This window comes from Motacilla alba, chromosome 1A (assembly GCF_015832195.1).
Source record: "Motacilla alba alba isolate MOTALB_02 chromosome 1A, Motacilla_alba_V1.0_pri, whole genome shotgun sequence".
Classification (NCBI taxonomy): Eukaryota; Metazoa; Chordata; class Aves; order Passeriformes; family Motacillidae; genus Motacilla; species Motacilla alba.
Genome location: NC_052031.1, coordinates 44,235,920 through 44,307,729, shown reverse-complemented (window position 1 = coordinate 44,307,729; position 71,810 = coordinate 44,235,920). Strand labels below are relative to the sequence as shown.

Sequence of the window (71,810 nt, the reverse complement as noted above, 5' to 3'; positions counted from 1 at the left end):
CACATACGTTGGAGATGAAAGTGTGTCTTTCACGCAGCATGAAGGTTCTCAGTGGTCTCCAAATCCCTACGAACTGGAGGATTTTCTCAAACCCAGGGCCAGCGGTGACAAGGTTTTGCTGAAGCCATGGGCGAGTTCTGCCATGCTTGCAGACAGCTCCAGAAAACCAGGACAGCAGAATTACTGGCCACCAAAGTGATCCTAAAGGCCACCTCAGCTGGCTGGGGGGCAAATGTGTGAATGTGGCAGAGCTCTGCTCGGGTGGAAATGAGCAAGCAGAGTAATCCACAGCCTCCACCTCAGCTCTTTGAAGCTGCTCTGACCGTTCTGGTCCTGGCCGCTCCTCCGCAGGGAATTCCTCCTGCCCCACACACGGTGGCCTCCTCTGTGAGTGAGGAAAGACACACGCAAAGGAGTTCCGCGCCATTTTAGAGCAAGGGTGGAGAGGAATTGACCTCATCTGTGCATTCATGTCACCTATTCAATGTACAAATGCCTAAAAAACCGGCAGTCACTTACTTCAAACACGCGGTCTACACCAATGGCAGAGAGCGCTGGCGAGCGCGCTTCCCCCGTCCCGAAGGCCTCGCGGTGCTCGCTGCGGTGCCTGCCCGGGCACTCGGGGCCTTGCCGGGCCGCAGGGACCACGTTCCGCCGCGAGTCCCACCCGGGACAGCGGGCCCGAGCTCTCCCCCATCCGCCCAGCAGAGGACAGCAGCAGGGTGTCGCACGGCCAGCGCTTGTCGCAGCCCGCGGGCACGGCGGGCGCCTCCACCCGGGTGCAAACACGTCGAAGGCAGCAGAAAGCCGTCTGTACACGCGAGAGCAAGGAACTGATGGCTCTGGTGACATTTTGGTAGCAAAATCTGGCTCAGGAAGGAAATCCAAATAAACCGCTCTGCTCCCAAGTATTGTCAGTTTAAGCCGCTACTGATTTCTTCTAGGACGGCGCCCTGAGTCTTTGGTAGCTGTGTGATGAGGAAAAACACCAAGGATGTCGCCTGCGGTATAGAGACCCTTGCCAATTGCTCAAATTCCCAGGCAGAGAAAGGAAACTATAGTGGCAGCATTGCTTGTTCTAACAGTGACCTGGAGAAAAACTGTCTTTCATTTCCAGCCATGCAAAACCAGAGCTTATTTAATCCACAGATCTGTTTACATTCTCCGTCCAGCACCAGTGTGTCTATTTACATTCTCCGTCCAGCCCTCTCCTGATGGCAACAACTTACAGGCTGGGGAAGGGACATACATCACCTGTATGACCATACAGTCCTCTGGAAGAAGTTATTTCCTCTTACAGCTGATTTATAAGTAGCGAGGTAAGTGGAGAGCAGGAACAGATACTTGACTCATCAACATTTTTTTTCAGTCCCACTTGGCTTCCAGCTCTTAGTGCCTGTTACCTTGCCTGAAGTTATGAAGCCTCGATGTGACCTCTTTCATTTAGATATTCAAGCTGGAAAATCAATACCCTGTGCTTTTGATTGCAAAACCAGGAGTCACACCTGGTTAATGCATTACAGTCCTGCATGGACTGAGAAGGGAGCCTATTTATAATCACAAAACAGCAATTTCAAAACTTTTCTAGGGATTTGACATAAGAAACAGTTATATTGTATGAATGACAGCAAAATACCTTCCCTCAAAATTAGAAGAGTATAAACAAGAAAGCACTGAGTTGCCAGAAGACCAAAATTCAACCCATTAAACCATTGAGGAAGCAAAATAAATAAAGGTCTGGTTCCTTTCTAATGAGCACATGCCCCTGCTGTGAAAACTCTTTTCCTCCAGGACACACTTGCTTATCTGTGAATTCTGTTTGGGAAATGGGGCTGCACTCCCTGTAGTGACTTAGAATAAGTAATGTCACTCCCTCAGGCATCTGCTTTCCTGTGTATTAAGTGGAGATGATCATCATCATTACATTTATTGCCTTATCATCTTGGATGATGGACTGCATGAGCCTGAGGACTTTTACAGGCTCCATTCCACTTGTACAGGGAACGTAACATTCAAGGCACTACTTTCCAGGCTGCCGACTTCAGTCCGTGAAGTCCGGACTGCAGTTCCCCAAACAAGAGTAGGTTTGAACATGACACAGTAAAGGACAGCTGTGTTGGTGCCAAAAGACACTCTGCATAGTCCTGTGTGGTTCCCTTTCCAGCTGTTTCCTCCAGAGCTGCTGTGAGTAGAGTTTGTTTCCTGGTTCTTGTCCTCAGGCACCCCGAGATCCAGCAAATCCTGATGTTTGCACACAAGACCCAAACACATTTTTGCCCCAGTCCCTGAGCCAGGCACCCTTCCCAGGCCATGACTGCCTCAGTGAACCTTTAAAAAAGCTCCCTACTGCCCTTGGGATCTTGCAGGCTGAGGCATAGACTCCGTGTTTTAGTTTTTCCCATCTGTTTACCCCCCATGTGGTTGCAGATGTACAAGCAGCATGATGTATATCTTCCCTCATCCTTGGCAGAGCAGCTTGGAGCCTCTGACAGCCCTCTGTGGAGGGCATGCAGCATCCCATACCTTCTGCTTCTTCAGAGAGGGAGAGGAAATTGTGTACAAGGTGTCCTGTGTAAAGAAAGTTTTAAAAAGAGTGTTTGAATCATCAAAACTATTGAATATGTGACATGATTCATTTGACTACATAATTCCTTTCTCTTCATTCTCTCCTAGTAATAAAGTGGGTATGGCACAAGCAGGAAAACCGAATGCAAAATTCTTAAACTGAGGACAGGCCAACTCAGTGCAGTGCAATTGCCACTTGTAGTGAGGATGAGGAGCTGCCTTCACTCCAAATTAACCTCTCATCTGGACCAGCTAGGTCCAAACCTGTCTTTGGCCAGCCTCACCCAGCAATGCTTGGGTTTAATCAATTTTTTGACACATGCCGACATCCAAGACATCTGAATCATGAGATGTTGTGAGAGCTCCAAATGAAAACACGCCAGAAAGACAGCATCCTTTCCCCATGAGGTGAGAGTAAATCCTCTCCTTAAGCTGTCCCAGGGGAGTCTGTACAGATCTGGCCCTGGGGCTTATGTATCAGGGAGTAGCAGAGGTATCTGTGGACCTTCACAGGTTAGTTTATAACCAAATGAAAGCAAAGCCTGGATTTTCTGAAAAATGTCGGTCAGCATTTAACAAAATTGCAAGGAAAAAATAATCAAGATTTTTTTGGTTTTTGTTTTAAAAATAGCTCTGTTAACTGAGGACATTGGTAAAAATGGGCACTTTCTGCAGCCTCAGTGACTGCCTTATTTTCCCTACAACAGTCTGGATGTCTTTGCAAATGCTCACAGACTCCTGCTGGTGGAGGTCACTTTTCAGTGGTCACTGCTGGAAAGCCCCAGTTCTTATCACCAGTGACCACACCATTTAAGGCCTGCACATTGCAATTTGCTGCACAGCAGCAGTCTGGCAAGTCCATGCGGTGTCCCTTGTGTCATGTCCAAGTCACCATAGCATCTATAATTAGAGCAGGACATGCCTGTGGCATTGTGGTGAATGCTATCAACAACTTGCTTTCTGCTGCTACTTGCAAGAGGCTGCTGCTGACATAGCCAAGGACTTATAAGCCTAGCTGAGATGCAAGAGCAGTCTTATTTTCTCCATCTTTCTTCCTATTTCCCTGTCTGTACTGATTTTTTATTTCCCTTGCTTCTGATTTGCTCCAAGTGCCTCAGTGGAGGGACCATCCTTTTATCCTGCTGTAGCAGCATCTGTGACTGTGACAGCCCAGTCCCTGCTGGACACAGTGGCAAGACAACAGCTCTTTGTCAGTGACAAGAATTCTGCCCGTGAGTCTGGAGAACAAGCACCCTCCAATACAAAAAAGACATTTGAAATAGGGCTCATGAGGTGTATAGGAGGACCTAGCTCAGTGCTGTATTCCCAGGTCAGTGTATGCTCCAAGGAGAGGCCTAACCAAAAAGATTAATTGTGGTGAAAAGCCTGGGAAGTCAGAAAGATGGCTTTGAAATCTGGGCAGTTTTAAAAATCAAAGTGGTTTCTAAAGCAATGCCTGCCAAATGCCCTTTGCAACAAGCAGTGATTTCACAATCTTGTTCTCCCATTTTATTGCATTATTTTTTCACCTTTATTTCATAAAAGGCTCACTTGTGTGGTGGGGCACAAAAAATCCCCAAAAAGCCAGAGAAAGGATATGGGCAGTAAGTCCACAAGGTTGTTGAGAGTTTGAAGTAAACAAACAGGAAAGACATTTCCTTGAATTGCTTCAGGCTCTAGTACACTGAGGAGGTAGTTTTGCCCATATTAGGTGAATTTTTTTTCAGAAGTGGGTTTTTTACTGTAATTTCTTAAAGAGACAGCTTGAATTTCTCACTGCCCACAAAGAGCACAACTAAGTCTGCAGTGAGTCCTGGTTCCTGATTAATCTGGCAGTAGAACCACAAAAATTACATCATCTCCTCCTTTACGTAAGCTAAAGTGTCACATGTGTTTTGTAATTGCAGTTGCAGCTTTTATGAAACTTTGCCGCAACAGCAGTGAGTGACTGTGCAGTAAAATGTGCTAAATGTCAGCACTGGAAAACTAGAAGTTGTCATAATCCTAGGTTAGGCTCAAAAGTCAATGCTTTCTTTTTACATTTTTCCCTGCAAGCAACAAAAAAAGTGGAGGAAAGAGAAGCCTCCAAAAAGTTTACAAAAAGTGACACATAAATGTAAATTATTCTATTGCCATTATTATTAAAATAGCATCAGGCATTATGTTTAAAAAAAAAATGAGTTGTTACAGGGAGGAAGAAGTGTGCCTTCATGCACAGAACAGTGGGAGCAGGCATTAGAGCCAGGGGCTACCCTAGGGGCTGAGGGAGCACCCCCCTGCTCCTGGATCTGGCTACCCTTCCCCTTCCCTTCTCCTGTTCACAGCCAAGGCTTAGGTGAGCAAAGAGGCTGATTTCTGAGCTCCTTCCATGGGGAAGCCCAGCCTTCACTCTGCTTTCCTGGCCTCTCCCCATCATCAGGGGAGGGAACTTCCACCCTCTGAGGTGGAAGTAATTTTTGGTAAATTTTCGATAAATCAGCAATTTTCCACCATGTTTCCAGATGTTAATTATTTTTCTTTCTTCTTTATGTAAGGTCTTTCGGAAAGACACCTCAAGGTTTGGCAAGCCAGCTTTCACCCAGAAGAGCTTACTGGTACTTAACCCCATGCAGGTGAAGCAGCCCAAGAAGCATGACAAATACAATAAATTAATATCATACACTTCCTCTCCTATCCCCTGTGTCTATATCATCCATTTAAATGCAGTCTCTTCACTGTAGGAACTTCCTCTTGCTGTGCATCCTTACCAGGTCTAAAGGAGCAGGATGCTGCCATCAGTCTGTCACCCTGTGGGACACAAACATGTACACATCCGTGGGCATGCACTGATCTTCCATCCAAACCTGTGAAAGCTTCCAAATACACAAATACCACGGGGAAATAAATATGTGAAGCATAAATCATCCTTCAAGAGCAGGTTTGTAGTTCTTGTAGATCCTCAAGCTCCCACTGGAGTCAAGGGAAATTTTGTAAGCACAAAGAGTGCATGCTGCATTCTCTGCTGTGTGATGGGCTCATGTGAGGCAGCTGTTGGCTCTCCACCCCCAGTGTTAGGCAGTAACAGAAGGGAAATGAAACAAAATGTGGTCTAAGCCCCTGGAAATGCACAAGTAGATATAAAGAGCTTGGGTGGAAGAAGCAGGGTTTTTTTTCTGTGCCTCTGTGAGGTTTTATGGTTTTTATTTCTCCCACAGAGGCGTTTCTAGGTAAGAGTTATCTCAGCCATGACACATTTGAATTATTTGAAAGTCTGGTGACATTTCTACACCAAACTGTTTAATTGTTGTGACTAGGAAACTGAAACTTTCCTGGGCTTTTTTTTTCCCTTTTTTTTCTTTCTCCTACTGCAACTGCTTTTTCCTGCCTCAAAGCCCTCATTTAAACATGCATGAGGAGCAATGTCTGGCAGAGAATTGACTGATCACACTGCAAACATGTCACCAGGTTTCCATTGGTTTATCTGGGCGACTGTAGCTGTGTCAATGGCAGATCTCCTGCTGTCTTATATGGGCAGGGTTTTTGTCTGACACTACTGTGGGAAGGGGACCAGGCGAACCAGAGGGCCCCCATTTACACCCTAATCCACCCCGATGGCAAATTCGTTATTTCCTGGTCTCTCTTTATCTCCATCATCTTCTTCATATACTTGTCTCACCATCTCTGAACTGTGGATAACTAAAAGCAGCCATTTAAACTGCTGTTCTGGCAGGAAAATGACAGGCAGGAAACATGCAGCCAAACGACAACAAATTTTGGGGTTACAGGTTGTTATCAGAAAGCAACTGCTTTTACAGCAAAACTGTCCTTATTTTATGTGCCATTTTCACATTCTGGTTTTGCTTCCTCTCTGTAATTTGGTCAGCGGGGGAGAGACAGATAAATTTCCTGTGCACGCTGCCAGAAGTTTTTGCCCTGGACAGCTGAGATCAGCAGGTAGCAAGCTGGGAGCTACTCGGGATCTACACGGCAGCAGCAAAATCAGCGCCGGGATCCGTAGGAAGCAATGCAATAGTATTAACTTGGTAGAGGTGTGATTTAGGAAATCTCTCGTTGTCACATACCTAAGGAGATAACAACCGTAAGACCGACAATAAAAAAAAAGTGATAACAGCAATAGTGTTATCTTTACATTTCAAGTTTAAAAAAAAAAAAAAAAAAAGTTAAAAGCCCAAAACAATCTTTCATTGTTTCGCAGGACTGGTCTATCGCAAGTTGAAATAAAGTACTGGAGCAATATACTGTTCTCTAGGGGTTAATGTTACATTAATCAGAACTGACAGGCATGAAAATCATTCTTTGTTGTCTTTAAATTGCTAATTTAAGATTGAAATCTAAAACGCTTGAGCACTGATCGTTAACACTGACGCTCAAACAAAACCCAAGTAAAATCTCCTCTCCTATGGGCCACTAAACAATTGTTTTACATTTGGTTGAGAAAGCAAATGCAAAGTCTGTAACTAAATCCTAATGTATCGTTTAAGTGTTTCAATTCACAGGCTTTCTTTGGCTAAACTTCAACGAATTGTACTACAGTTTAATTGAAAAGCAGCATTTGCACAGGCATTTACATCTGAAGGCAGAAATAGTGGCATTGTACCATGTGGTGCACTGGCAGCAAGAATTCCCCCAAATCCATTTTTTTATAGGTAGTTTTTCTAGTTGCAGAGGTATTGCAAATAGCTGATTCTCAATTGAGATACTGAGTAGAGTCTGAGACACTTAGTAACAAAAAGCTTATTTAATAACTCATTAAAGTTTTAAAAACGTATTAAAGCGTACAGTCCGGCCTCAGTGCAATGGAGACGGACACCAGATAAAATCAAGGGGAATAACACACCATCAACCCTGCAGCTACAAAAGTAACAAAAAAAAAAAAAAAAAAAGAAAAAGAAAAAAAAAAAGTATGTAGCAGCAAAACAAATAGACAGGCATGTCCTTCTTCTGGTTCTTTAATTGAACGGCTGTTTGGGCCCTAACAGGCTGTGTTAGGGGCCAAATCAAGTCCAGTTTCTTTTGCCAGTTTGAATATTTGCAGGTTCAGATCTATTGCCAGACACATTTCCCACCAAAGTCCTTGGATGTACGCATTCGCTGCTGAAATAAGCTGAAGCTGAATCTACAGGTTGGTTGAAGCAAACTCTCTGGCCTGAAACCATTTAAGTCCAAACCCATCACTGCATCTGTTTTGACTTGTTCCCTTGTGATGAGGAGGGCGGAATAAAGCCACCTGTGAGAGAGTCACTCTCCGTGTGACTGTACGGACGTGGACTGTACATCCAATGGAGGATGAGAGTAGCAGAAGGGCTGGGGGGAAAAGCAAGCTGTGCCCTCAGTCTCTCTGAGGAGCCAGTGAGCTACAGTAGCTGCGATAACCAGCATCCAGAGTGAAGAATGTCACATTTATCACAACTGAGCACTTCGCCTTTCTTTGCAATTACAGTAGAGCAGGCTTGAGCTATGCAGACATACTTCCCACATCCATTGACCTCGATGGGAGATCCATAGCAAATCTTAGGGCAGAACCTGCTACACAAAAGACGTGTTAAAGACAGAAGCACTGTCATGCAGAACAAGCTCTTAGAGTAGAAGAAAAGGACTCAGCATTTGGCCAAGGAGAGGGGTCATGCACTAAGGGTGCTTTGTATTCTGGGAAGGACGTGGGACGATGACTCTCTAGGCTCATGGGGAGCAAAGGCAGAGGAATATAGGATTCAGGGAAAGCGAAAATACAAGAGATTCTGAGCGCTCTCTCATCTGGCAGCCAAATCCACCATATGAAGGTTTCTGCAGAGGAGAGCACTCATCTTTCCTTCTTATTGATAGGAATGCAACACTGCCCTTGAATCAAGATTAATTGGAGCAACATTCCTTTGTCTGTTAACCCCACCATAACTAAGAAATCTTCTGCTGCTCAAAGTCCGTTCAAATCTATGTATAACTAAATATCCATCATGTGGTATGCTCCTAGGGCAGGACCCAGTGGAGCAGGTGAAGAAAATATTGACAAAGGTGTGTTCACCAGTATATTTTGGATTCATAGTCATAAGGGATAACTCCTGAGTCTGAAAATTAAAAATGTTTCACCTTGTACACTTGTTTTCACAAGAAGTAGTGGGAAGATTTGATTTATATAATTCTGTTCCATTTAATTCTACCTCTTGACACTTCCTGTGCATTTTTAGCTGTTTTCTATGAAAGATTGGCAGAAACAGGACCTGTCTGATTACTTTTAGTAACAATATTTGTATTAGAGTTTGAACTCAGAAGCTCACCAGCACCACAAGGAGAACAAGCCAAATAGTTAATAATGAAAAGGAACCTTACAGTCTCAGAACTTTCAATTAAAATCAACAGCACATGCCTAAACAACTGTTTGCTAAATGTTCATTTCTATTTCAAGCTTTTTAAAAATGAGAAATACTAAGCAAAAAACCAACCAAACAAAAACCCCCCAACAAAACAAAACAAAAAACCCCAAAAAACCAAAAAAACAACACCCCAAAAAAACTACCCTAAAAAGTCATTAAGTATCTTCTTGTTCTTAACATTGTTAATAGGCCTTCAAAGCCCTGAGTCCAAATACTTTTATACTGTTTAACCACTTTACCCATGGAAACAGGTTTGACTGCATTTATCTGGCAAAGCCAATGTGAAGAAGTAAAGGGAAATCAAATGCGAGGAAGAGGGATTGAATGAGTATAGCATTAACCTTGCCAATGACACTTTTCACTCAAATCAGTATTAAAGTTAGTATTTTCTGTTTTCTTTCTACTTATGAAGGAAAGTATAAAAAGTCTTGAAAAGTTTTCTGATGATTTGTAATGTCATATGTGCACTTTACAACTTTTGTTTTGCTTTCAAATCTGAAGATTATTTGAAAGCTCAGGAATCATCACAAACTTTCACCCCATTTTTGAAAAATGCATCTTGGCAAAATACATTTGTGTTTGGACCCAGTTGAAGTTTGATGAAACGAGTAGGGGTGGGATCTAGTGCATCGGCAGACACCCAAACACAAGTATCCCTACCCAGGCTAGTGCGGGGCTCAATTGCCTAAGGATAAGTAAGGTACCTGTCACCCCTGAGGCATCTGGGTTGGGGAGAGGTGCCCAGGCCCACAGGCAGCTCCAGAAAGATTTGGTTCTTCTCAGACTCTCCCTCATGCCAGTCAGCCTCCAAGAATGCCTTTGGTGCCCAGAGGTATCTACAGAGCCTATATTTAAGCAACTAAGCATGTCTGCGTTCCTGCTACAGGCAGTGGAGATCCAGGGCTTTATGCAGTTTGCCTACATGATGGCACCTAAAGCAGTGTGAGAACCCATAAGGTTCTGAGACATCTGCCCAGAGCCAGCAGATATGGCACAGGACATATGGGAACTGATGCATTTCCAGAAGGATACCCACAGACCAGGAAGGACATCCCACAGCCTCTCAAGTGGCACTTGATGTTCACAGAATTAAACGAGCTCTTTGTGAGTGGATTCAAAGGAGATTGCATTCTAGAGATTCATTGAAGCAGCCATCAGCTCCCTGCTTAGGGTCAGCCTAAGCAGAGCTGCAGTGCTCAGTTCAGCACCAGTACCATTTGAGAAGTCACAGGTCAGCCCCTCTTGTCTCCAGCTGCCTCTCCAGAAGGGCGTTACAGTCCTGCAGGTCACATCCCAGGTGGGCCAGTCCTGGTTGAACATCTCACACCACAGAAGTACCTCAGGTATATCCTACACAAGTTCCCCTAGCCCTATTGGGAATTAAAACACTTAGAGCTCATATGTAGACACCAACATGTACGAGTCTTTATCTTGAACTGAACTGCAGCACAAAAGCTTCACAGGTGCTGGAGAAAATCCTGTTATTTTCAGGGTTACACACAGAATTTTTCTTTGAGCCCTCAATCTGTTTATAGATAAACTGAAGGTTTGTTTTTTTTTTTTTTTTGTATCAATAAACATGGCAACACAACAAATTCACACTGCAGATGTTGCATGAAGGTAAGCATGCAAATGTTCCCCAAAGAGGCAAATACTGGTGCATATGTGTATTGAGCTTTGAGATATATTTTCCAAGATTTACTTTTCTTTTGCGCTGTTTTAAAATGTTCCCACTGTTTTGGAAAAAAAAAAAAACAACAACCACTTTTCTATTTATCATCAATGGCTGAACTAGAAAGCATTAAGTTGCTCATATTACCATATCTAAATCTGTGATTTATCATTTCCCTATTGTCACCTATTTTCTGTGCCTCAGACATGCAATTAACTCCATGTAGTCAGGCCCATCTGCTAACATCTACACAGGACATGACTGCACTCTTGTAAAAGCAACAGAAGAAATTTCCTGATCACCAAGAGTGCCTTGAGCTTCAGGGAAGCCGGCTGGCTCTACAGGAGGAGAGCAGCTTGACCTGAAGACAGTTCCTGGTGCAAGCAGTGCGGGTGCAGGCAGAGCGAGAGCAGAGCAGTGACCTCACATCCGAGCACCGTGGCTGCTGGGACGACATCGCACCCTGCAAGCACGGGGACATCCACGGGCACCGCTCCTAACTGGGGAGCTGCAAACAGGTAAAAGTGCTCACACCAGCGAGGGCAAAAGATGACTCCGTGTTTGTTTAAAGCTTGTTTTCCTTTCTTTAGCTTATGTAAGATTTGATCTCTTTCCTTTTTCACCAGTTTTGATCATTCAAACGCTAAAACCAGACCCAAACCTAGTGGAGTAAAAGACACCTGGTATCACATCAACTCTTTTCAGATAGACCCAGGAGACTTGGTTAGCCTACCACTTAGTGTTCTTGAATATCAAAAGCTATTACTATTTTATAATTACATTTATATTTGCCAAAAATTTGACATTTTATACATTAGCAAAAGTTTAGATGCCTCACTTGGAATAATAGCTTATGATGCTTCCTTCTGTCAAATGCACTAAGTAAATATTTTTTCAGTTGTATTAATGCAATAGTTGTATATAATTCTAGCAACCATTTAAAAACACTTTAAAACTATTTGCTATATTGGAACATTTTAACATTAAGTCAGAGGTTGTGTTTCAGTTAGTGGTGGTTTTCCCCTCCAGAGATTGTTTTCACACATCATAGGAGGTTACTTACTGCTTTTAGGAATTCATTACATTTGCTTGCCTCTTGACAATATATTCTGTATCTGTCATCCATTTTTATAAATGCCCAATGAATTTTAAATTAAACTACACTTGGGAAATCAATTTCAGTCTGTCTCAATGGATCACAACACTCTAGCTGTAATGTCTGGGTGGTGGAAATGACTTGAGTCTAAGTAATGTCTCTAAGGCTCAGGAATTCTCTGATCAGCCTTGAATGTTTTTAAGGTGGATGTTAGAGGAATAAATACATAACTCAGAGAAAGGTTAAAGGATGGTGAAAAATTTTAAGCGGGATGTCACTAAAGGCACACAGGAAGCAGAGAAGATATGGTAAGAGCAGCATATAGCAATTCAGTGATTTACTTGTTATGCCAAAGCCAAATCCCAGCTCCAAATCAATGTTTTGCAATGGATTAGCCAATGTGGCAGGAACGGAGATTGATGTCTGCCGTAAACCTGTAAGAATATGAAACGTGCTTAGTGAATATCAGCTAAAATGTTGTCCATTAACACAGGGAAGCCACACACGAACATGAAAATTAAAAAAAAATACTAACTTTATTCTGTGTTAAATCAGATACTTGCAGAGACAGCAGAGACATGGCAAGTCTCTGTAATCACGGAACAGGCTTTGGATGTATAGGCACTATTTGATGAAAGAGAAAGGGGTCTTAGAGAGATGATAAGACTACAAAATTTCAAATTGCCATAAATAAAAACGATTTCTGGAGGATCTTAATCACTTTGGAAATAGCTGCTTAAAGTAGCCATTTAGGATATAAAGGGAGCTGGTGACAAGGCCTCAGGCTGTGTCTGAGTGAGCTGGGAGTGGGGGTAAGTATGTGCATAGCTGAGAGCCACCATTTCTCATTTGCATTGCTGGCCTCAGCCTTCCTGTGAGCAGCACAGATCAAAGTCTCCACAGGATGCTTAGGAAAAACAGGATTTGGGATTCTTTCTCAGTGCCTTGGATGGTAATGCCCTGAGCCTCACCTATACTTCATTCACCTGGAAAACGTGGACAAGACCTCCAAGGTGTGTGGAGGCATCAGGACCTTGGACTCCTCCTCTGGAGGCTCCCGGAGCTGAGGAGCCCTGGTGAGAGCAGCCTGCAAAGGTAGCTGAAGAGGTCGCAGTAGGGATGGCGAGTCAGTCTGGTCTGGACAGCAGATCCAACATCCCCTTAACCAACGCACAGGCATGCACACAGAACTGGATTGAGATCCTGACAGTGAGAAGAGTGTAATAGGATTCCTAGCAAGAAAAAGCATGGGAGGGTTAGTTTGCCAACCATGACTCAAGAAGAAACTGCTGGAGTTAAAGATGAAGATAGGAACTTGACAAAATAGTTATTTGAAAATCGTTAAAGTTATCTTCAAACATCTAATAGGGATATGCAAATGCGTGGAATTACTAAGCATGAACAATTCCAATAAATATTTTGATTAGGCAACAGTATTTCTCACTTTAAAGTGAGACTGAAACAGATTTGAAGCCTGGTGACTTTATCTGTATATATTTTTTATGAGATTCTGAAAGCAGCATGATAGAGTGACTCTGCAGACAAATGGAATTGTGCCTCTTGGCCACATCCTGCTAATACCATCTCAGCAGCCTCATCAGAAACAGAAAGAATGGGAATGCACTACTGGAGCAGAATTGAGGCAACCAGGGCCTATAGATTTAAACGTTTAAACTGAAACACATTTTCTCTGATGACACAACTAGAAACACAGAAACAGATGTTGCAAGATTTTGATGCTGTCATGAAAACATCCTAATGCATAACGGATCCAAAACAAGAAGGGGGGGTGGGTCTGAAATGCTCACACTCTGCATCAAACCACTGCTTGTTTATTGTGACTAAGCAGCAACTCACACATCACAACTACGTTTTGCAATGGCCAGAAGCACTGCACACTGACTTTCTGAGCAGGTTCACATAAACCACAAGCCAGCCTGCTCCAGTATGGATGCAGAAAGTGATGCTGCCCAGTCGTGGCGGGGCAGGGGGGTGGGTTCACCAGATTCCTCGTGCCCCAAACACAGCCTGCCCGTACACAGGACGGAGCAGAAGGCATGCACAAGTGCAAATTAATTCAGAGCCGGCAGAACTGGAAAGCAGCTAAAAACAGTTGGCTACACTTCAGAAACTTTAGTTCTAAAAGTATCACTGTAAAGAAGCGTCAAATTTAAAAACCAGCACATCTGCAGGACGTGAGTTTACAAGTCTTTGCCAATTTAAGTTCCTGTAATGAAACCTGAAACTGAAAAAGTACTCAATACATGGGTAACAAGGACCTGATAAGAGACTGGGTTTTATCACGTGAGCAGCCTTGCAGAAGTTTCCACAAACAACGCGCACAGAGATTTGATATGAAGGAGTTTCATGGGCTGGGATCTCCGGTACGGTGTGTGACTGTCGCGTCCAGGCAGCGCCCAGGCCGGAGATGGCTCCTGGTGGCACCTGCGAGCTGGGGAGCCGCCGGGCGAGGCCTGGGGCGCAGGGCGGTGCTCAGCCCACGGAGCTCCCGCTGTGCTGGGCTCGGACAAGGATGAAGCCACCGATGACAAATCACGGGGGAAAACGTAGGAAGTAAATCTGAACACTCACTCCTGGGGGGCCTAAAAATCCGCTGCTTCCCGGCAGGGTACGGACCCAGTCGGGGCAAACAGGTGCCCCGCGGGCACGGCCCGGGGCAGCGGCAGCTCCTCGGCACTCCAGGAACTGGCCCCCGGCGCTTCCCACCGGGCTTCCCGCGTCCGGCCCCGCGGGACCGGCCCGCTCGGCCCGGCGGGCGGGGGAGGCCGGGGGAGGTGGGAGGAGACGTGGGAAGGACTTCGGTTGCCACTACAAATCTGGTGACAGACGCGCCGCCGGCACATGGCGATGGGCAGGTGGGTGCGGGGCGGCGGCAGGGCCCGGGGCGGCCGCGGGGGTGCGGGCGGTGGACGAGTGCGGGGATGTTCGTGGCACTCCGCCGCCACCGCCGCGCGTTTCCCCGCGGGCCCCCGCCGCGCTGCCGGTGCGGGCGGGGGTGTGGGGCGGGCGGGGGCGGCCCCGCGCGGCACTGACGTCGCGGAGGGGCCGCTCCGAGGCGGCGGCGGCTCGGGGCGCCCAAGATGGCGGCGGGTGAAGGGTGCGTGCGGGACCGGCGGGCGGGAGCGGCAGCGGCGCGGCGGCGTTGCCAGCCCGCTCGGGGCCGGCCTGCGGGGAGCAGGTGCCCGGCGGAGGGGAGCGCGGGGCGGGAGACACCGGTGCCTTTGCCTCGGGGAGGGACGGTAGCGGCGGCGCGCTGTTTGCGGAGGGACACCTGGGGAGGAGGTGCTCGTTGTCGCGGGGGCGAGCCGGGCACGGCACGGCACGGGATCGGAGGAGCGGGACCCTGGGACCGGCCAACCCAGCCGGCCAGCAGGGGTTCTGCCGCCTTCCCGCCGCGCTCGGTGTGTGGCGGGGAACCCCTGCATGGGGCCCGCTGTCGCACGCGTCCCTGAGGGGCCGGGAGGACGTCGAGGTGAGGGAGAGCGCGGGGAGGATCGGAGGGCGGCGGCGAGCAGGGCCCGCTGCTCTCGGCTCTTGCCTGTTGCGGCCGGAGGCGAAGTCGCGCCATGTCGCGGAGCGCCGGACCTTCTGCGGGAACGGCCCCGCGGCACCGAGCCCTGGGCCAGCCCTGCAGGGGTGTCTGTACGTGCAGGGGCTGTCAGAGCTGGAGCTGTCAGAGCAGTCGGAGATGCTCGTTTATCTAAACGAGGTGAACTGTCAAGTGTAACTTCAGATCAGTAAGAAGTGCCGTGTTTTTGGTGCCTGTGTCAAAGTGCTTCAATCTGTGGTGTTTGTTTATCGTCAAGTCTCCACTGCAGGAAACGCGCGGTTATTTGCAGTAGTAGACATCGAATGTAAAGCTGTACCGCTGTCTGTGGTGTCCTGGGCTAAATGGCCGCTTCTAGGCAGCACACTGGGTGTACATTCTTTAGCTGGTTAAAAAAAAAAAAAGAAAAAAAGAAAAAAAAATTAAATGGCACATCTCCAAGGAAGGGAGACTGGGGGGTTTCTTGTCAAAGGCTGTTCTGTAAGAAATCGGAAATAATTCACAAATTTTCTTTTTGAAGTGCTGCTTTGATTTCGAGTCTAAATTGTTACGCCTGCAGGACTGTACTGCAGCTGGAAGGTACGCACATAAGTGTTTCGTTGAGTTGTTTTCTTAAAGAAAACTCGGTTGAAAAAGCAGTGAAGCACTACATCTGCCTCCTGGTTACTGAATTTGTTATCTAGAACTTTGAGTTGTTTAAGTACCCATGATTCCTGCGTTTTCCGATATTCAGCAGGTACTCTGAACCTGATGAGAATCAGCTGGCAAACAGTCATCTGCTTTAAAAGCCAGAATATAAATGGGGCACAAAAGCACACACACGTGTGCATATAATTGTAAAATTCTGTACTGCATTTCTAGTCTAATGTTGGAGACTTCTCATTTACGTGTCAGGCAATTAATTACACAAGTAGTGACTAAGGGTAAAATTCAGCCTTTTGTTTATAGCTATGTTTTATAAATTTAGTTGTGAAAATCACCCTTAAATTGTTGAAATCTTGATTTTTTTTTCATGTAGCAGAAATGGTTGAAAACCATCAATTTTCATGACTTCTAGGTTGGTTTTGGCATCAAGTGCTTTTTCAGCTCATTAATTACCCAAAAATGTACATTTTGTCAGCCTTTCTTGAGTGGAACAAAAGGAATTAACGTGTCAGTAAGGCTGAAATATGGTCCAATAAAAAAAAATCCTTTTTCATATATCTTTGTTTCTAGCTTGTGAAACTTTGGTGCAAGAAAAAACTTCTGTGTATCTCTCTGTTTCCAGACAACTTAATGCTTTCAACAGTACTATTCTATATGCTAGTAGTTGTTATTTTGCTTACTGCTTCAGCTCAGGTCTGTGCTAAGAACACAGAGGGGGGCTTGATCTCTGAAGTGCTGGTCAACTAATTCAAAGTTTCTTTGTGTGTGTGCACAGAACTGAACCTCAGGAGAGAAGAATGCAGAAACTAGGGCTGAATAACTTCCTTTAGGGAATTTTAACATCGGTGCATTAGATTGTACTGTTTTATTCCAGCTGTAGTTTTCAGATGTGGGATTGAGTATGCAGTATTTTTCCTGTTTCTTCCATCATTGTCACTTCACTCCTGTTTTTTACCCTGAGATCTTTTGCCAAGTTTTGGTTCTAAGGTACCGTTTTTAAATGTTGTGGGTTGATGCAGTCTCAGTACTTCAAACATTCATTATGTCAGTGTGCTGCTTGACATTCATCTCAAGTTTTCTTGGTCTCACTTTTGTACTCTAAGCTTTTTTTTGCAGTGTTTTCAGATGTTGCTGTCTTTTTGACCAAACTGCATTTTGATTTCTTCACTTTTTTTTCAAAGAAAGACTTCTCCCATGCTAAGATGTTTCCTCCCCCCTCCCCCTTCCACCCTGTCTCTTTTCTCCTCACATCGACGTAGGTGGGAAAATGTCATGCTGGCTTGGTTGCTGCTGGGGGAGCTGGGGCTTTAGGTTTTCCCCTTCGAGGTGCTGATCTTGCGCTTTCGTGGAATTGTGCTGCTTTTGCATGAAGAGCTTGAATGTGCAGTCCTGATTTACACAGTGGCTGTCCAGAAATCAGTGGACTGGTTTTGTTCTCAGTCCAATATCTGCTTACACTGAGGCATGTAAGCAGTTTTAGTCTTGAGAATGTTTGTAAAAGTGTGAAAAAATAATCTGCTCATATAGCATTAAAAGGAAGGAAAAATAAGGCACAGGGCTTACGTAGTGGCTTTAACAAACCTAGAAAGAATTGACCCCTCAGAGTGCTCTGACTGACAGCATTGCTGTGTGTGACAGCCCTGTGGGAAGGCAGGGTTTAGTCTTCTTTTCTGGTCTGCTGGACAGGACTGTTACTAATATGTTAGAATCTATATATGTTAGCCCAAAACCACAAATCCCTTAAAATTCTCTATACCGTGTTTAATTATTGCAGCACACTTTACACACATATTACTATCCTGAATTTTATCAGTGTCACAAAAATTCCCCTTTGCTGTGGAGAAGAGGTTGTCAGACTAGAAGACATGAGATAATGCTGATGTCTTATTCATAAAGACAGATAAAAAGCAAACTTACTGTGTGCAATTATTTGTAAAATAATCTAATGAGCAGCCTGCAGATAAGATTGCCTTTTAGAAGGAATGAATGTTAAGGATGTAAGCGAGATGAAAGAGTTAAACAAGCCGTTATTTTGTGATCTGTTGATGATAGCACACAGGAGATCTCAACCTCCCCTATTTCCCTGTGGCTGGTACTTGGTCTGGGGGCTGCTGGATGGCTCCCCAGAAGTCGTGGTGCCTGAAATTCTTTGGTGCAGTCAGTATGGACTGGAAACAACTCTTGGCCAGAATGAGTGAGAGATGAATAGGGGCATGTAAAACTGTGTACAATTTTTTAGTTTCTCTACAGCTGGCTCAAGCTTTTCTTCGTTACAGAATGAATTCTACACAACACATGTGATGATGGGTGCTGATTATGTGCTTAGAGACTTATTACAGCTCTCATGTTGGTATTTGTATTGTAACATTTTAAAAGGCACTAGCAATGGGCCAATTAACCAAACAAAGCCATTTTTGGGTGAATCCTTTAACGACAGTTTTTATCAAAGTACGAGATGACAATTAGAACTTCTTTTCTAACCATCTGCTATCTTTTACTTGTTTCCCTTCCTTAGTGGTGTCATGTTGTTGTACATTAGGATTCCCTCTAGCTAATTCTTATTTTACACTAAACATCTGTTCTATATTGAGAAACCTATTCAGTTTTTCAGAACCGTGGAGACTGATAAATATTAGCATATTTAAGGCTAATAGCTGGAATACAGTTTTTTTGGTTCTATCCAGAGTTGTGTAAATCTCTCAGTGTTTTTGTAGTATGGTTTATTCACCTGTAAAGCATAGAATCCAGGACCTTTTTACTGTACAGCCTAAGCTGGGTCCAGAGCATGTATTTGTAATGGCAAACTCGTCTCACTTGGCATAGGCTGAATATTTGACAAAGCCTTGAACTCCTCCGGTGAATTAATTGTTTCATCTGGCAAGCAGTGTGCTTAGTGGTACTGGTGCTGTGTGCTCCTTGGCCCTTCTGGTCAGCAGTGTGGTGGCACAAATGCCCCAGATCAAATGTAATCATTTCCTGATGCATCACAGCACTGTTATCATTTATCTCTAGATGTTATATCTTAATGAGACAGGCAAAATGGTAAAAACAAGAATGAATCACTGTCTCTTTAATTTTTTGCTAATCAGAGACTGTCTGTTTTGGGGAAAATGCACCTTATAGGAAGAAGCAAAAAGAGCAGCTTTGAACAAATAAAGGCAACCATACAAACTTAATAAAAGATATAAGCCAGTGGTAGCCAGATTTTTAAATGAACTTTTGAAGAGCTGAATTAGAAAGTTTTTATAAAGTTTGTGGTAACTGATGTAGACGCCTCCTGGTATTTCTGTCTTAAGAAATCAAGTTCCACTTTGCTAAGTTACTCTTTCAGAGGTGTTAGGATGACGCGTTAAAATGTAGATATTTAAGATACTTTATTATAGAAATAGTATAATGGGGTTGACTGAGCACAAAGAAGCAGTGATTTAATTAAAGGTATGGATTAATTAAGGGCTTGAGTTGTATAAAGCCTCATTTGTCTGAACTGTTGGCACTGTGTAAACATAATAAATTTAAGTGAAATTTTCACTTCTGCACCTATATGCTTAGGGGTGGAATTAATAGGAGAATTTTGGAATCTCCGAATGGTTTGAGTTGCAAGGGACCATAAAGATCCTGTAGTCCTGTCCCCTGCTGTGCCGAGGGACCCTCCAATTAGATCCAGTTGTTTAAAGTCCAGTTCCACCCCCCCCCCCCCCCCCCCCCCCCCGGCTCTGAACAGTTCTAGGGATGGGGCATCTCCTGCTTCTCTGAACAGCATTTCCCACTCTAAGTGGGAACTCTGTAACAGCATCTTTTAACAAAACTAGTGGCCTTAATTAAAAAAAAAAAACGAACCAGGCCTAAAGTGTAGCTAGTGTGCTTCAGTCCTGAGACACAAAGCACTGGGAATGTAAACAGTGGTATGCAGTCAATTTAGTGTGAATGTGGAACTGCTGTTGAAGGTGTTGAGTATGTATGTGGCTCCATGTGACTGATTTCTTTCATGTGTTTGGTGGGACTCAGCTGGATGATGATAGTGATCTTCATCTTAATATGAATTTGGTACACTGACTCCTGTGAAAGGGATACGGTTGGGTATTTATGAACTATAACTTTCTTTTTTTTTTTAGTTGCAGATTGAAATATCATGGGCAGAAAATAGTTTGGATGATGTGTTTTGCCAGCATATTTCTGCAATTTCAGTTTTAACGATGGATAAGTGTAAGCACGTAGGACGTCTGCGACTGGCCCAGGATCACTCCATTCTCAATCCTCAGAAATGGCATTGCATGGACTGCAATACTACGGAATCCGTGTGGGCGTGCCTCAGCTGCTCGCACGTGGCGTGTGGAAGATACATCGAAGAGCATGCACTAAAGCACTTTCAGGAGAGCGGCCACCCAGTGGCCTTGGAAGTTAACGAGCTGTATGTTTTCTGCTATCTCTGCGACGATTATGTTCTCAATGACAACGCAACCGGTGACTTAAAGCTCTTGCGGAGTACGTTGAGTGCAATCAAGAGTCAAAACTATGAGTGCACCACTCGAAGTGGGAGGACTTTGCGTTCTATGGGTACCAGTGATGATTCCTACCTTGCTCACGGTGGTGCCCAAGCCACGCTTCGGAACGAAGACAGGATGTTCACGGCTCTCTGGCACCGACGGCGTGCGGTCCTGGGCAAAGTATTCAGATCGTGGCTTGAGTTGACACCTACTGGAAAAAGGATTTTGGAAGAAGAAAGACGTCAAGAAGAAGCAGAGCTAAAAAAGGATAAAGCTAGGAAGAGGAGACAAGAACGAAAGCGTGAGTTGAAAGCAGAGATGGAAAAGATGCCTCCGAGAAAGAGCAGTCGTTTACAAAATCAGATTAGAATGTCCTCAAAACCAGAACCCTGCCCTCAAAAAACATCACAGAACATGGAATTTTTGGCAGAGTTGAAAGAAACATATACCTCAGAAGAACTGAGATTGAAAAAAATAAGTGACTCTCCAATTAAACGAAGGCCTACAGTGACTCCTGGAGTAACAGGACTGAGAAATCTGGGAAACACATGCTATATGAATTCTGTCCTGCAGGTATTAAGTCACTTACTTATTTTTCGAGAATGCTTTTTAAAGCTTGATCTCAACCAAACTCAGGAACTGCTGGCAACAGCAACCAATGGTAAAACAAGATCTTCATCCAAACACCTGTCAATAGCTGCCTCAACATTACACGTGAATGAGAACCAAGAGAAAGTAAAGGGATCATATTCTGTGAGGCGGCCTAGTTTATCCTCTGGATTAAGTGGAGGAGCATCAAAAAGTATGGAACTTATTCAGCCCAGGGAGCCCAGTTCAAAGCATATTTCTCTCTGTCATGAGTTGCATACTCTATTTCAGGTTATGTGGTCTGGCAAATGGGCCCTGGTGTCTCCTTTTGCCATGCTTCATTCTGTGTGGAGACTAATTCCAGCCTTCAGAGGGTATGCCCAGCAAGATGCTCAGGAATTTCTCTGTGAACTTTTGGATAAAGTACAGCAGGAACTGGAGACTACGGGGACCAGATACCCAGCTCTCATCCCTGCTTCTCAAAGAAAACTTATAAAGCAGGTTTTGAATGTGGTTAACAACATTTTTCATGGACAGTTATTAAGTCAGGTATGTTTTATGATTACTTTTTTTAAGGTGTTTGATGATTTATAGTTCTAGATTTACTCTAGTCAGTCAGGGATGGACATACTTCAAAGGTTTATATATTTATAACTGTTGATGGTGAGGATATATTACACAGCTTCAGAAGAAATATTACACAGTTTGAATAGAAGCTGCCCTGTAGCCTTCCCGCTACCAAAAACAAGGCCAGTCAAACCCAATACACCTGTTAATCATGAAAGTCTTACATTTGTTATTTTAAAACACATCTTTCCACCTACTGAGAAATACTTGTATTTGCTGTTAAGCACCAACTCATTTGAAGGAATGAAGAATTTACAATTTCAAGTATCTGGCTTATCACTATAGTGCTACTAGATAAAAGGTGTTAAGGAAGGTTAATCTAGTGTAAGTAGAAACTGATTAGGTAATGGATGTCAAACAAGGTATTATTTCACTAAATAGCTTGAATTTGAGATTGATTACCAGTGAGTAATTGCATGTCATGATTTTATGTACAGAAATACTAATACTTCTTTTCTGTTGCCACACAAAGATACAGGAGGCTCTGTCAACACAGGAACCAAATTTATGGGGTGGAGGCAATGGTGGTTCTCCTTCTTTCTGCATGACTCCTTTTTTTTCCCTACTTCTCAGCTCCTTGTTATGTATTTCAGTGTGTTTACTGCTGTTATGCATATCCCAACAGTGTGTATAAATGTCTGAATACTGACTGAACAAACAAATGCTTGTTTCTGTGGAATTAATCTAAAAACTAACCACATTGCAGCAGGAACAGAAGTTGGGAAGTTCTTGGCTCCTGAAATGGATCTGTAGTATACAAGAACATGTTAACTGAGGGAGTGTGGAAACATTTGAGAGATGAATATTGTGTGTAAAGAAAAGGCTTAATACAAAAATGTCTGTTCCTGGTATTCTGACTATTTGATTGGTTATTTAATGTTTTAATATGTAAAACTGGAAATCCAAGTTTTTTTTGACTAAGATAGGATTGTTTTCTGCTACGACCCCTGTAAACTTCATAGGAAGGTAACAAGGTTGTTTGCAGCATATGTCAGCCCTCAATCATTTTAGGTTTTGTGAAGCTACTGGTAACTGTTAGATCTATCAATAAAACTGGATCACCAGCTACCTTCTGCCTGGCCCAGAGTAGGAGCAGGTGTTCCTTTCCTTGGGTACTAGATATCTTGTATCAGTGTTGCACAACTGTAAGTGTTTAGTGTATTATGTCATTAAAGAGTTTTTTGTTTGAAAATTCCATTTCTCTCCAAAATAGCAATTTTGCCAGCAAAATAAGGTTATTTTTTTAGGAATAGTGACAAGGTTTGTTGTGTTGCTAACCTCCTTACAGGATTCAATGCCTTAGTAAGAATTTTCCAGGCTCTAAAGACATAGCATCATTTCAGTAATAAGTACTTCCACGAATTTTTAGCTTCATATGGAGAGGTTTGTGACTAGAAACCCTCCCACCTTCCTGAGACCAGGAGAGGAGTAGTGAGAATTCACTAATGAGTAAACTAAAACAAAACCAACACAAAACAAAAACTTCTCACTTCCACGCTATTGAGTAAACCAGAAAGGGAATTGGGCAGTTTTGAGGTATCCTCTGACTTCTGTGACTATATACAGCTCTTACTGCAGCTGCTCCATGTCCGTGTGCAGAATACAGCCTTGATCAACTCAAGAATGCCTGAAGTGAGAGGAGCAAGAAGAAGAGTGTTGAGTCTGTTATCTAGTAATTTCTCCCTGGCTCATTAGGCAGTTCCCACGGACTGTTCAACACTTTACCCCTCCCAGTGTTCCCTTTGTCTTTTGCCACTGCTTTTTGTTTTTTTAGTTTAGTCTTCATTTGTGGTTTTGAACATGATAAATATTATAAGGAAAAGGTAAGCCCTGAAGATTTATATTCCTTGTAAAAATATATTCGGGTCATCTTAATGATTTAGTCCCTGGTGTTTGCACATGGAAAGATGAACTCTAAAAACTCTGTTAGGCAATTATTTTCCTTTCCTCAGTTAGATTCCTACATCATGATTTCACTAGGCGTTTGTCAGAACTGCTTTAATGAAGTTAACAGAAAAAGCAAGAAAACACCCATGCAGGGCTGGAAAAAACCCCCAAACTTGTTGCTTTGTCATTGCATCTTGGACCGTGTTACCTCTTTAAAGCAGTGAGCGTATGGTTAGTCCTTACAGGCTTAACTTTATCTACCTACAAGATAAAGTAAAACTGTGATAAACATAGTAATAAAAATAATGTGACAGTATTACAGTTTCTCGTTAGAAGATAATTGGAGCTGTTCCCAGCTGCCCTTAATAAAAATAAGACGGGTTTTTTTTCTGGTGTGTTAAGTTACATCTTACTTCATTGAAAAAGGGGAGTTGGGAAGCATGTTTCTGTGTGCAGTTGCCTTCCATTTTAGAACCCCTAAAACATTACCATACTTACTGGCCCTTTGTACACATAAGTTCAAGATACTTGATTCTGTGAGATACTCAAGTGCCATGAAGTCAATCTTCCTGACTTTCAAACCCCAGGAATACTATGGACTACTCATGATAAAGAACACAGACGATCCCTTACGGTGCTGATAAGCTGTGTGTTTACTTAGGTATCACATTACTTTCACATGTGCAGCTCAACTTTTCCCCCCTTCTTCTAGTTCTAATTTAACTTGAAGGGAAGTTGTAATCCTGAGTTTGCCATCAGTCTGTTGCTATTGAAGTGCTGCCTGTTTCAGCACTAACTGGATTTAGGATCTAAGATTAAGAAAGCAGAGAACTGAGTGTTTGAGAATCTGGTGCTTTTTGATAACTAGATAGAGAATTAACTAGATAACTAGATCTTGTGCTTTTTGATAACTAGGTAACTAGACAGGTAACTAGATAACTAGATCTTGTGCTTTTTGATAACTAGAAAAAGTTTTGGGTGATGTCAAAACAGTTGAATATTTTGTATGAGGTAGTTGTTTATGTTTTGCTATTTTCTCTGCTGATTTAAAGTAAATTTTCTTCATCTGCTGCTTCAAATATTTTACTAATTTATGGAGTACTAAACTAGGTAATGGGTAACTCCAGGAATAGCACGAGCAAATTGCCTCTGGTTTTTTATTTTATATTTATTCTAATAGTTGTTTTAGGATTTCAGCTTTTTACTTTGCAGTACTGTGAAACTGCAATACCTGGTACATCTAAGAGAAGTAAAGATCTGCACTGTAGGTGCAAAACCCTTCCCCTCTGCTTTGTCTTCGCGTGCTATTGTTCCTGCAGCAATTGGAAAGTGGCTCATACCTCTCAAGCCCATTGGGACTCTGAGGAGATCCCAATATGTCTGTTAAAACCCTAGCTGTATTCACTCCCTCGGTGCTTGTACTCTTGTGGAAGGTACTTACTGTCTCCTGCCCTCAGTCCTTCAATGGCAAAGGAGAAACTACTGTGCTGGGAACTCATGTGGCAGTGGTAAACTGACCCGCACTGGCTCACAGATCTCTAAAGTACACTTCAAGAGCTCAAGTATGTTAGATGTTGTCTCTTTTTAAATGGTACCAACTAAATAGCACAGCATGCAACAATTTTTAAAGTATCTTTATTTCGACTTTGTCCATATTAAGCAATGAAGGGGGACAGGTGTGTTTCTAAAAATCCAGAAATTGAAATAACAGATTTTATTGTGTGCCACAGGTAGTCAGAAATCATATGAGCAGAAATTCTTGTGCAAGGATAAAATCCACCTTGAGCTTCCTTCTCTGGGCTGAACAGTCTCATCTCTCTCAGCATTTCCTCATATGTCAGATATGTCCAAGGCCTTTCATCATCTTCCTGGCCCTTTGCTGGACTCAGTCCAGTATATCCGTGTCTCCCTTTTTTCTGAGCACTGGGCCCAGCACTTCAGCTGTGTGGGAGCTGAGGAGAGGGCAGGGATCACCTGCGTGCACCTGCTGGTGATGCTCTGCAGAATGCAGCTCCAGAGGCTGTTGGCCTCCTTTGCCATAAGGGCACGTCTGTGGCTCCTGGACAGCTTCTCCCCCAGGTCCTTCTCTTCCCACCCAGCCTGTAGTGGTGTCTGGGTGATTCCTGCCCAGGAGCAGGACGTGGTGTTTCCTTTTGTGGAGCTGCATAACGGCCCTGTCCTGTTCCCCCTGGGCGGCAGTGCCCCCAGCCAGCCTTACCAGCCACTCCTCCTGCTTTGTGCCATCAATCAGAAAAATTGGCTCAAGTATTTCTTATAGCAATGCCTGGTAGGATCTAGCTTCTGATACCTCTAGGCATGCTTAAAACTTCCTAAGCAGTTTGATTGCTTCCTGATCATTTTTAAGATGGAATCTGATCAAAATGCTTCCCCCTGCTCCTGCTCAGCACGGCAGAATAACAGTGTGCAGTGATCAGAGAAATGAATATGCCAGGTCCGAAGGAGTGAAATAGGTTCTAACCAGTGTAGTATGTCAACTATTCTTGAAGCATATTTCAGGACTGATTGTCTGAGAAAAGGGGAAATGGGATTTTGAGTTGTTTGAAAGCTTTCAGTTTGGGAGGAGTATGCTGTGAGTTGGAGTTAGGGGGAGAATGCTGAGGGTGATCTGTGTACTGCTGGGTGTTAAGTCTCCCACTGAATACACTGTTAGAAAGAAAAGAACTTTGGGCAGGTAATGGGATGATTTGCACTTAAACCAGTTGATGTCATGTATACTGATTTCTGTATTTTGGTGTTAGTCTTTTTATGTTTAGCCTGACCTACAAAATGGTTGTCAAGTTGTTTTCCAACGTGATGAAAGTAACATTTTAAATTAATCTATAAGAGTCCTTTGAATCACTGACTGCAGTTACCTGTGGTTATGCTTTATGTTATTCTGCTAAATAGATAAAGATCATTTTGAGGATACTGTATGCTTTTCACTACAAAGTTCAATTGAGTTTTTTTTATGCTGACTGTCATATGAATTCTGTATTTTAGCTGTATTCCAGATACTCCCTTCAATGTCAATTACTTTCCTGTGCAAAAATTGAATTACTAATCATTATATATATGTCTCATCTAGTGAAAGCACAAAAATAGGACTGGCTATTTTACTCTTCTTAAAAATGACAAAGGAAAAAATAGAGTTGGGCAGAGGTGGTTAAGAGTTTTCTTTCTTCTATGCAAGCACAGGGAACATAGGCAAAACAGTTGATGATGAAGTTGGCTTTTTCTGCAGCAATATGTTAACTATGTTCTTTGGCTGCATTTGCACTGAATGCCATCCAGGGCAGTGGCTGTCCGTCACGTTATTGTGGCCACAATGATGCTTGTCTGAGTAGTCTCCGTGCTTAGCTTGAATCAAGCAATTTGATCCAGCTCTTTTCAGTCTGGCCTTTGGCCCACGATTGAATACTAAGCTTTAACCAAACAATTGTATTAGTACCCGTGTTTCAAGGCATGAGAGGGTGGTCAGGGCAGAACATAAGGTAGAGATTTCAGATTAGTTAAAATTTGTGATTTACTTTGCTCTAGTGTGAACTTTTCATTTGCTTTGCTATAAATGACAGCATAAAAGCTTCTTATAATAGCAATTCTGAATTACAAAGGGAAGGTGGAATCAAACTCTGAATTTATAAATTATAATCATAAAGATAGACATCACTATTAATCAGATTGCTAGAGCAGACTCCCCCATTACTGTTGTGCATACTTATACTATACAAAATTACACTGGACAAATGCATAAAGTTTTTGTCCTTTGAGTTCACGTTTGGGGTTCGTTTTGTGTTTTATAAAATCTCAACCAGCTTTTGAACAGTTCTTACAATTTCTGCCCCTCTCATGGAGAAAGAAAATCTGGGTTGCACTGTGTGAATGATAATGGAGTTTGAGATAAAGGAGTCCCATTTAGGACAGAAAGAAGAGTGATGGGAATGTCATGAAGCCAATGCCAGTGGACAGGCCCGTGCAGATGAATTCCACAGAAGGCTGGGAATCCTCCTGCTTTTTGAGTAAGCCAGTTGGTTGGTAAGCCCAGGCCTGGCGAAGAGAAACACTTCCACCCGTGTTGCAGCCGTGCTTGGCTGTCCTTTCCCGCCGCATCCAGGAGCAGCGAGCGCACAGGGGCTGATGGGGCTGGGTGCTCTTGCCCGGCTGTGTGGGGTTAGCGCTGTCGGCAGCTACAGAAACCCCAGAGTTTAACTCTGCTGCAGTGAGGACTGGCTTGGATTTGAGGAAATAAGTGCAGCTGTCTATCAGTACTGGGTTTTGTCCCCACAAATCAGCTTTGCTCACAGTTGCGTGATGAGATGAGAAACAGATTTATTGCATCTGTTTGTGTTGTTCAGATTTTTTGACTGGTAAAAACTGGAAGCTGGGTCTATTATTCATGTCTTTTTCCCTGGGGTAGTACTCCTTAGCTAGTTGGGAAAGAAGATTTTAACCTAAATTATTAACATAATACACTAAATTTAAAACCTCAAAATGTGTTAAAATTATCTGTATTGGGAGTCACGTGTGTTCTACATCCTGAGCTCCTTAATCTTAACTGCATTCATGCGCAACAAGTTCTTGCGTAACTCATCAATTAAATAAACTTCTGGCTCAACAAAATTACCCATTTGTACAGCAGAAATGTATTGGTCATTCTGGGATTAAGCTGGAGTGTGATTGAACTGTGGCCAAACATACCATTTTGTCTCCCATGTCTAGATTTCAGCTCTGAATTACTAATAATTTGTGGCTTTGAAACGTTGCCAGATGTTAGCACTTGCAAAAGATGCTCCTGCCAGTGTAAATTAAAACAGAAGAATCTCCTCTTTTCTGCCATGTAAGTTTTGAAGTTTTGTTTTCCAATAACAAGGCAGTGGCATTTTCATCTTAGAACTTAATGCAGTTAACATCTTTCCTAACTGTACTGCTGAATGTTCATGCTGGAACACAAATCCACATGTTCCCTCTGTGGCCAATGCAGAGATGGTGAATAAGCTGTTGCAGCTACAAGAACACCTGGGAGGAAGATACCATGAGGTGACAGATAGGGCCTGATATAAATGGTCATGAAATACCAAAGCAGGGTGAATAATTACCTAACAGCAAGCCTTCAGAGGAAAACAAAGCATCTGAACAAAACTGAGTGTACTTTCACACTTGTGTAGGCTTACTAACCAAACTGAAGGGAGCTACACCAAATTTATCTAGAACAGCCACAGTATAAAGGGGTCCCTGCGAAATAACAATCTTTGCATGTCACATCAATTTTTATTTCTTTATTACTATGTCTTTGCATTAATTGTTCTGAACAACTTGTGGTATTTTCCTAAATAGGAAGCATGCAACACCTAATGTGTCTTTCCAGCTTAGAAGAGCTACTGCTTTTAACTTATTTTCCTAAGTATTGAATGTTTTAATAAATTAATTGTCTCCTGCCTGTAGTATCTGCATTTTCCAGGTTGACTCACTTCACTTCTTTACATTTTATTTATGTTGTCTTACTGCTTGTCCTTTCCCTAGTGTGACGATGGATCCACTTACTGAAAGAAGAAATAAATTATTTTTACCTGTTAATTTTTCTTTGAAGAAGTGTGCTTCCTAATCCAGGCTTCCCTGGAAGACTTACAAAGTAAGAAGGATATGACTTTAAAATCCCCAGCTGTTCCTTTTTTTTTTGTTTTCTTTTGTGTGTGTGTGTGTGTGATTTTGATTTATTTTGATTTATTTTTAAATTAACCTGTATTATAATTTCTCATATAAATTTTCCTTTTTGAGAAAAGACTCCTGAGACTTCACCAGCTGCTTTCTTTTGGACAGTCCCAGACAGAACATTTTGACACTGTTTTTGTTTCTCAGTAACACATAGGAACACTTACTTGTTTGTGATAACGGTTTTGGACATGCTGCTTCAGAGAAAAGAAATTAGGTGTATCATCTCTGTTGTTAAATGACTTTGTCTTGTCTTGGGTTACCCTTGGTTATCTCTAGGAAAAATAATCTCTTTCTAGAGCTATGTCATGGTACATGTTTAGCTAAGTCCATTTTTGAGTGTAAGCAGCTGGTGAAATGTCTTTTTTACAGGTTACATGTCTTGCCTGTGACAATAAATCAAATACCATAGAACCTTTCTGGGACCTGTCCCTGGAGTTTCCCGAGAGGTATCACTGCAATGGCAAGGAGATGTCGTCTCAGTATCCATGTCTGCTGACAGAAATGCTGGCCAAGTTTACAGAAACTGAAGCTTTGGAAGGAAAGATATATGCATGTGATCAGTGCAACAGTGAGTAAAGGCAGTATGTACTCATGCATACATTCTCTGTGTAAAATATAAACTGACAGTGCAAGTATAGGAGTCTTAAAAGTATATTGCAAACAAAGGCCTTCTTCTTTTGTCCTGCTGTGGTCACTTGAGAGCTATTACTTGCCCCCTAGAAGATTAAATTGTTCAAAAGATGTTTTGAAGTGTGATGCTTCATTTAGATACAGTCTCATGACACACTAATGGGGTTTCTAGTACTCTCAGCTGAAGAAGCCATCACCTTTTTAAATTAAGGTGACTAATGTGACCACAAGTGGTTTTTACTTGCATCATAAAAGAATCATTTGCAAAATGGCTCTCAGAGTGTATCCTTTTGAAGAAGGCACGTACCATAAATATTTAGGTCCACACAAATTCTGTGGATAAATCTTAGACTGACATACAAGGCTGTTACCAAGATTTGTATTGTGTAACTGTGTGTTTGACCTCAGCAAAACGAAGGAAGTTTTCTTCTAAACCAGTTATACTCACAGAAGCTCAGAAGCAGCTTATGGTGTGTCGACTACCTCAGGTTCTCAGATTACACCTTAAACGGTTTAGGTAAGTAGTACCACAGCAAAAATGTTGCAAACTGACAGAGTCAGTCTTACTCTACCATTGCTTAGGATCAATGTTTTTCAGCATCAGTTTCATTTCCCTTTACTGGTATGGGGAGAAATAGTTACTAGAAACTTCTTTTCCTTGTTCACTTGAAACACCAGTAAGATACAAGTTTAAGCTTTTAACCTTTTGGATTTCAGTATTTGCTACTTCAGTACCAAAATTATTTTATCCTTGTTTTCGGTCAAAACTTACTAACCTTGCTCTGAACTCTATTGGTAAAAATTAATCTTGTGGTAGAGTAGGATGCTCATAATCACTAATGCACAAACCTGGACTCTATTCAGTGGAAGTCTCAGATAACCTTCCTCTATTCAAATACATAACTACATTAGAGTAGGGAAGTGGGCACTGCATCTCTGTGAACTCATAGCCCAACATCAGTACTGTCTGTCCCTCGTACAAAGGATACTGAAAATGAGATAGAATAAATGAGAAATACCAAGGAGTTGTAACAGGTGGGAAATACCTCCTACTCACCACTGCACAGATCTTAAGATAAATGTTTCAGAAGATGAGAACAGTAGGTACCATAGACACATTTAAAATGCCTTGAAATAAAGAAGTGAAAGAGGAAGCTTAGAAAACCCTAGCATTTATTTTGTGCACAGAATAATAGTGAAAATATTATGTTATGTTAAAACATAATTCAGAATGCTGTGCTCTTTCCTTAAGAAAACAAAAGTTTTCATTTGATTTAACTCTCCAGGTGGTCAGGACGCAATCACCGTGAGAAGATCGGTGTACATGTTAGTTTTGATCAAATGCTAAACATGGAGCCTTATTGCTGCAGGGAATCCCTCAAGTCTCTCCTGCCTGACTGCTTCATCTACGACTTGTCCGCTGTGGTAATGCATCACGGGAAAGGTTTTGGCTCAGGGCACTACACTGCCTACTGCTACAATTCTGAAGGAGGTAGGAACCAGCTGGGACATGAGCAGTGAGGGAGAAAGGTGTTCCTAATTCTAAACTGATACAGAGAGTGTCTTTTCTCAAAAGCAAAAGGGAATCAATTGTAGCTGATCTGCCTGAAATGAGAAGTGCAGCTCTGTAGACCAACAGTTCAGTTTTTGTATTGCCTTGTTAAACGTGTTCTAGCTATAAACTCTCTTGTAAATCTGAGGAAGCACACCTGGGCTTTTAAAACATTGAGGCAAATAAACCAGATCAACTGAAAGAGTTTACTATTTGTACACAACTCATTAAATAGGACCAAACACTAATTAATTATTAAATATGATGCAGTTACTTCAAATCAGTGTCCTGATGACTTTTTTTTCTGGTATATTACCTTATTGCAGGATTTTGGGTACACTGCAATGATTCGAAACTCAACATGTGCACTATGGAAGAAGTATGCAAGGCTCAAGCCTACATTTTGTTTTACAGCCAACGACTTACTCAGGCAAATGGACATGGTAGAGTCCCTTGTCCTAGCACAGCTGAAAGTCAGCAGCACACAGAATTAGCTGGCTGTTCCATGGACAACAGTAGCAGCTAATCCAAAGCCAGTTAACTGTGTGTATGGTAAAGGTTTAAATTGTCATAACTATGTATTTTTAAAAGGAAGTACAGTATTGTACTTTTTCAATGTTTATATAGTTTTGTATTAGTTGAAGTACTCTTTACAATGGTTAGCAAAAGTTTTTATTGACAATAAGTAACTTTCAAAGTACCTAGAATTTCAATACAGCTATTTTTTTAAAGAAGAGATTGCTATGTGCATTTAACTTTTACCTCAGGCTATTTTTTTAAGCTGGTTTTGTATTATGATAATATTTTTGAATTGGTTTAGAAAATTTACTTCAATGGGCAACTGATATTTGTCTGGTTAATTTTCTGTATATGCTTGTGTACATTTTATAGTATAGTTCTAATGATACCGTGATTCTTACTGTCTTGCAGGAATTGCTACTAGGTCTTAGAATATTGACATTCACCAGCAGGGAATGTTAAAACATGTCAGATAGTAACTGAATTTTTTGTAGGCAACTTTCTGTGAAATTATTTTGCAAGCTTGAATGGCTATACTAAAGATACATTGATAGAATTTCTTAAAATCTGAACTTGAGGAAATAGAGCATGAAGTTATTTTCATGTAAGTGTGTAAGAGGAGTGTTTAATAACACAAGAGTGTATCTTTATCAAGACTTGCATGTTTTAGCCTTAACAAACCTGACAACTTAAAACTCAAGTGCCAAATTCAAAGTAATTTAACAACCAGGGGCTTTTTTATTCCAAAAATTTAAAAAGTTTTCTTGAACAAACAAGTAAAAAACTCAATAACCACCCCCCAACAATAAAACCCCACTTACTCACCCCACTGTCACTGTTACAAGAGCATTAGCATCCCTTTTCTTGAATTGGGCCAGCTCACTTTAAGCTGCAGCAAGCATGGTCTGTGTCAGTCATCCCTGAACAAACAGCTGATGAGAAGCAGCTGCGAAGTTCGCATGAAAGCGTTCTCAGTCTGGTTTCATTCCCCACAACTGCTGTACCTTATACTACATGGTCCTACCACTAGCATTAACAGAACTGTGCAGCGAGGAGAATTTAACCAGCAGGAATTATCAATCCTCCACATGCAGTAGTTAATGCCAATTAAATTTTAGTTGTGAAGTTATTTTGTGTAAGGCCTATGCAAATTGTTACCTCATCTTCTGCAAAGTTTATACCTCAATAAAAATGCCTTGATATGGACAGAAAAGCGTGTGTGTACTGGAATCAATTCCTACATTATCATTACATTTTTTAAAATGATTTTTAGATTTTGTCTAACGGGAGTTGAGGCATTAACTGTACAACTGCTTTGGCCATCTGTCAGTGATTTAACAGCTGGTTTTGCTATCGTTTCTGTTTCTGAAAGATGCCATATTAGAACTAGCATATAGCAGCCTCAGATCTCAAACTTCTTGGTCTTGAGCTCATCTTAATTAAGTGTGCAAAACAGTTCATGTGTTGGTTTGGGGAATTTTTTAGTTGGTTGGGCTTTTTGTGGTTTTGTTATTGGGTTTTTTTTTTCTTTTTTCTTTTTTAACCAAAAAGCCACGTGCTGAAGCGAGTGATCTGACAAATGTACTTGTTATGGCTGTTCAGTCTTTCAAATACTTTCCTCTGCTGTCCTGGTGCTGAGGAAATGCATGCGATTTAAACACCTTTTTCTCCTTACAGGTAGTTCAGAAAATTTGCCTTTTAGGCTCCTGATACTTTTTCTTCTTCCAAGCACTTCTCTTAGGAGATCCATAGGGGTCTTCAGAGACTCAAGCATTAACAGAAGAGTCTGTCTTTGGTCATGTAGAGAGCAACTTGGCTGTGAAGAGTTAATTAGTCTCAATCATCACTATTAAGCACATACTCAAGCGCCTTAGAAGGAATCTTACCCTGCCATCTTTATAGAAGGATTGCCTAGGCTGTGCTTCCAGCTATTCCTCTGCATTGCAGCAAAGATTGCTAAGTCTCAAGGCTTTCTCTGAAAGACATCTTTAGCTCTGCAACAGCAAATCCAGCTTTCTTCCCATTGCTCCTCTTGGATAGAAGAAGAGAAGGGGAGGAGAAAGAGTCCTACTCCTCCTAACCAAGGCAGTGGGGAGGGTAGAGATGATTAGTGCCATCCACCACAAGGATAAGCTAATTCAAGTGCTCTTCTCTACAGCTCCTACTTCAGTTCTTAATATTTAACTAGTTCAGGTCGTAGCTCTTTAACCAGATGAAGGCTGTTGGCCTCTCTTGCCATAAGGGCGCGTTACTGGTTCATGGACAGCTTCTACCCCAGGTCCTTCTCGGGGCAGCTGCTTCCCAGCCAGCCTGTGATTCCTGCCCAGGAGCAGGAGTGGTGATTCCCGTGGTAGAGCTGCATGAGATTCCTCCTGTCTCATTTCCTGGGCCTGTCCTGCTCCCCTTGTGTGGCAGTGCCCCCAGCTGGCCTACCAGCCACTCCTCCGGCTTTGTGTCAGCTGCAAACTTGCTGAGCGGTCACAGGGATGTCACACACAGAGCAGCCTCACTTTAAACTGAAAAATAGTAACAGTTTCCAGTCCCAGGTGGTAATGGATTTATGCATCCTGACAGCACATGCCTTCGTTTTTCTCTAGTGGTACAGAAGACTTCTACAGAGCCCTCTCCCATTTAAGGAATCCAGAGATTTAGCCTTACTGAAAGGAGAAAAAAAAAAAAAAAAAGTAGTTTCAAAAACTGGGGACACAGGCACTTCCAAAACAACTAGGTAAAAAACTTACTGTTCATCTGAACTGCTGACCAGCCTACACAGCTTTTGGGTTTTTTTCCTAGAGCCCTGTACCTTTGTAAAAAAGGGAGATGCAAGCAGCAGTTGAAATGCAAAGTGAAGCTAAAATGAGTATGACTTTAAATTATAAGAGTTGAGTGCCTGTCATGGCAAAACACAAGTCAAAAATGATAAAAGAGCCACAGCAGAGTTGTCTTTTTTCTTTTGCTTTAAAAATACTGAAACACTCAAAATTATAAAACCAGAAAAGCCTCTTGAATCCTTGTAGAAAAAAAATAGTTATGCATAAATCTTAAAAAAATACAACCTGCTTCAGAGCGTGCCATGCTTTTGGCAAGCTACATGGTCTCTATCTCTAAACACACCTTTGTGAAAGTGTTTGGACTGAGGAAAATATACTGCCCACCTCCCATTCTGGACAGCTGACTGATGCTCCACAGAAGGCCGAGTACCAACAGTGCATAATCCTGGGAAATAAAGAACAGTGAAAAGCCTTACTCTCTTTTTTTTTGGAAGAAAGTAGGATTTAGCAAAATTCCTCTATCTCCACAAACACCAGCTGTAAAAAATCAAATTAACAAATTCCAGTTATGTTTACACATCCCATCATTAAGTTTGCATACCATCTTACTGTGTTTTGGTACTGTTCTGAAAGCAGTATTTTGATACACTGAAGCTAACATGACACAGCGGCAGTTTTCTTGCTAGAACAGGAACTCCACTTGCCTCCCCACATGCCCTATTTCAGCCTTCTCTTTGAAATGCTGTGGTTGTACTCACCTGGCTGTGTTTGCTGTACCCTGTGTTACCCACATCTGAGAGGAGAAGCATGGTAGTTGCGTCTAAAATTAGGAAAATCTTAGGCCATGCCTTCATCAAAAGGACGCGTCACTCAAGGTCAACTGTACGTACTCTAATGTATGTATACATACTCTTCAGAAACAAGATTACCCCATCCTCTGAAAACAGACTTCAACATCTGGCTCAAAAGTCTTTTGGTGAACTTTTGATTTTGTCAAGTGACGAGAGCATGGTTCACTTACAGACAGCATGGCCAGGACTTTTAATGCAGCAGCAGGAAAAGGCAGCCTGAAGAGCATGAGAGCAGTAGGAAATTTATTTATTTTAAGGAGGTAGAAATAGGGTTTGCCTATTATACTGCCCGGCAGGAGGGCAGGAGGGCCAGCAGCACAGGACGCTTGTATGCAGAACCACCCAGTTACATTTATGGGCAATAATCATCACGCTCTGCAAGTATTTTTCTGAGTCATTTCTAACTCAACTTGTTACACATGATTATCTGCCTCTGTGTGTGAATCAACAGCCAGCAAATTCAAAAGTTAAAAGAGGCCATAGTCAAAACTAGCTCTGCTAGTCCAGGTCTATTATATTCCGGTAAAAAACCCAAAAAACAAAGGAAAACACGTAATTGATCTGTAAAACCAAATGTTTTTAAAGTTACTATCAGTGAAGAAAGCCTTAAGCTGTAGAAACAATACCAAATGCCCCTGAGGTACTACTAAACAGGCACCTTCTAGAGAGAAAAGTCTGGAAATTGCCAGTAAGCAGGCAAGAACTAAAACAATATGTCTTGTTTCTAGCGGACTTTGTACAAAAATAGGTGAGCTGGAAGCCAGCCAGGCTACAAGAACCTGATCGTGTCACATCGAGAAGTGCAAAGAGTATGGTCTTGTTAGCATAAATAAAAATAGCAGCAGCAATGTACCCAGCACAGATTCTTTCAAGTGCCAGCTTTCACTTTGCAATGCACAAGCACCCACACTAGCTACTGTTTCTTGGGAGCTGAGATACACCTAGCCACACCGCTGCATAAATTAAAATTCATTGCTGGGATGCCAAGATTCCCAAACAGCAACAGCAGAAATAAATACGCATTTCAGTATCCCATTTCATCCATTTCTGCAAGTTTAAACAATACAATTCTTGTAATTGGGGTAAAAATCCCACCAGTGCCTATTATTTTAAACTGTAGGCAGTACGTGACACTGCTGCCCTCTAAAGTGCAGCTCACACAATCAGGTTTGAAAGGACAAAAATGAAGCTTTTACCCAAAGACAGAGGAGAAAATAACTGATATTCTTAAATATGAACTCTTCTATAGAGACAGGCCGACTATGAAAGAGCAGGTGAAGTGTCTGTTTTGTAAGCACTTATGTTTAAGGCACTGTTACTCCCCTATTAAGAGAGCTGTCACTTTTATCACCAGTAACTACTGAAAATTTTAATATGCAAGTAATGAGGTAAAGATACAGCATTGGAAGACATTGCATACAGGCCTGCAGAGCCGTGGGATTTAGTTTACTAATGATGAGATTCAACAGTCAGATCTCACTGCAGCAGGAAGTCAGATAATGACTTCTTATGTCAAAAAAACATCAAATACTCCAGGTTATTTTACCTGCATGAAGTAACTTTTATCACTCAAAAATAAATAGTTTTCCTTGTCCCCACCACTTGTGCAGTCAAATGTGAACTTTAAAAATTAGACAGGAAATCACATGAAATTCGACTCTGTGCAAGAGGGTATGCCAATGGCAAAGATTATGTAGGCACATACACTAAAACTGAGCTGACTTCAGCCCAAAGCTGTATGTTGGTGCCACCAGCAGCAGAGACCACCAGCTGCATCTGACATGTTCTAATACAGCTGAAGTGTAAACTCAAGATTAGCACACTCAAAACCCTTACCACACACCTTTACTGTAGTTGTCACATTTTGTCCTGTAAAGTGTTGATGACTTCTTGCCCTGTATCCCAGCACTGACAAAACTGTTCAAACAAGCATGAAAGGCCAAGTTTCATATGAAGGGTAAGACAAGGTCCAGTTTCAAGACAAGAAATGGCAAATCAAGTTTGTAAAATATTTAATAGAGCAGTTTCCCAGTGGACTCCTGACCAGAATCATAACCAGACTTCTAAAAATTATATATATTTTCAGATTTGAAAATTTATCTTTATTTTTTACAAAATGGATTCCAGGAAGTTTAAAAGGCAATATCATAGAGGACTGGGGCGCAGAAATCAGGTGTAGTCATTCAAAGCATTCAAGTAGGAATATGGTCATATAAATATTTGAAAAGCATCTTTTATCATAAATGTTCAGAACAAAATGTATAACTCATTCCAAACTAAAAATTGAGCTTTATAGCACGTATTTCCCTGAACAGAAAAAATAAGTAACTTTTGAAATATGTCTAAAGGCCTGAAAGCTTTTTCCATGGTTAGTTACAATTAGAAGACTTGCCTTAGATTAAATTCCTTCCTTTCCAAATATGGAAAGTATTAACATCAGTCCACTGTTAAAACAGACAATGTGTTGCAAATTAATTCTGGTAGAGTATGTTCCAAGAAAGCCTGGAGTATAAAGGTGCTGAGGTGGCTCTGAGTTAGTAGTCGTCGCCCCTGCTGACGACCTCCTTGCAGGTGGGGCGCAGCAGGATGGTGTGCTCGAACTGCGCCGTGTAGGAGCCCTTGATGTCGCACAGGGGCGGGTACGGATCCACGATGCCCAGGTCGCACAGGTTCTTCAGCGCCATCAGGTATTTGCTCTCCCCCAGGCGATCCAGCCACCGGCGGCAGAAGGCAAGAGTACCAAAGTTTTCGTTGATAACATTTAGCAAGTGTTTCGCTCTTGGAAGCCTTGGAGGGGAAAAACCAAACAAGAATGCGTTGGAGAAAAAAGAGGTATCGCCAGCATGCATTCACTACAGAATTAAAACACACCAACCAAGAATAAGGTTAGACTGCAAGGTCTTTTCAGACCCCCTAGACTCGGGATGTCTTTCTACATCAATCACATGTTCTCTTTAGAAAATAAAGTGAACTCTCCTCCTGCAAATAGAATTCCTTCAAAACAGATTGTGAAGCTATCTGCAAGCTAAACTAAACACGGGGACAGAAATCTCTCTCTTAAAAAATAAAAGGACATTTCCTTTTAAAAAGAAAAACAGAATTCTTCCTGATCCAGATTGGTCAGTAATCTGAACTAATTTTGGCAGAAGCTTGGCGATTTAAAATGCTGCGTTTTCACTTCTGAAGTCAAATACTCAGTAAGCTTTTTATTCTTACTTCTTACAATATGCAGGCATAAAAAAAATATATATTTATAGATCTTTTAAGAACTAAGCTTAGTTGCCACCAAACAGTTCCTGTGTGATCTTTAGTCTAATTCTTCCCATCCTCTCTCACATTCCTAGCATGTGCTATGGAAAAGCATGTCTGCCCGCTATGTTTCTGACCAGAGTGGTCTTTGTTTCAGAAAATATGTTGCACTCCTAGAAATGACAAAATGCAAACTCAGTGAAACTAAAAATGAGGAAATTCTTCATTTTACAGCAATGCACTAAAACAAAAACTCAAAACTCTCAAAATATCCATAAAATAAAACAGACGGCACAAATAGCTTAATAGATTCTGGGAACAGCAGTAAGACAAAGATTGTGGCACACAATCACAGTACAGATACTGACTAAAAAAAAGGTGAATACACAAATATAATCTACATATTACTAATCATAAAAAAATAATGGCAGGAAGATTGTATTCTGAAAACATTTTCTCCATTTTCAGTTTCTTGGAAATAATTCTGTAACAATCAGAGTGTATTTTGTAACAATATTGCTAGTATTGCCCTTCAAGTCCTCGGACAGCCCAATTAATTAAAGAACATGCATTGTATCAAATTTGAATCCCAAGGGGGTGGCAGCTTTATCAAAATACTCCAACAAAATCCAACCTTATTGGCACATGCCCGACATCAAAGTTCTTCATATAATGAGAACACTCCATATCATCGTGAACAACACCTTTTCCTGTGCTACCGAAGGTTTCTATAGCATACACTTCACCTTCCTAAGGAGAGAAAAAAGAAACATGTCGCAATATGAAAATGTGACCTTGTGTCATTCTGATACATCTCAGTATTACACTTCTGAATACAAGTGATTAAATGTGAATAGATTCCACTGTCAAATCAATGCAGAAAAAATTCCGCATGGAGATTTCACACATTAAAGTTAACAGGTATCTCCAAATCATCAACTATTTACATTAGTAGCATTTTATTTCAAGCCAGAAGCATCAGCATGTTTCTAGTCACAATTTCGCAAAGTCTTTGCAGTTAAAACATTGTCAAGGCATACATCTAACGTAGCTAAGAAACTGTATTTGCTACCTGGAAGTACTTCTCCTGTGCTATTCAGGTATAAGTCCTAGGAAATGTATAGTTTAGACATAGCAAATAGATGTTTATTACACTTACTGCACTGATGAACTTTCTGCCCAATTTCTGCAAGAATTTTCTGGTAACAGGTGCTAGTATGTACCCTTAACCTGCTCATTTTCACTCCACAAGATGAATTTCATCAAGAAATAAAGGTGATACATATCTGCAAGGGCATTATCAGAATTCTAGCCAAGAACACACTGAAATGCCATTATACAAACTCATTTCTGCCAAGTGCATTCACACATCCTTAACAGCAGGACTGTGACAGGGACTTAACAAGCCGGGGCATCAAACACCGACGGACACTATGAGTTGCACTGTTTATTTTATTAAGCTACTTTTAAAGTCGCCAGCCCAAGATAAGAAGCCATATGAAAACCAGTAACAGGCTTCAAATTCAAGACAAACTCTTGACGATGTCCCTGAATATTCAACTGACTTATTTAAAAAAACCAACCCTCAAAAAGCCCCATACAATGCTGCCACAAGGTTCACTTAAAAACCACTTTTTCTGAATAAGGATCATCAGAGGCTCTGTTAGTCACAAAAAACTCCCTGGATTGCAGTTTGATACTATAATTAGCACAGTACAGCAAGACCTTGGCTATGCTTCACATTCTTCATTGTCAAACTCACCGTACTTAATGACGTAGGATTGTGTCCTAAGTAACCTACAGAAGCTGAAGAAATTAAAAAATGTCTTCTCCTCAAAACCAAACCATTAACTAAGTCAAACTAAGAAGAACACACAAGTTTTTCTATCTTCCTTTTCCAATACTCTTAATCCCTTTGCACAGTCTTATAGATAAGATAGTTTAAACTTTGTCTTTTTGTGCACATCATAGGTCAACAGCTGTGATAAAAGTTTTGGGTGATGAGAGTGAGCCTGCCCAGACCACACCTGTGCCTTCAGCTCTTACAAGTCTTATCTATCCTGACAGACTTACTGGTGATCATTAGTGAGAAGGCTTAGAATAAAATGAAAAGCTCCTTGTCTCATCACCCGTCTTTTAAATCTTATCAGTGAAAATGATGGCTAAATCTTGGGTTCCATGTTTGAATATTGCCTTCTCAACTGGTACTTTGTCACATCACATACAGCCATTGCCCTTCCACTGCTCCAGAACACCATCCAAACAACATCTTTGAACTAGCTTCTCACATTAACTACAAATACACTTAATTATTTTGTATCTGCAGAGAAAAACTACATTGGAAGCTTTTCAAGAAAAATACTGTATCTAACAGTACTCAGAAACAGTTATTCAAAGCTACGCTTCAGATGCATTAATCAAGGATTACCTAAGTGAGAGAAGATTTCATTACAGAAGAAACAAACAAGGAGTATGAATGACCTGCAAGTCATTCAGGAAAACTCCGATTTTCTGAATTCCAGTTCATCCCTAAATATGAATTTCTGTCCTTTTCCATGTTCCTAAATGCAACATTCCAGTACGCCATTTAATAACATATACACACTGAGAAAAAAATATGCAGGAGTTTCAGTAAGTATTACTGTGGCATTCCGATTTCAACAGTGGTGGGGTTCTTTTGGTTTGTATGGTGGTTTGTTTTTTAAATAGCAGTGTTCCAAGGCTTCCATTTCAGGACGTGTTAGATACCTGAACACTCCAGGGCTAAAATGAAGCCACTGAGATAGAACTACTCCAGTACAGAAGCATTACACAGTACAGCAGTTATTCCACTGCAATTATTCACCAGAATCACAAAAACTACAGATCAAAAGTGCACAGAAATACTATTCTTGCAATGACACTGAGGAAATTTAACAGAAGGAATAAAGAACTCAAGTTACCTCCATTCTTGTGGCTTCTCCTCCTTTCACAATGGGTACTGTTTTTCCTGCATGTATCCTATATGGCCCAATGGAGTGTCCGTTCAAATTGCGGATTGGCTTCACTTTGGAAGAGAATATTAGTATTACAGGCGATTTCCTAACAAATGGTAAACCCTTTAGGGCAATTTGGTTTTTTATCCCATACTAAAAGTGTAATAGTGAGTCATCACACTGCAGAGGAACCAAACACACAACTATCCACATATCTTGTACAAACACCAGCCAAGACACAGGTTAGTTTTGTATGCTTTAGCAAGGCTTCATTATTTAAGAGCAGCAACTCCAACAGTAATAAAAGCTTATTAATAAAGCCAAACAGCAACTATCACATTATCTGTACAGTTCAAAACTGTTGTTTAGCATTCATCTTATCATCTTATCTGTTAGAGATACAATACTTGGAAGCATAAGCCAAGAACATTTCTCCAAAGGAAAGGCAAGCTAGCTGTAAACATGTATTTATGCAAGACTCATACCATACTTCTAGCAGAAAAGTCTTTTCAATATCCTATGCTGAAATCAATATTTACACAAAACTATATATAGGTACACATTTCTAAAACAACTATCCCCGTATGAAGAAAATAACTTGCCTTGGTATGTTTTGCCATCAATTTCAACTTCATAAGACTCCATAACTTCTTGTATGGCCTCTCCCACATCACAGAGACGTACATCTATTCCAGCACACTGAAAAGAAATGCAAATATAAATGGAAAATAATCACGACATTTACTGAAAAAGACTTTGTAAATTACTTACATAAGGATCATACCTTTATTCCAGTATTTGTGGCATCCTTTACAGCTTGTAATAGTCTGTCATATTTTGGATTGAATGTGACTGTAAAAGCACAGTCAATAATACGACCTGAAATCAGCAGAAGTCAGTTAGCTTCACAGTATTTGCACTGAAGAGCATTCTCTAAGTTTTAATTAATAAATGAAAACTAACCACTAATATGTGTTCCAAAATCTATTTTGCAAATATCATTGTATTGCAGGACTGTTGGATCTCCAGCATTGGGAGTGTAGTGGGCAGCACAATTATTCAGAGAACACCCCGTAGGAAACGCAAGACCTGCATTTAAACCATTTTCCTTTATCAGCTTACGTGAGCAGTCTTCTAGTTTTTCACTGAAAGGCAGAGGGGAGGGAAAAGAGAAAAAAAGAATAAGACAGTTGTCATTAATATTTCTTATGACGACTTCAAATAAATCAACGCAAGAACAAAACCTCAGAAAAATATTAAAGCAAATGTTTTTGTATCAAATCAAACTATTTGTATGCTACGTAGACAGACAACCCTAGGCTGAAAAACACAGGCACAACACAACAATCTTCAGCTCTTTGTTTTGTTTCCTCTACCCTTTCATGGGCAAAACCGAGTCTTTCTCTATTATTTTAAATTTAAGTTTAAAAGATTTATCCTTAAAAGCTACATTTAACCCATCCTTCCTGAACAGCAGAGGTTAGACAACCAAAGTTTAGGCAAATTAAACGCATTCTTTACAATTACTGTGATTTAAAAGGAGGTGGGAAAAAGGAGGTAAAGCCTCTTGTTTATCACAAAAACTTAGATTTTAAAAGGACTTCTTAGAAAAACCTGAGTGGTAACTATGATAAAATAAAACCTTGTGAGACTAGAGTTTGTTTTTGGGTTTTGTTTAATCTCAAGATGCTAGCTACTGCAAATTCACAAATACACATCCAACGGTGCAATCTCCTTCAGTGTCAGTAAATGAGGTAAACTGCAGCTCACTGCAGTGCACCAAACTCTGATTTTAAGAAAGCCAGAGAAATATGAAAAAAGAGAGCGTATTTTTAATTAGCAAGGTCCCATAGTCTGAGGTACTTTAGGAAGAACAGTCATGTTTTGAGAAAATGACTGCTTAGAACAGCCAAACTGTATAATTCACTAAGACAGATTTGTTTCACCCAGACTAGTGAGCTGCCTTTCTTCTACTTTCCCTCATGGTATATCATGTCTTTCTGTTATCCTTGCAGTTACCTTGGGGATCAGCTCTCATTAGCTTTCTTACTATCCTACTCTTGTCAGCACAGTCCTCAGTCACACCAGGCTGAAAGCACCTGATTTTGGAAGCTAGACTGTTCTGGATCAGTGCAGTACTTGGACAGTAGACATTCAATCTAGATAAACTGAAGGACAGAAAAAGTAATAGTTGGAAGAGTCACAAAAATCAGTCCAGGCTAATTCTTTCTTTTAACGTAATCAAATTCACATTCATCTGAATCCATTTGCTCAGTTATTTCTTACTAACTGAGAAAAACAAGAAAACCCCACTGTGCTTCCACCAGAAACACCAGTCAGTCAATGAAGACTAAACATAGTCCAAACCTTTCTGCCCTGGACTGAATACACAGCCATGCTGGTTTTATGCCTCCTTGCCCAGTCCCCGGCACAGACTGCACACAGTGCAGTCCTCGTGGCATTTCATGACAATTCTGGTAAGCAGCAGCAGCAGTGCTGCTATTGCAGCTTCTCCCAGCACTGCTGCAGAGTAGCAAAGGCACTGAAAACTAAATGAAGCATATAATCAAAGTAAGTGAACATCATGGAAAGCTTAGTTTAAAATTCAGTATAATCCCAGGCCCTGTAAAGCTGCATAAGCTAAAAATGCAAGAGGAAACTTAAAGGAAATAATTAGCAACAGTGGTTGTGTGTACCTCAAACACAAATCTCCCCAACACTCATTACACAGTGAATTAAGCACACAACAGTGAGACTAAATCTCTCCCCCTCTGGAAAACGAAGAAAAATCTACAGCACAGGTCTTCTAGAAGATGTGTGTCCTCACCAGATTTCTATCATTGTCATTCCAGGTTTTATCCAGCTCATAACGTATTTCCTCACTTGTCTGTGTGCCTCTGCAGCCTCCCGAAAATCATTCCAGATTTCCTCACTGGCTTGGTCTAGTGCTTTCTTTTCTTCACTAGTTGTTCTCCAAGCAGCAGTTCGCCTTGAAAATAAGGGAAATGTTTCAAACAAGTTACCATAATCACAGCAGTCATTACGACTTCTGTCTAAAGCCTGCAAAGTGTTTATTAACCAGTCAGGTCTACATTCCCCTGTGCAAGAAAAGATCCTGATTTATACAATTTTCAGAATAAAGGAAGCCTATTATGAAAAATAAATCTATCAGTACCACAGACTAGCAGCTGTGAAAGGCAGTAACATCTTACCAAAGGCCCAGACAAGCAGGGTGCTTGAAGGATGCCCAAGTTTTCAAAGACACAGAACAGGTGTACAAAATTCATATTAATGCCTGCAATTCCACCTTAAGCTTAGCAGGGCAAAAAACTGCAACAGGCTCCACTCATGCAGAAAGTTTATTCATTCACAATCTCATTCATTCAGACAGTACTGTCCCTGTAGAGAGATGAACCTCAGCACCGTGGTGTGGCTGTTTGGCCCAGAAACTGTTGCTGACACAGAGAGTAAGCATCTTCAAAATTTAAGAGCTTGCAGTTCCAGTATTATTTTCAGTCACGCTCAGAATATTTAGGTAATAACACCTAACACAGTGCACAGTAAGTATGACACATACCTGAATGTTACTTTCTAAATGGGCTGGATGGTGAATTAACATTTGTTACAGGAGAGCACCACTCATTCTGGCTCTTTGGTAGGTTCATAGAACAAATACATAAATATTTTTAATACAGAATTAAGTGTAAGATTAGCTTTGAATATATTTTGTATTATGCAAAAATCCAATGCAACTAAGGTTCCATGAAAGCAAACAAACAAAAACATAATTAAAGTACTCCAACAACTGTCAGAACTTAGATAGAAGACTACTCCGACTACAAAGCAGAGATAACCCTTCAAATGGTGAAGCTGCAGCCACATAATAGTGCAAAAAACCCTGGTGATGCCTCAAAGAACTCTGTACATGCTATGCTAGACAAAAACTGCTAAGAACAATTAGTTTAAAAATTCAGACCCACAGCTACACACGCTAGCAGGTGGGTCTTCAAAGAAAATGGGTGGCGGACAAAATGGACCAAAGATGCTAAATACACTGATTTTCAAATTTAGAAATCAATGCAAATGAGTTGATTCTAAGCAAACAACTGAGTATACAGAATGTAAAGGATTAGTTTTTGAAATCCAAAGATGTAGCTTTTTACCTGTTTCATAGACAGTAACTTAACTCCACTTTGAGTTTTCCTTACAGCCAAAAAACAGATACAAGTGAACCGGGTGAACCAATGCAGCCCTTGAGTTTTGCTGCATTTTGAACTAGGAATATATACTTATACATAGATTTATAAGTATATATATTTATACTGAGTATTTCAAAACAGTTGAAAATATAAAGGAGGATAACAGGCTATTCCACAAATCTTTCTCAAGGTGATCAGAGGATACAAAATATTTTGAGACCCTTTTACTTGTTTCCTTTGAACTTTCTGCTTTTTTTCAGATCAAAATGTAAAGCAGAAATCTCACATTTACCTTTCTGAGCAGTTTTTCTTGCTCCAACAGCAAGCATCATAGATACTACTCTTACAGTTTGCCTCAATCTGGCAAATTCTACCAAAAAAATGAAAGCAACGTGCTGTAAAACCTGGGCTCCTGCACTGCCACTAGAAAACTGGACTTCTGCCAGCACAGTAGTCATTGAAGATGGAAAAGGTGCACTGCAGAAAAACACTGAGGACAGAGACTCAAAGATCCTTTCAGACTGTTCTGGATTCCAGCAGCGAAAACCCCTTGGTAGCAAGAATTGCTGACAGAGTCTGGGCAGCTGCTCTGCCATCTGTCACAGACTTGAGTGCAACTCCAGCAAACTGGCAGGAAGCCATCCTCACTCTGTCTTACTGTTATTTCAGCATATAGTCACTTCACACAAGTCAGCTGGGGGACAGCACCGCCTCTACATGTAAAAACACTGTATCAGACCCAAAGCATTTTGCTGAAAAAGCTGCACCAGTGCTACCCGGGAGCTCAGGAAGGGAGGCAACAAGAATTTCTGCTAGGGCCTAAGCACTTCAGGACACATGAAAAATCAGTTGGTCAGATGAATGCCTCATGCCAAACATCAAGTCCTCCCACAGGTACCTGAGCTAACAAGCTTCTTTTTTTCCCCGTAATGTGCTGCCTGTCACATGTCAGCTGAAGAAATTCAACTCTTGCTCCAAACCATTTGGTCCAGCTTTTCACTCCAGTTACAGCCTGCAGTTTTCACCAGTACAAATTTTTACAGGATCATACTGTAATTTAGATTATAGTGATCAAAGAAATCCAGAAAATAATTTCCCCAGATTATCTTCCCCCAGATAGTCCAGTCATGCTGGAGAGAAGGGATGCCATCCAGAGGGACCATCACAGGCTTGAGAGTGGTGGACCTCATGAAGTTCAACAAGGCCAAGTACAAGGTTCTGCAGCCTGGGTCAGGACAATCCCTTCTCAAATACAGGCTGGGTGAAGAATGGATTGAGAGACTGAAGGATTTGCCAGTGTTGGTGGACAAGAAGCTCAACCTGACCTAGCAATGCGCACTCACAGCCCAGAAAGCCAAATCATACATGGGTTGCATCAAAAGCAGTGTGGCCAGGAGGTCAAGGAAGGTGATTCTGCCCCTCTACTCCATTCTTGTAAGACCCCACATGGAGTACTACATTCAGCTCTGGGGCCCCCAAGATAAGAAAGATGAGGAGCTGTTTCAGTGAATGCAGAGGAGGGCCATGAAGATGATCAATCACGGCTGTAAGCACCACTCCTGTAAAGACAGGCTGAGAATAGGTGGGGCCCTGCAGCCTGGAGAAGGCTCTGGGGAGACCTCATAGTACCTTCCAGAACCTGAAAGGGAGCAGGGAGAGCTTTTTTCATAGGTCATGTACTGACAAGACAAGGGGTAATGGCTATAAACTGAAATATGGTGTGTTTAGATTAGAAGCCGGGGAGAAATCCTTTACTGTGAGGGTGTTAAAGGCACTGAAACAGGCTGCCCAGAGAAGCAGTGGAAGGTGTCCCTGCCTATGGTAGGGGGTTGGAACTAGCTCATCTTCAAGGTACCTTCTGAAGCAAACCAGCCAGTGACTCTGTAATAGCAAAGAGGCAGAAACAAGTAGGCAGGGTCAAGAATTCCTTAATTCTACTTTAACAAAATTGGTGTATCATGAAATAGTGCTCATTTATTTTCTGCCCTCCCAATTGTATCATTTCAAATTCCCACATCTGCAAGAAAAAACACAAGCTTCAAAAAACCCAAACAAACAAAAAAACCAAACCAAAAAAACCCAAAAAACAACCAAACAACTGGAGATATAAAAATGTCAAACCTGTTAATCTGTTGTCTATGGAAGTATTGATTATCTGCTATTTTTCTAGGCTGAAATTTGAATGACACCTACTTCTAGCTGAACTTCTCACACAAAATACACAATTGTGGGTTGGTGAGAGGTAACTTTAGAAAGCACATGACATTAACAGTTAAGAATAGAAGTGCAACTCCTAAAAAAATCAAAGGCAAAACCCTACTGACCTCAGCATGAATAAGACATGGCACAAAAATACTCCACATACATAAAATGAAGAAATTACTCAGAATATGAAATATCCTGGCATTAATGTCAGCTACTATATTAAGTAGTGGCTTATATTAGGAAATACTAAAGTAGCATAGTAAGATTTGAATATTTATTAGGAAGAAATCGAAGCACATATTTGCTTAAGCACATTACATGAGGAAACTATTTCAGGTTCCTTAAAAGTGTATATTCCTCCTTCATAGCAGAACATCAGGCACAAAAAAGATGCCCCACTTAAATCCTGCTATGAAAGGAGGTTTGTTTTTATGGCTTTTGTCCTTTTTCTTTTCAATAAATAGTAGGTAAACCAGAGCAAATACTTTAATCTTCAATAGCTGAATATGTATTAGAGGTGCAAAAACAGTGTGTTATTTGTTAATAAATTATGTAATGCTTAAGTTTATTATCTAATTTTCTGGTATACTTAAATCATATTCTTATGAACATGGCCCAGGTTAAACTCTTAAACATTAAAGAATCACTCCTGGATCAGCCTGTCAGAACTATCCTGTGCAAGCACTTCATCAGCATGCTGATCTTGGAAATTATGTTCAAACTAAAGTAATGAAAAAGAAGCAGCTTCCTTGAAAGCAAATTTTCATCTCATAAAAATGAAACCATATTATCTGAACACAATTTATAGGGGGTACTGGAAGCATTACTTCTCCTACTTATTTTGCTTACATTCCACGAGCAATAGGCATTGACTTTAAGTAACCAATAAAAACAACATTCCAGAGTACTTTCATTCTGAAGTAAAAGTCATTGGAAGTAGACAATGCTTTCAGACATACAACTATCTACCTACTCTCTCCCTTGGGTTTAAACTATTTTTTCAGAGCTTTGATTCAATATTTCCTGGGAAGTTAAAAAGTTCTCGGTAATACCTGGTCTTTTCAAGTTTGCATACAATTCAAGCTAATCCTGTGCCATGCATCCTGTGTCTCTCCCAGGTAAAATATGACCTTCCACAACACTTCACATAGCGGGGAAAAAAAAAATCAGGAAAACTCATTCAAGTTGGTATGTCCTAGTTTCTAACAATGCACAAAGAAATAGTAGCCTCCTGTAAAAACATAAGGGTGCAGATCTCTGTTCCAGTGAGCCACTGGAAGCTGTTGTTTGTTTAGTGCAATTGCACATTATTCCCACATTAGTGTAAGTTACAAAAACAGGTGAGGTTACAATAACTACCAGTTAATTCCAAGAGAGAGAAGCCAAATACAGAATATACGATGTAAGCTTTTAAATTAAATGGACAGATTGACATGTCTCTACCAAAAAAATATGTAACAAAAAGTTGGCATCTCAATGGCCACAAAACTGCTGCATAAGAGTATCTCATCTCCCTGAATTTTAAACCTTCACTCCTAATTCAGCCAAAGTTTTTCTTACAAGCTGCTTACTGAAAGTCTGTCAGCACCCTGGGTCTCAAGGGCCCCCTACCTCACAGCAATTCAGCTCATATTGGCTACACTTTAATTAAAAGGGTAGGGAAAGACAAACATTTCTGGCCTGAAGACCGGTATTCACCGAGTTCCTTGACAATCCAGTCAAAGAAGAAAAGGGCAAAACCCAAAGTACATTACTCATTTTGTCCATTTATTTGCACATTAATATTTTTTTCAGCACATCAAAATGAAAGCATTTCTTCCTTAAGTTTAAAACACTCACCCATCTTGTGTTGGTGGATATTCACATTCTTCTCCCTTTGGGAATACATTGCTGGGAAATAGATCACATATTGGAATAGAAGGTGGATCCGTCTGGACCTTAGCTGTTAAGTATAAGAAAGTGTTACACATGGGACTCCGGAAATACTAACCCTCTTATTTCAACCATAAAAGTTAAACAGCAGAAGTTATTTAAGATCCCCTTAACTAGAATCTGTGCTTCTACCAAGACAACATTGTATCACAATGCCCTCATATGACTTCATCTAACCAATGCTCAAGGCCAATGAGTGCCCTTGATGGCATTCAGGGATACCAGAAAGAAGACAACTTGGCCAGACTTAGCCTACAAACACAAACTGCACCCCTAAATTTGTTTCAGCTGCAAGAATGGCACCTGCACACACTTAATACCAAATATTCACACAGTCTGTATTTTTGTGCTTGATACCTACGTCCTTTCTTCTTTTTCTTCTTCTTCTTCTTTTTCCCAGTTGCTCCATCTCCTTCACCATCTCCATCTGTAGGAAAGAAAGTGCTCAGCTGAACATAAAATAATCTTAAAAGAACCAAAGTTTGAATAGAACACAAAAGCATTTGGACTATCTGGAAACACTTCTCTCACAGCAGAATTTAAAAGATTAAAAGACAACATCCAGAAGCTGCCACCAAACCATCAGCATTTTTAGTCCCTACACCAAACACAGACTTAAGAAAATAGTTTTGAAAATTGACAACAAACATATCACCAAACAGAGGAAAAAAGAGAGCTCAGGTAAAGTGTTTTCAGGAAGTCCTACCTCATATTTCTCTGTTCTCAATTCAGGCAAATAGATGTGAATTGTTTAAGGACACGAGAGAACTGTATTAGACACAACACCTAACAAAAAGCTAGAAACTACTGCTTCCACCACCTCTTCTGACGCCTCAGCTAAAAGAACTTACTGCATCTGAAAGGTAAAGACTCCAAAGAAGTAAAGATGACAGCACTCTAGGCCAGGGTAAATTTAATCTTTAGATAACAGGGAAGGTCACAACCAACACTCTCAGCAAAAGCACTGAATGTGCGAAATACAAGGGTGGTCAAACACTGGAACAGGTTTCCCAGAGAGGTGAAGATGCCCCATCCCTGGAAATAGTCAGGGTCAGGCTGAATGGAGCTTTGAGCAAGGTGATCTGCCTGAAGACGTCCCAGCTTATTGCAGGGGCTTGGACCAGATGACCTTTAAAGGTCCCTTCCAACCCAAAACATTCTGTGAATCTACACCAGGCTTCCAGGGAGCACAGCAGGTAAGCACCAACAATCAGCCACGCCATTTACAGTCACATCTGGGAGGTAACAACAACCCTGCAGACTTCATTTGGCTACATCTAATCCCTACTTACTTCATACCCAGTACTTCAGGTGCTATCAGCTGCCTAAACCTTCTGGTCCTGAACACAAATTCCTTTCAAAGTAGACAAGTACTACTCATCTACATATAGAACATTTTCAACTAGAGCAAGAAGTAAAATTAAAAGAACTTCTAGAATCAAGTCAAAGCGTTCCATTTTGAGCGTATTTATCCAGAAGCTTGTATTTAAAAACCAAACCAAAGCACTGACCAGCTGCTCCAGTCACTAGGTTTCAAGCCTCTCATGATGGTCAATATAATCAGCAATTTTATGCCATGATGAGTGCTGTAATTCTGCAGCTGGGGCAAATTTCAGTAGTGTCACTCCTGCCCCTCCCCAGCTCATTTTGGCATTAAGTATCTGAATTTAAGTTTCTGTAAAAAATTGCAAATATAAATACTTTTAACCTATAACATAGTCCAAACGTACCAGATTTTCATCAATCTGTATTTCATTAGCAACCAAAAATCCTTACCAGTGCATACAAATTTCTATAAAATGTGATAACTTTGTCACATTTGTCCTGACCTTGAGCAGTGCCCAAACCATTCATAAAGAAATTGATTAGGCATACTCCAGCTCATTCACCAAGAGATTTCTGGATTATTTTTTCAAAGGCTAGGCCTAAACTGAAGAGAAAAAAACCCCCAGCATTTCTTAAATATTGTTGCTGTTGCTGTCTACTGTAGCTTTTTCATACATCACTGCACGTGAAATTGCCAACTGCGAGCCAAACTAACCCTGTCTACGCTTTCATGTCCTTGAAGACTGCTGCAGACTAACTGTGCTGCCAGAAACAGACCCACTGCATCTACCAACACTGTCTGTCTTCAGGTTACCTAGCTGCTAAGGAAAAAACCTGTCACCAGAAAAGCAATTTCAGGTCTTTGCAAAACAGAAGTCCAACCTTGTATCATTTTGGTATAAGCCATTTAATAACTTAGGACAATATCATGCAAAAATGTTACATATCAGCATATCTTAACACGGCAAGGGAAATCCAAAGAGCACTTGCTAATCTCTCCTAGAGTTCAAAAGTTATAGAGTCTCCTTTTTGAGGCCACCCAGTTACAGGCTTATCAAGAGGAAAAAAATGAAAGGAAAAAGGGAGTAGTTGCTTTATTGATTTTAATCTAATGCAGAGTCTTATAGAAACAATTCTGAAACTACACAATTAAGATGGTGAATAAGGAGAACCAGTACAAGCAAAAACACAGCTGTCTTCAAAATACTTCAGTTAGTTATAATTTTTCTGCAAAAGTATCAGTTTTACTGAAAACACATCCAAGTCTAATATGTGGAAAAAGAGAGATTATTAATTCAGTCATAGCATCACTTCATTGTTTTATGCTTTCTAATACTGTAACACAATTACTAATACTGTAAAAAGGATAGGAGAGCACAGCATTTGGTCTGCAACTATCACTGTTATTTCTCCTGAGATAGAACTCTAACTATTCTAATGATCTCAAAGATTTCTTTCCATTGTATACAGTTTTCACTCCCCTCCTCAATACTTCTTCCCAAAGTTGCAATGATGGCAAAGCACATATTGCATTAATTTCAACTCCATAACCTGAAAGATACCATGAAACAAACCATAAGAATACATTTCTATGCCAAGTACCTGCATTAAACTTGACGCTGCAGACTGGTAATGGTCAAAGATAAATTTGTTACTTAATACATCTCAGCATGCTGATTGAATTTTTAAAAACTTCCACATGCAATTCATTAAAATGACATTCCAGAAGGACAAATTCCAGCAAGTGAACGAAGATTTCTAAGCAGACTGCTCTAACTGTTGAGCCAACTTTACATGCTAATTCAGAAAAATGAAACTAAATTACCACTTTAAGAAACGTGTTTTCTTAAACATCCATTTCTGTTGAGAACCAGCCATCAAACCAAAGGAAATACAGGACCTTACACTGGATCTTCCTACAGAAAAGACGGACTCCGTCTGGATTTCAAAACAGACACTTTCAGGGTTCTGGCTTAGAAAATCAGCTACACAGCACAAGCAACATACAAAGTGTGTGTCCTGCTTATGTATTAATCTCCCCCCAATTCAATGTTAATGAAAAATTATAATTACAGATGCACAGGTTTCAAGTCACTGGTAAAGACTGTAAAACCCATTAATTAAAATGCTCCCTTAAAATTTTCTCTGTATGTTTTGAGCCAAGAATAAGAGGCATCATTTAGAACATAAATGTCTACTGGCCATGGTAAGGCAAGTGAGAATGATTTATAGCTTACCTTATCTCAAACTAAACATTCCCCTTCAGCAGGTAGAGCCTTGAAAACACAAGCCTTTAACAAAGCCTGTATTGCTGTTACTTTTATAAGTACATCTGTGTGACAGCAAAATCACTGACAAAATAGAAAGTATAGATAGTTGCATCTCACCTCTCCAAAAAGAAACCCAACCAAAATCAAACCAAGACATCTGTAAACAGTGTGTTAAAAGGGAGTCTCAGAAGAAGCTGAAACTGGAAATGTTAAGAGAAAATATAAGTTATACTTGCCATCATCATCATCATCTTTTTCTTTCTCCTCCAGGGCTTGCTTGTCCAATTGTTTTGCTACATCATCAAGAGCACCTTCCATTTCTTTATCAGTTTCTTGTCCTGTTTGTGAAGTTAAAGCATGACTTACTGTAAAACATTAGCTCCATGTTAGTAACCAATAGCCCCCAAAACTTTACAAAAACATTATGCTGTACTCATCCCACAGACACCTGAGCACCTAATGCCTTTTTCTGTCTTAAAGCAGCCCCAAAGTGTAAGGCTGTGGGACAGTACAGGGACAGGTGCTCTTAATGAAACTTGCATGTAAAGGTAGATTAGCCTGACACTTCTGATTACTTTTTTCTGCCAGGGTAACTAATTCTTCTTCCCATAGCAGCAACCTGCTCTTGTGAGATAATATGGGCGTGAAGTAGATAATTATAAACGCACGGCACGATCATGGCTAGCTGATGGCCTGCTAAAACAAACCCAAACCATCGCGCCTTTACGCTATTTGCCCAGACTTGCTCCAGCTCTCTTCGAGAACTTGGGAGGGGTGCAGAGCCTCCATCAGGCAGGATGACTTTTACAGCGGCAGTCTTACACCCTTCTCCCCTCGGGGCATCGGAGAGGGTGAGGGAAGCGGTGGCTTCTCTTGCGCACACCGGAGCGGGGAGGGCACCCCGGCTCCAAGCGAACGGCAGCAGCATCCTCGGGGCACCGCCAGCCCCCTCCGAGCCGCGGGGATCCCCCTCAGCCCACACCGCCGCCAGGGGCCGGGACAGCGGCCTCGGCGGCGCCCCGCACCCGCACGCCGGGACCCTCGAGCCACCCAAGTCCGCCCACCGCCGCGCCCGCTTCCCGGCGTGCCGGCCCGAGGCCCCTCACGCCGCCCAGCCCGTCAGCGCAGGGTCGCGGCGCGGCCCGGCCCCTACCCGCGGGGCCCGCTCTGCCCTTCTTCTTCTTCTTGCGCTTCTTCTTGGCGCCATCCTCGGCGCCGAGCCCGGCCGCGCCGTCCCTGTCCTCGGGCTCGGGGGGCAGCTCGCCGTTCAGGTGCTGCTCCGGCTCCTCCGCCCGTCCCACGCCCGCCATGTCGCCGCGGCCGCGCCGCCTCGCGCGCACGCAGCGAGCCGGGGAGAGCGGCGGGGCCGGCGCCACGCTCTGTGGTGCGCGCGGGGCACGCCGGGACGGCGGAGGACTCCGCCGGGAGGGCGGGAGGGGGCGGGGCCTCCGCCGCGCACGCGCGTCGCCGCCGGGGTGCGCGCGCGCGGGCCCGTGAGGGGGGACGGAGGCGGTGCCGGCGCCGGCTGCGCGGAGCGATAAAAAATGGAAAGAAGGAATGTTATAAAAACAGCCCTTTCCCTCAGAAGGTACAGCTGCTACCTTCCCTTAGAGCATGTAGGATTATTAGGGTTTTGCCGTTTGAGGGCACTGAGGAAATGTGACTAACACGAGAGATAACTGGTGTACAGAATGAAAATAATACAAGAGGAAAAAAAATCACTTGGTTCAAGTCACATAGAGCTGAAAAAGGGGAGATTGTAATACTTCATAAAGGACACTGCCTTGTCCCATTTATAGTACACTGTAGAAAATCAAATCAAAATGCCGAATTTGCCAGCATCCCCTAATGAAGTATTAAATCAGACCAATCCTTAAAATTTATTTACCGAGTTTATACTTTTCACAGGTTTTCTACTGGTATAATCATGGTGGCTGAAAAATACTTTTCCTCCTTGGTATACTTGAACATAACATAGTATAGTATAGTGCCATTATACTTAATAACATATAAAGGTTAAAAATGGGCCTTGTGTTGTATAGCTATGTTTTAAAATGCTTCTGCAGGCAGGTCTTTGCTTGGGAAAACTGGTAATGCCTGGTTCCTCACTGAGGTACAAATTCTGCCCCCTGGTTCCATCTGCCCCTTCCCTGGCTCATACCCAGGGGCATCTCCTCACTCCTGACCTGATAGAATTCCCAGCAAGAACAGAGCTCAGAAGTACTGGAGCACTGATCAAAGTCCATCCTGCTGCAGGCAAGTGTCACGGCAGCATGATGTCCATTCACTGCTCTCACACTGACAATGGTTGACACAAAAGCATGTGCAGTAACGCTGCCTAGAACACTCTGGATTTATTGCTTTCTATTCTAGTCTTCTAATTCGGTAGAAGCAGAATCTACAGAGCTTGGTTTGGTTTGGGGTTTTATTGTGGATGGTGGCAGGAGAGAGGGGGAGCATCAATGATCAAATTCCCTGAATTCTCCAGTTTGAGTCATCTTACATCTTCCTGTTGTGTGTTTATTGTAGTTGGGCACTGTAACGATTCCAGGATACCTGACAGCAGTGATCTTGTGGTTTGCTTTAATCCATTAGTCTCTCATACATCAGACTGCTCTACCCCGTGCTCTGACCCCTCTAGTGCCTTTGAAAGCTTAAAAAAGACTGATTGTGCTCCTGTTCCATTCGATCTGGTGTGTGCCAAAACAGGTTGCCAGACAGTGGATTTTGTTGACTCTGGAAGTGAAGTGACAGATAAAGGAGTCCATAAAGTCTACAGAAGCCCAGGGAAGACAGAAGGAGAGATACTGGCCAGAGACAGATAAAACAAGAATACATCTCATGCAGAAGCTGCAAACATGAGATCTGGAAATGCATCAGAGGAAAAAAAATCACAAGCAGAATAAATGTTTCTGTGGTCAGCTGAACTAACAAAGGGCATTTCCTCAGAGCATTATTTCTTTCCACCCCGGAAAGACTCTTGCACCATTCATAGTCACTGTGATACCCCAACAGAGAGGGAGAGATGGCTTGTGACACATGGCTCAGCAGTTTGGCCTGCCTCTGTTTAGGTGGAGACATTTCTTTGAGCTGCTGTTGTCTACTCAGTTGATGATTTTAGAAGGTGTGTCCAAGGGTCATTATGTTTGGGCGTGTTATTCCACCAATTTTGTCTGAAAATTAACCTTCACATTAAACCTCTTTTCTTTAAAAAAAGGCTGAAAACAAATTGTAGAGTGGTGTCACACTTATCTCAACATAGAATGTAATAAAAGCCAGCAGAGTGAAAGCAAACTGTGAGTGAGCTAGAAGAAGCAGGATTAACCAAGTGTCTCTGCAGTTTGAGATGGGTGTTATTGGGCCCAGGCTGTGTTCATCAGGCTCTCAGGGGAGAGGGCACTTTGTACAAAGCAAAGTTAAGCATTTTCCAGGTTATGCTACTTCCAGACCCAGAATTAGCACCATATATAAGAGAATATGGATAACTAAGTGGGGAATAGCATGATAACCCATGTGCAAAAATAGGAATGCTCTAGTGAAAAAATTGCAAAGTGGGAGTAAGAAGCTAGCCTGACTGCACTGACAAAGCAAATATTAACGTGAACAGGCTGACAACTGGTTCTGTGTTACAATCTGGCTGTTTTTAAGAGGAACCAAGCTCATGGATGCAGAGAGAGCGAGACACACATTGTAGAATGCCCTTACCAGGTCAGAGTTTTTTGTCCTTCTTCTATTATTGCCAGTCAGCTGTTCCTAGCATTTAATACACATTATATTAATGGATGCTGTTTTTCCCAATTGCATGCTGTACTAGACAGCTTGATAAGGTGAAAGTATTGGCCAGGCTGTAGGCCAGGAGAGACCTGTGAGTACCATTTTTAGCTGCAAGTCTTTGTTTTTCCACTATTCATTTTTCTTAACCAGCCTCCCAAACAAAGGCAGGCAGTGGCTGGGGAATTAAGGGAAGGGCTGAATGCAGTACAAAACATTCAGCAGGATTTGAAACACTTTTCTGAAAGACAACACAGAGAGTCACCCCCTCTTATTTTTCTTCTAAGGAGACTGCTCCAACGGCGCTTTTTTCTGAGCAAACAAAGTTACGATCTTCAGAAAAAGACCTTTTTTTTTAGGGCATGTTGTGTTTTCTTTCGTATTTTGTTTTCAAATCATATGTAAGTGTCAAGAAATGGCATGGAATGGAGAGGCGGAGCTGTCCCTGACAGCTGTGGTTTAATCCTGGAAAGAGGGTGTGCGAGGACAACTAGGGAGTAAGTGGCCTATATCAGCCCCCACAAGAGTTGAACAGCGGGATGTTATATTTGTTTCTGTTTGTATTTCTGGGACTGATGCCATTATTTATGTGTTTATGACACTTTAATACTCTTTTTCCTAGCTGAGGGCCAAAACTCATAGTCCTTACTCAGCTGTAAAAATTCACTGAAGTCAGTGGGAAAATTTTTATGATTAGAGGTTTAATATTAAGCCTAAATGCTGGAAGTAGACAAGGAAAATGTTTCCTGCATGAGAGCAAATATGTCTTATGGACTCCAGAAGGAAAGATATTCCTTTGTCACCCATTGCTGAGGACAAAGGATTCTTGTACTTCCTCAGCCATCTCAAAAATTTTCTTATGACCTAGATGAAGTAGCGAGACCAACGTGGCAAAATCAGACAAAAAATTCACATTTAACTATGTTCACTGTGGTCTTCTTTCCACATTCCTTAGTTATTGGGTTTTTGGTTTTTTTTTTTTTTTTTCTTTTTGCTGAACACCAGTTAGATTACAGCCTGTCAGCTGTAATCCAAACATACTGCCTTGCCTCAGCTGGTGTCCCAACATCTGTGTCCCTTGGAGGACAGGTTTCAAGGGATGTATGAGTGCTTCTGTAAAACAGCAGATTTCACCTCTCTGAGTGGTGAAAGTCACCGTGAGAAGCACAGTCTGCTGTGTGTGTACTCAGACTGGGACAAAAGAAATGCTCCTCAGTTTGCATCGATAGATGCATGCTGTGAAGTATGAAAGTAAGTCAGCTTATGGCCTTCTTTAGAGCTTACTTTTCAAATTGCTTTTAAACGACAAGATTCATGTGAACAAAACAATTCAGTGCCTCAGGAAGACTCCTGAAATTTCTGTGACAAGGAGCTACTGCATCAGGCAGGTATGCAGAAACATACATTAGGACACGCTGCAGTGAGCGTCTCCCCGACAGCACATCTCTGTGCCTGTGCCTAGTCTTGGCAAGGGATGAAAGGCTACAGAGAGCCGAGACCCTACACTGCTGTTTTAAATAATTTTTTTGGTGTTTATGATAGAGTCATAAAAATTATTTTTCATAGTAAAAGCATCTTTCTCGATGTACTCACTGAGCCATAACTGCAGATGGAAGCAGTCTTCTTTTTCAGACAACAAACTGAGGCATTGTATAGCCTCAGAAATAACTGTAGATCATACCTCCTGAAAACCCTAGTTTAGAGTGGTATGAACCTAAATTATCAGAAAGTTATATTTGGACTTGAGATTTGTAATCAATTTGATATCATTTAATACACCGATGTATTAATGTATTCTCATTCACACTGTGAAGGTTTTTTTCCTATCGGAAGAAAATTTTCAAGACCTCACACAGAAAGTAATTTAGCGTGAAAAGCACTAACAATTTCCTTTCCACAGCCTGCTGACGTAGCAGATTTCCTCTGGGTTGCTCCACCCCTTCTGCATTCTGGGGAGTAATGGAAGTAATGTTTACAGCTGCAGTGCTGGAGGCAGTACCTGTATATTTCTTTCACTAGGTATTTTCTTTTATGTCCAGGATAGTTTTCTATTTCACCTTCACACCTCCTCCTGTCTTAAATTGGAAACAGTCATTCACTTTGCTGCAGATGAAAACAAGAATGAAAGAGAACGGCAAGAAACCAGAGCTGTTCTTGTATTTCACTGTAGATCTTCCTCCTGGCTTTGCTGCTAGGTAATGGTGTGACACCATTAGTGATGGGAGCAAGGAAGATTCTGTCAAGTACTTTTTCAAGGAAAGCACAAAACTTACCCCCAAGGTAGATGTAGCCAGGACAGAGCCGGAGAGACAGGGGCAGCACAGGGCTGGAACTGGCACTCTGCCATGCAGCGTGAGCTGAGAGAGGGAAGTGAGAAGGTGACAGTGTCTTACACCTAACCCTACCTCCTTGAGCTGTGATACCTAATGTTCATTTCAGCTGTCAGCATTTCATGACTTTAATAGATTTAACTTAAAAACTTTGAACAGTTAGTTATATAATGCCACAGAACAGCTTTGTCCTACTGTTTTGGCCTGGACTGAACAATAGCACATTGCTGGGTGCAGAGCTCTGTGGATTTCATGAAATTCATGTCTGCTGACTAATGTACTGGGAGACAGTGTTCACAGCATTCCTCTGGGGTGTGGCTCCCCAGGATAACTGGGTTTTAAGTTCAGATCTCATCACATTTGCTTTAAACTGATAAGTTTGTTCCAAGGACAAACCTTGTTTTGTTGAACTTGCTTTGGAATTTCAGAAATTTACTCCAGATTGTTTCAGTTTATGAACTTATTTGTGTGCATTCAGAGAGTGAAAGAAGCTACCATTGAAACTGGAAAGGGTAACCGTGTGGTTACAGCAAAGCTTGTTTGTGTTTAGAGGCTTGAAGACTAAGACTTTTCTTGGTAAACTTTCTTTGTATTTTAGATTTTAAAACTCAAAAAAAATTGTTAAGAAATTTTCCACATTGGTAGACCTCTAATTATAATAAATATGGCCCTCTCAAGACCATACAAAATCATGGTTTCCAAACTGGTAAAAAAAAAAAAGCCCAACAGAAAATAGGATAGATAGAATGAGTAGCTACTGGAGAAAACGTTTTTAGACACTCAATGTTTTATTACATCGAAAAGTTCTTTGCATGTGACATCTAAGAAAGGAAGATTTTGGATTTATTTGATTATCATTCTCTGGAGCAAGAGTAAATAATTTAACATAGGAGAGGTGAAATCAATAACCATGTTATCAATCAATTACATTGTATTGCACTTCCGCAGGGATCCTGGTTTGGCACTGGCTGCACTAAATCTCCACATGCTGCTCTGCACAGGTGTTTCTAAGCTTGATCTAGGAGTGTCTTTCTTGGGAGGAACTGTGGCTCAGTCTCAGCTATGTAGGGGCACACTGCCGGCCTGTTCAGATATGACTGCAGCAGCAAAGATAACCAGTCTGCTTTCTGGGGTTTTTAGCTGGAAAGAATTGGTTCTGGTCTCACTGAATAATACAGCTCTTTTTATCTCCTCAGTTCAATTCAAGCCAGGAATGTCATCTGTACAGAGGAGGACACCTAAAGGCATGAAGATGCTTTCTTTAAGAGTGATACAACTAGAAAATAAAAAAGATCCAGTTTTATGATGTGTCCCTGTGTAAAACCACTATGAAGGACTCAAACCCAAGGATCTGCCCAACATCTTTGATCCCACAGGCAGATGAGAACTCACCACTGAACATATTGAGAAAGTCCGTGGCTGCCAGCATATTGCAGGAACTTGGACAGAAATTGCAGCTCCTTGCTGGTTTTGAGACTGGTAACATGCTAACCTGTTGCTGGAGCGAGCTCAGTGAGGGGACTGATTACCATAATTAGCCCCAGAAGTCACTGGTGTACAAAAGTGTGGGAACCAGATGAAGCCAAGTCTCAGAAGAGGTTGAAACTGGTGCTCTTGAATCCAAATGTAGAGAGTGTGAAATCACTGCCATCAGAAGAGAACAATGCAAGAAAAGCTTTGCTTTACCATCCTGCACTACAAAGGAAAAAAGAAAACCCGAGACAGCACCAAACATGTCTCTCGGAAGTAAAGGTAAGGTCATGCTGTGTAAATGTGCTGTGTTGTAATGTTTGGCCTCCAAAGGGTAGAAAGCACTTTCTGTTAAGTCTACACTCTCAGCTGGCTGCTTAATCCAACATGCTCCACTTTATAGCTTGTTATACTGCAGTTCTCTGCATAGCAGTGTTTTAGGACATGATGAAATAACTTTGCAGCTGAAGCAAGAGGTACAAACACTTAGAAGAACAAAGCCAGTGAAACTGGGCAATGTTTCAAACCATTTATCAAAGCATTTTTAGTCTCCTCTTTCAAGGTGAGTGAGAGAGTCATAACATATTGCGCCAGCAAAAATATTTGCATCCAGAGCATTTCATTCAGCAAGTGTAAGTAATCCTTAGTGCAGAACCACAGGCTGGGGTCAAGCCCATTCTATCTCTCTAGGTGCTACTGTAGTCTTCCTCTTAAAAAAACAAAACAAAAAACAAACAAAAAAAAACCCCAAAAAACCACGCAAAACCACCTTTGGGTCTATGTTTTTGAAAGCAGACTCACCCTTTAATATTTGATCCTAAGCACTGCAATCTGTTTTCTTCCCACCTAGCCCCTGCTGTGCAAAGTGAAACTACTCAGGCACCCATCACAATCAGCTTCTCACTCTTATCCAACATCTGTGAAGAAAGAGGTAAGAGTTATGTGGCTCTTAGCAGAGGTGGCTAGAATTATGCAATACATGAATGGCTATTCTGAATGTCTGATTTAACTGAGGTATGGATTAGCATAAGGGAGAAATTGTCAAACAATAATTCTACTTGATTTTTGGATATGATATTTTTTAAAAATATCCAGTCTTTCTCTGATTATCTCTGATCATCTGCCCACAAGGTTTTCTACAGAGCCACTGCACATCCACTACTCTTTGCTAGTAGAAAACATGGTGAATAACTGCTTTCAGATATTTTATTAAGCCTTTTCCTACTGGAAACCATCTGATCACATATATTTGACATAATTCCATTTTTGCTCTGAATGGGAGAACTAATGGACTAACTAGAAAGTTCTTCACAAGGCATTATATCTTAGTTTAGTTCTGCCTAAAACATGGACAGATTTGATGATCTGAAGGGAAGAACTGCTTACTCTGCACTGATCTTTTGATTTCTTCAAGAAAAAAAAAGTATTTGTTAATTTTCTTCCTAATGCTGGCCATGAAGTTGGTCAGGTGCCACTGGGGCTGCAGACCTGAAATTCATTGGCTGGTGAAGGTTAAAAGTGCTGCAGAGACATCCAGCATCCTAGCATGGAGGAAATGTGGCATCCACTTTTATCTGGCTGTAACAAATCATTTCTGAAATGCTCTGGTGTAGAGTTGCATGCTCTTGGTGTCTCTGAGCTATTAAGTTTGCAAGAGTATTGATTCCACCCTTGTGCTCACGGGCAGCCTCTTACTCTTCTGTGTCAGGAATCTCAAGTTTGTGCACACTTCTTTTCAGCACTCTGCCAGTGCATCTGCAAGTGCACTGTATAGTCTGGCAGCTGTTGGAGTTTTCTTAATCCCAGATGAACACCTAAAGGGTTGAGACAACCAGCTTCCACTAACCTGTCCATACCCTTTCCTGTCTCTTGGGGGCTCCAGTTCGCTTGGTCTGTGATCACAGGCTTATTTTCTTAATTTGGTAAAGGGAATGAGCAGCAGCAGGTCATGGATTTCTGTGTCTACAACTCTTACCCACTAAGTTCTTGTTTCTGAATAATTTACTAAGTAAAATATACCTGCCATAGTGCAGTTGCAACCACAGTTGTCTAACAGGACAGGCTCTAGACTTCTTCATGCTGCTTATATTTAGGCCTTCTATCATAGTACAAGATAGCCTTAACACCCTGGAGGATCCTCATACAGAACTGGCCAAGTGTTTAAAGTGCATGGTAGCTTCCAAATACATCATCCATTCTCTGATTACCAACTAGAATGCTTAAATAGTATAAAGGAGTGGAGGAGGCATCAGGATAGTTAAGATTTACACTGGCTGATCAATTCTCCAAGGAAGAAACATTGACATTTATAAAGCAGGCTCGGTTTAAATGAAAAAAATCTTTGCTGATAAGTAAGTACTAATTACTTACAAGTTATTAAAGTTGTATAATTTTGAATCTGCAGCACAGTTTTGGAACTTCTACTGTTATATCTTGCTATTTAACTGACACAGTTCCTGTACACTAGCAAAATTATAAGCATATTCAGATTTGATCTTACATGGACAATCATTATTCATTATAACAGATATAGTAGTAAATGGCTGTATAAAATCCAGCAGTTTTCCACGTGTGAAAGGTATATGCTACAATGAATTATATAATATACACTGGTATATTATTCCTCATGAAATGGGTTATTATCACTGCTTGACTCCTTGGGGATCTGAGTAGCCCAAAGTCCAAAAGATTAGATGCTGCAGCAAAACATGGAGTTCACATTTTTGGCTGGCCTCTGTATGTCACCTTCCAATTGCTATGTAATGTGTTTGCAAAGCCAAGAAAAAGTAGAGCAACAAAAAAGCTTATTGTTTGGGGCTTTCACAGGAAACATCATATTTTCTGATTATTTAAATAAGTGCTGTTGCCTTCCCACCTATGAGACATACCATGTCTTAGCATTACCTGTTTTAGAGAACTCTCTGAAATATATCTGTCATTTACCCTCATGGATTCTGGATCCTGGCCTGCAATTGTTATAAGAAGAGCACAGAGCTCATCCAAACACAGAATACCTGAGACTGTCTGTGGTGCAGCTGCTCTGAGGTCTTCCATATTACCACGTTCCCCAAAGCTCTGCAGTCAGCTGCTTTAATCATCTAGTTGAAGATAACTTTTATGGCACAAATAGATCATGAGGTCTCCCTACAAGCAAAGTGTTCCCTTTCACAGGACCTGAGCATGTTTGCAAGGATTTGCAGACCCTGTTGGCCCATCAGGTTGGAAGTAAAATGCTGCTTCTGATAGTGCTATAGGCTGATGCTGTCCTGTGTTAGTGCCATGAGAGTTGGCTTAGTGTTCTTAAATATTTATGCTTAGCCTGGTCAGCAAAAAGTTTATACTGAGCAATATTTTATGGCAAAATTGGAACAGCAAGAAAGATTGGCTTGAGAAAATAACATTACTTTGATTTTTATCAGCTGATGTTTTACCTAATTAGCTTACCTCAAAGTTGACCAGCTTCTGTGCTCATTTTTTCCTTTGGTGGTTTTGTTTCCCTAATACTACTGTGATGACCTGCACAATTTTATAACTGCTTCAAGACTAACAGATAAAAGTACTGGAGGCATGTGCCCATATATACATGTAGAACAGTGCACATAGAGTGGCTGATTGAAAAAGATGTCAGCCAAAGGCAGGACTAAATACATGCCTCCTAGGTTTGGATTCGTTTAGCCAGCCTCAAACTCTCTCTGCTTCCTTCTCAAGATCAGTTGTGGTACTGAAATAGATATAAATTTGTCTGTTAGATAAAGACACTTAAAAATATTTAAATTATTGTTCTTTCTCAGAAGGATGAAGTAAGCAATAGCAATGAAGAGCTGCACAACAGGTATATGGAGTACAAGATGGTGAAGGTGAAGTAAAAAAATCAGATAGGCTTTCAAAGTTGACTGCTCCACACATCAAAGAATCTCTGCTTTGTGTGTGTGTAGGTCAGTGTGGTCATTTCTGGTGTCAGCTTAACCACGGGCAACTTACATGATCTTGGACATGTTACTAGATCCCTTTCTGTCTGAGACTGATGTGTTGAATAATATTTGCCATCAATGTTTACAAAGCTCCTCAGGATTCTCACGTGAAACACAATTTAAAAGATTGCAAAATCATATAATTCCCTGTAGAGAGGTCTTAAGGAAAGGTCATGGATGAAACAAAACAGAAGTCTGCCACTTAAGGCTGATACTGCTTGGGGAGGGAATTGGTAGATCAGCAAGTTGTGCTTAGTCAAGTGGGTGGGTTTTGTACTGAGGGCTCTGTTCATCTTCCGTTTCTCCCAACCTGCTTGTTCAAGGAAGGACATGACTGGGTTAGTGGCTTCACTTATCTATAAGCACCCGGACCCAATACCCAGGATACAGAGCTGATAGGGAGTGTTGGTGTCTGTGTTCTCTGCAGAGGCATGTAACAGAAGCCGTAAAACTAGAGAATAGTAACTCCTTGATTCTCATTTTAGCTGTCGTCTGAGCATCTTGCTGTTTGCCAAAGCTCTGTAAACTCCCATGGGGGGTTTCTATACCAGCATATTTAGCCTTTATCCAGGTCTCATTATAGTTGGAACTTGCACCTCTTTTGGACGTGGCAGCGTCTGCCTTCCTAGAAGGCAGGGAGGTGCGCTATGAGCACTTCATTGAAGCTGCAAATTAGTGCAGAGAGCATGAAGCTATACAAGGACATGAACAATGTGAACAATAATGGACGTGAGAGAGGTGATATATTGTGCAACCTAACTCTTTTTCTGCAGCCTGGAGTTATATTTTAGTTGGGTGTCTAACAATGGGCTGGGTTTATTTTGGTTGATTGTTTCTCATCTACCCTCTTCACTCAAACATAAAACTGGGCACAGTCTTTGATGGCCAGAATTTTGCTCAAACAGATGAATAGTCCGTGGAGAGTTTGGCATTGGAGAATATTGACTTAGGAAGAGGAAAAACACCACTTCTATCTTGTGTGCAAGTCAGATGGAGGTGAAGGACCATGGAGAAGAAACATGGAGGTGAAGGACCTTGTGTCCTCTACAAGTCTCTTCTAGGAGTCAAATGCAGCCCCAAAGCGCTGTGTTATCTGAATTGCTGAGCTAGATGGAAATCGCTTTGAAAACTGAACTTCCCGTTTGTTGTGAGGACAGGATGCACTTTGTCTTACTAGAAAATTTCAATGTGCAAAGGAGACCAGCAGGCAGTTGGGAGCCAGCCTTCTGGGTGCCTGGAATACATGACATGAGCTGCAGATGGATATTTCAAAGGGACAAATTGCAGGTACACTTTTGTCTCCTTCACCACTTCTTAGTGCCTCATGATGCAGTGAGGTACAGTGCATCATGTAGGTCATAAAAAGAGCTGATGAAATGCTATTTGTTCTATGCATTCTTCAATCATAATTATGAATTTTCATATTAAAAATAATTGGCAAAACTTAATAGAAAAAGTGGGGCTACTGACCTAGCCCTGAAAAGTTTACATACAACAGGGAACTGACATATTTGTGGGTGACCACCACCAAATACTTGCAGTTGTTTGGCTCTTCTAGTTAAATGCATCTGTACGTCTCTTCCAGCCCCATTTTCTAGTCTGTTTTTAATAAGGATATAAATTAGGGCTATAATTGTCCTTTTGAGATTTTAGTAGATGCCTGTTTTAGGAAAAGCTATTTAAAAAGTGTTGCTCATCATTTTATATTTTCACATTTTGTTCTATTTATTTCCCTGGGTTTAATTCATTCTCCTAGGTTTGTGATAAGCCATCTTGTTAAAACAATTGCAAGGATTTGTTTGCATGCTTATCCTTCTGTACGTCTTTCTTCATTTTAAGAGTGGGTCTCCTCTGTAAAGGGGTCTGTTGTTAAACTGCAGGATGAACACTGGTGTTTTCTATATCCTCTGTGTCAATTTCAAATGCAGCTGTAAAACCAGATCCCTTCTTGTGGGAAAGCAAGCACACATGTGATTTCCTCTGAAGATTCAGGCCCACCAAACCTTGTAAATTGAACATCAGCATTTTTCTTCTGGATAATGTTATCAGCATCCATGTTATTCTTAATAAATATTAAATATAGAGACATAAAAATGTTCCTGAAACAGACAACTGAGGGCTCACACATGCATGACATCTGCATGCTACTTGACCTTATTTTTTCTTCCTTTAAATTTTACAATAGATTTTGAAGTGTTTTAGAACTCCTAGGAAGTTACTAGTAATTGGAAATGGCATTAATATCACAGCATCTAACAACAGTTCCTTTTTTAATTTGAATTACTAAACCAAGAATTTAAGCCAACTCTAGTCTGTATCACAGGGATAAAAATTGATACCTTCCTCACAGGCCTGTACCATGAGAAAATCAGATGAAGGAGCAGATATGCGAAGTGGTTCTTTAATTAAGGACTCGTAGATCAAAGAGAGCTTCTTGGATTTCGTGGCTTCACTGAGATACACCAGGAAAAACAGGTTTCGTATTTCTGCTTGTTTACAGCAGCAGCTTAACAGTGATGCTTAATCAGGAGGGAGGTCTGGTGACTAATACAAATGAATGGTCAGAGAATGGAAATGGCCTTGGGATGGCAAGCATCCCCAGCCAGGTATAGCACAGGTAATATTTATTGCTTTACTTTTCTTGCTGTTCTTAATTTTTTTCTTTTTTTTTCTTTTCAATTTCACATCTGTTCTCTCTAAGGTGTCTTGATTGCAGGGAACATGATGCTTGTATTTCTTTAGCACATCATAGGATCAGAGAATTGTTTAGGTTGGAAGGAACCTTAAAAATTGAGTTCCAACCCTCCCACCAAGGGCAGGGACACATTTCACTAGACCAGGTTGCTCAGGGCCCCATCCAGCCTGGTCTTGGACACTTCCAGGAACAGGACATCCACAACTTCTCTTGTCAACCTGTTCTTTACAAAGAACATCTCTCCCAACAGCGCCTACATGAGTGGGTATCTTTACCTCTGTTTTACTCAAGTAGCATCTTGGCTAGAAGAAGGAAAAGCAAATTGCCTGGAACTGTTTTAATTCTGGATTTCAACAGAGGTCCATCCTTCCGGCTGAAAGCATCTTGTAAATGTCTTTTCTGAGCTTGGGAAACTGAACAAGGAAAATGAACCATTCCTCATTTTGCTTTTGGGCATATTCACTAGCAGGCAGCACTTTGCCTTACTTCAGGCCTCATCCATTTTCCACTGAAGTCCATGAAAAGGCTCTCATTGCTGGACCAGAGCTGGTCCTAACATGTTGCAAAAATTCCAGAAACAGAGGTAAAACATTTGTGACCCCGGTCAGTAAGCCTGCCTTCAGGCATGGAGTTTGGAAACAAACTCATCATTTACAGGGGTTGGATCAGTGATTTTTTGAATTCCTGCTACCCGCTACAGAGCTACTGGCACCCTGCCTGGCAGTTTATACAAGGCCTACACAAGGCCCTCTGAGAATGACAGGTATCCAAACCCCTACCCAATTCTTTACTTGGCTCATACTGCTAGGCTGGCAGCTGATACAAAGGAATAACTTCAAACAAATGGCAATAAAATTCGGAAGAGCTGTCATGACTGTTTCATATAGGCAAATATTCTTACTTGGACTTGTTTTTTTTTTTTTTTCTCTAAATTGACTTTTGTTTATTCTGTAAAATCTGCAGGCATATTCAACTCTTCATGATACTGGAAAATATCATGCTGCATCTACAGTTTTGGTTTTTACTAAGTGTGCAAAATTGAAGGCATATAATTATTGAAAGACTGTGTTATCAAATACAGATTACAGAATGTTACAGATCATAGAATTTAACAAGTATATCAAATTAATTTGATGTTTTCAGAAGCCTTATGAAAATGTTAATGAGTCTAGTAAAGCTGTTAGTTTTTGAACATAATATTTGAATAGGTAGGAATGTTAGAGGCTGGAAAAGGCTGGTGCAAACTGACTTTTGGATTAAATAGCAACAGTTCCAAGACCCCTGCTTGGTGTCACCAGGGCATTCTTGATGGTCCATGTGCACAGACAGTGCTAAAGGCTTTAGTGACTACAGTTTTAAGAAAGAACTTTTTATGCACTAAAATGTTACTTTTTTACTGGGGTCTAAACACTACCCAAATTCTTCCCACTGTAGTTAAAGGGAAAGAAAGGACTAGAGCTTCCCAATTCTGTCCATGTCTGACTCCACAGCCTCTGCCTCAGAAGTATACCTGGCTTGAGAGGTAGGAGAGGTCAGGTTTTCCTGCTATGCAGCACCACCTTCCAAAACATGCATAGTCTCAGTACATTTACTTTAGGCAGAAGTCATCAGACAAAGGGCTGGGAGATGTCTCTGTCCACAGTTCTTAAGCTACAAGCTAACTTTGCAGGATTTAAATGAGAATGACAGCACTAAAACTTGTTTGTAGACTTCATCCTTGAATAATTGATAATTTCCTCACCTATGACCAACTGTCTTGGATCACTCTTTGAGACTTCAGTCTGATTCTTCCATGCAAACATAAATATGAAAGCTTGTTGGAGTTAGTAGATTTTTTTGCCCTTTAAAGTTAATGAATTCATCGCAGTGAGGATTGCAGGGCTCTTCGCAATTAGCTTCTTCTACAAGTAGCAACATGAAGGCGTGTGCTCCTCTTTGGCACTGCTGCTGGGTGCGGCTCTTCCACAGTTTGAAGGCTTGGTGTGTTGTAACTGCTGCAGGACAGCTTTTTGTGAAGGCCATTTGAAAACATTATTTTCACTGCAAACTCTGAAATTGATGAGCTTTCCCATAAATACACCTCCCAGGTTTATTTCCTTTTAAATGTGCTAAGTGCCTTGCCACTGACTGATGAAGTTAAGAGCTTCTAGAGATTAAACTCCTGTGGATTTATGCCAATGTTCCCCTACTATAGGTCTGGCCCAAAGGGACAGTTATTTCTATGTAATTTGGTTCCTCTTCCTGCCCTATTTTTCAGTCTAGTTTCCTTAATTATTTAATTATTCTCTATTCACACTTTATGATTAAGTCTCTACTACCCTACATCCAGTGTATTTAGGTGCAGCCAGAACACAGCTGAATATTCTTTTTTCCTCTGAAAGGATGGTTAAATATTTTCTGTAGTTTATCTAGAATTCTCTGACCTGCCAGGGAAAGTACTAAGTATACTGACTGCCCATTCAGAGGTAGCTATAATTTATTGTGATGTAGGAGGTGGGTACTGAATGAAGCCCCAAGAAATCCTGGTTGATATCTTTCTGGTCTTCACTTTCATGCCGTGTACTGTCTGTCCATTTAGGTTAACTCTCCAGCCAAAACTCTACATCTTTATGACAAAGGCTGTCTTATAGTTAGATTGAAACGTGCTTTGGTGAAATAGATTTTTTGAGTGATTTGCCAGTCAGGAAAAATATATTTACAAAACAGTTGGAAAAGCAGAAGAAATCTATGAAGCAAGTAAAACAAAAATAGACCTCTGTTTATTTAGAATTTATTTCCATCTTCCTGTTATGTATGAAACCATTTAGCCTAGAGAAGGTAAAAGCATGCATTGCGTATAGGTAGCATGTATACATATTATAAATTTGAAGAGGAATTTCAATTTACTCCTGAACTTCTGGGAAATTCATTTTTTCTGTTAATAAATGACACCTTGTAAGTTGTCCACGATGTGTAGCTTAGAACACAATCCATGGAGCTGCTACTACTAACACCACTGTATGTAGCAAAAAAACTCCTAACTTCTCATTTGCACAGTTTTCTGCTAACGTGGGCAAGGAAACAGTCTAAATGAGGGAAGATAAACTAGTAAATGAACATATTCAAAATCTAACTTATCTTTTATTTGTTTGGAAACAAAAATTCAAACCATACTTCATAAGCTAAACTTTAGTTTTTTGAAAATGGATATGGAAGGTGATATTTACTTACATCATAATATTGTCTGTAGTTAGTGGCATTTTAAATACTTGTAACTGTTATTTCATGATGGATTAGCTGGAAACACCAAAAATGGTCTAAACTTTGTGATAAATCAGAATTTGTCTTTGTTCTCTGCCCTTTGTATTAATTATCTTCCTTCTGAATTTTAAACAGTGGTTTGTACTTTTAATCAGAAAGAATCTCTCAATTAATATTCTTCTTTTTCAAAAATCAAATAATCTTTTTTTGTAGCAATAAAATAGCTCCAGGTTTTGGTTTTTTTCAGTTGTCAGCAATCCGAACAGTTAAAGATAATACGCAGCAAAACTTCATAAGCCAGCAAATATTTAATTGCCTTACAATGAAATCAGTGAGTAATTGTAACAGGAGTGATAAATACTCTTTTTAAATTTAAGCATAGCTGGTGATTGTCTTTCTTTAAGAGGTGGATTCTAAGATTAGCACCCTTGTTTTTGGAGTCTCATTAGTGTCTTCTTCCACATCTGTCTGTGAGGGTTCTGCACCCCAAGGACTCTCCCACACTAGACATGGTCATGATTATGAGAATCTGGGCAGTAGGCAACATAATTCATATCCTGCTCCGGGCTACACCTTTAGATACCAGCTAATCCTTTCAATTCTCTGCCCAAAGTAAGCATAGCATAATCAGAGATCATTAAAACC

At 41.2% G+C, this 71,810-nt stretch overlaps 2 protein-coding genes across 9 annotated transcripts; one reads left to right on the top strand and one right to left on the bottom strand.

Moving 5' to 3' along the window:
* The first annotated feature begins 14,302 nt into the window (after window positions 1-14,302).
* USP44 (ubiquitin specific peptidase 44) lies at window positions 14,303-34,623 on the top strand. 8 transcript variants are annotated; one of them, XM_038153198.1, is made up of 7 exons: window positions 14,764-14,819; window positions 20,027-20,971; window positions 21,278-21,535; window positions 29,579-29,777; window positions 30,248-30,356; window positions 31,126-31,331; window positions 31,718-34,623. In XM_038153198.1, exons 2-7 carry the CDS (start codon window positions 20,108-20,110, stop codon window positions 31,915-31,917), a joined length of 1,836 nt encoding a protein of 611 aa, XP_038009126.1. In that variant the 5' UTR covers window positions 14,764-14,819; window positions 20,027-20,107; the 3' UTR covers window positions 31,918-34,623. The 8 variants fall into 8 exon arrangements, with proteins under 8 accessions (XP_038009124.1, XP_038009126.1, XP_038009123.1 ...); XM_038153196.1 differs by lacking the exon at window positions 14,764-14,819 and adding an exon at window positions 14,303-14,577 and having other exon boundaries at window positions 20,027-21,535; XM_038153195.1 differs by having other exon boundaries at window positions 20,027-21,535; window positions 30,278-30,356.
* Window positions 34,624-37,527: 2,904 nt separating this feature from the next.
* On the bottom strand, window positions 37,528-55,109 carry METAP2 (methionyl aminopeptidase 2). The gene is made up of 11 exons (XM_038153200.1): window positions 54,842-55,109; window positions 53,925-54,026; window positions 50,454-50,519; window positions 50,000-50,102; window positions 44,584-44,745; window positions 42,720-42,901; window positions 42,541-42,635; window positions 42,359-42,455; window positions 41,724-41,827; window positions 39,416-39,531; window positions 37,528-38,319 (listed from the first exon to the last, which is right to left on the bottom strand). The coding sequence occupies exons 1-11, from the start codon at window positions 54,996-54,998 to the stop codon at window positions 38,067-38,069; spliced, it is 1,437 nt and encodes a 478-aa protein (XP_038009128.1). The 5' UTR covers window positions 54,999-55,109; the 3' UTR covers window positions 37,528-38,066.
* Window positions 55,110-71,810: the final 16,701 nt, after the last annotated feature.

Coding starts and splice junctions, on each gene's coding strand:
- USP44 (XM_038153196.1), top strand. CDS start 20,108: ATGGATAAGTGTAAGCACGTAGGACGTCTGCGACTGGCCCAGGATCAC. Junction 21,536..29,578: donor ATGGACAGTTATTAAGTCAG/GTATGTTTTATG, acceptor TCTTTTTTACAG/GTTACATGTCTTGCCTGTGA. Junction 31,332..31,717: donor CTGCTACAATTCTGAAGGAG/GTAGGAACCAGC, acceptor ACCTTATTGCAG/GATTTTGGGTACACTGCAAT.
- METAP2 (XM_038153200.1), bottom strand. CDS start 54,998: ATGGCGGGCGTGGGACGGGCGGAGGAGCCGGAGCAGCACCTGAACGGC. Junction 50,520..53,924: donor AAAAGATGATGATGATGATG/GCAAGTATAACT, acceptor TCTTTCCTACAG/ATGGAGATGGTGAAGGAGAT. Junction 42,902..44,583: donor ATGACAATGATAGAAATCTG/GTGAGGACACAC, acceptor TCTGCCTTTCAG/TGAAAAACTAGAAGACTGCT.